We start from the raw sequence: 72089 nt of genomic DNA, 5'->3' as shown, positions 1-72089 counted from the left end.
CACAATCAAATTAAGATTTCATAGATGAGGAAGAAGTTTTGGAAAAGAGGGTCAGGAAAGTCATTCCACTGAAAGGGAAAAGCAACCATAAAGGCCTCTGGAGAGGATGAATAAGGATAGGTGACAGGGATTAAAGTCAGCATACCTGTAATCAAGAGCTGTCGGAAACTGTGGCATTGAGGAGGATGAAGAATATAGTAGGCATTCCAGTCAGGATGCATTGATCAAGTCGTTGAAGCAGGGTGATTATATGATGAGAATGGAGTGTTCCTACAGGATAAGGGAAAATATTTGTGGTTTACATGGAATTCACATGAAACTGAAATTATACAATGTCAGGATTTACAGGATTGCTTGGACCTATGTGAAAAGCCACAAAACATGGTTCCTATTGGTGACATTAGGTGCATTGGTACTAGTTTCTGCATGGACTCTGTTATTCTCTGAGGGCACAACTCATATATTGTGTAATGTACATAGAGCTGGGAATTGGTTTCTATACTGGCATATAACACAAAGCAAATGAAATATATAAGAACTTGTGTTATATTCATATTAGAACTCTCAATGTTGCTGGGCTATTGGTGGAGAGCCACAGAAAATGAGATATATCAATGTCAAGATAAGCAGGGTAGTGTGACCCTATGTGGAAAGCCATATAACTGGTATTTTATGTTGGCAAGAATGCCAATGTTTCTGAATTGATTCAAAAGTTTTGTCATTCCATACAATTTTTAATGCTGACCATAACTTTCTTCTAGTTTTACTCTTATTAAAGGTTACAAATTTATAAAACCGTAAACTCTTCCACATCTATGATCATACCATACATTTATTTCTTGCATTTCTATTCCTGTGCATACGTGTGTGTGCATGTGCCTGCACACCTCTCACTTTCCCAGGGCTGGGAATTGAATCCAGGGTCTCACACATGCTGGGCAAGCCTTCTACCACTGAGCTTCATATCCAGCCTGGGGTTGTGACTCAGCTAGATAGATAAAGCTCTTGCTTTGCACATGTGAGCCACTAGCTCAGTACCACATAAAAATAAATAACAAAATAAAGTTCTAAAAAATTTTTTTTGAAGTAGGGTCTACCTAAAATTCCCTGACCTTGAACTTGAACTTGCAATACTCCTTCCTCAGCCTCCTAATAACTGGGATTATAGATATGTGTCCCCATATATTGCCTGTGTCTATTTTTTTAATTTAAATTTGTTTGAATTAGTTAAATATGTCTAATTTTTAAACCATTTTTTTTATTTTGAAAAATTAACATGTGAAATTATACGAAAATAAACTATATCCTCATTTATATTGATTTATATGGATAAGCACCCATACTTCGCTAAGAGCTCCCAGTAGTGAAAGTTGAGTTTTCTGCTTGTCTTGGTGGGTGGGTTTCTAGTAAGTGGCAGGCCTCTGGGCCAAGTAGCTTGATGGGAGACTCTGCACACCGATGTTGCAGCCAACCACAGACACTTATCACAGGGTTCCGGGCTTCTGAATTCAGACAATGCAACCTACTCTCAGCAGCCCACATAACTCTCCAAGGGAGGGCGCTCAGCTAGGTGTTTATATACCTCTTGGGTCAACCCCTTTGGTTCATATTTATGCTACTAAGGATTTGGAAAAAGTAGAGACGCTATTGGTCCAAATTTAGGAATTGCTCCTGCCACCAGCCCCCTGTGTGAGGGCAGAGCACTTGCACTTGTCCATTAGCAAGTCCACCAGACCAGGAGACCTCCAGAACTTGAGAGGAGGAGGTGGAGCTGCCACCGCCTCGCCTCTGCCAGGAAGCTGCGGAGCGCAAGAACTAATGGCGCCTCCAAAGCGCAGGAGACAAAGCCGCTGCTTCAGCTAGAGCTTTGAAGCCAGCTAGAGGTGTAGGAACCGCTGCAGTGCGGGAGCCAATGCTGCCGCCAGAGCAAGGGAGCCCCTGGCCCTGCCGGACCACCGGAGTGGCTGGAGTGCAGGAGCCCTTGACTTAGCTAAAGCACAGGAGCCAAAGCCGCCCCCAAATCATGGGAGGAGGAGCCACTGCTTCCGCCGCTGACGCCACACCAGAGCATGAAATCATCGGGTTCACGGGAGCCTCTGGAGTGCAGGAGCCAACGCAGCTGCCGCCCAGGGAGAGTGGGAGCCGCTGGAGTACAGGAGCCAGTGACACTGCCACGAGAGCGCGAAATCTAAGGCTACAGGGGTGATGGCCTCCAGAACTCAGGAGCCACCAACACTGCCGATAGAGCCCCGGAGCTGCTGGAGTGTAGGAGCCAATGATGTTGCAGCTGGGATACAGGATCTGCTGCCACCAGAGTTGAGAGTCGCCATCTATGGGACCCAAGCCAAAGGAGGTAGGTGCTGGGAGCCCCACGGGGAGGGTGCAAGCGCCTTGGGTTTGAGGATAGCGGCTTCTGGAGAGGTACTCTTTGGCGACAGGAGTTGCCACATTAGAGGTGGGCTCACCTAGGATGGGCATCTTCATCTGCAATGCAGGAAGTGTGGCCTGTTAGTTTGGGGGTCTTGGACTGGAGGTAAGGGTACCTTTGGTGTCTTTAAGCTTTCTGCAGGGGCGGATGCAGCATGAGGATCCTTCAGAGGGGGACATTACCTTGAGGTGTCTGAGTGAAACCCCATTTTGTGGAGGTACAGGTATCAGTGAGGAGATCTTAAAGGAAAGATAAGATCCTGTGGATAGGTCTAGTGTGGGGGGTTGTTGATATGGAAAGGGGATGCCTAAGGTAGCCCAGCCTTCAACAAAGGGGAGAGGTTCAGTTGTGACCATAAAGACTTCCTTCCATACCCCAACATTCTTACTCCTGGGGGACAACTCTAGGAGCCAGGAGGCCCCTTACTGAGGGTTCCAGGTCAGAGTGTGTGGACTGCTTCTTTGGCATGTAGGTTCTCCTCACACCCTGCTTTCTATGACAGGAAGATAACAGGTTTCTGTTGTCCCACTGCCTTTTCACTCTCCCTTGGGCCAGACTGGAGCTTAGCCTGCCTCTGGATTCATAGGTAGCCACCTTCCAGGTCCCTGTAGAGGTTGGGAATGTTTATACTTGTGGAGACTAAAAAGAGACTTTGCATGTCTGGACTGTGAGTGTGGGTAAACAAATATGGTTGTGTGTGCATGAGGACATGTGCCTGGAGTATGCATATATGAGAATGAATGTGCATCTGTTTGGAGATGTCCAACTGTATACCTAGGTATTGTGTGTTTGCTTATCTGTGTGCATGAACTGTTTTTGTGAGTCTATATTTGTGTGATGCATAAGTTTATGGGAATGAGTAAGGCTATGATTGTGTGCTTTTGTGGTGTGTGTATATTACCCTTCCCTTGTTGCACCCCGTCACTCAGCCTGGCACCTTGTTGCAACTATGTTTGCATCTTGGGAGTTGGCAGCCCAAGAAAATGGGAATATGAAATAAAGGACACAGAATAGAGAAATGGAAAAAAAAGGCAGAGGGCAGAGTGTGGGGTAAAGGTGTGAACAGAAATGGCCAGAGCATGCAGGGAAATCAGGGGCATAGGAAGTGGCTCTTCCCAGCCCTGAGTGCTTCCATTTGGGCAGATGCTGCAGTCACTGCCCAGAGGCAGCATATGACATGGGGCCACAAGTGCCTGTTGTCAGAGAACTCTGGGAGCTGGGAGTGTGCACCTAGGGGCAAGTTGGTACCATCCTGGATCCTGAGTTCTTCATTGGTTTGCAAAGGTGGTACCAGCATTCCTGGGAAGATGGGCCATGAAAAGAGGTGTGGCTTGGAGCAGGGACTGGAGAACCTAAGGACAGTGGCTACCTGAACACAACCAAGAGATGGTGGACCACATGATCTCAGGATATTGGAGCAGCACGGAGGACCAGTGTGCAAAGGCCACCGGGAGCTCAGTTGCCAGGTAAAGACTGCACTCACCATCTGACACTCTGTCAATCTAGTGGCAGTAGTGGATGACATGGTTCCTTGGTTTAGCTCCTTGCTAAAGGAGGAAAATATTTTTGTGTTAGTATAAAATGTTTTTGCTAGAGGCATTAAAAGAAGGAACTGTGGAGAGAACAAAAGAGGTTGTTCTCTCAGTTTGGGGCTGGGGTCTGGTAGAAGAGGAACTTCTGTAAAATCCTAAAATATAATTCTCTGAACTAAGCCTCATGATTATTGACCTTTAGAGGTTTTACTTTATGTCTTCTAGAATCAAGATCTTCTTAGAGGCCACACAAACACTATCTTTCTCAATTCCTTTTGCTAGATTAAATTTGAAAAATTTATTGAATGTATGTGGATTAATCTTAGACATATACTTTAACTGAAAGATTGACACATTATGTAAACTAACCCCCATTAGGAAATTTTTACTAATTTTCAGAAAGCATATGACATGTAGATAGTAACTTCCATCTATTAAATTGTTTGTGAATGTGTTTAACCACTCACTCACAGGGCACATGCTGATTAAGGATCTGCACTCTAGTATTGCTTCTCCCAGGAATTTATTGAACTTCTACTTATTGGGTTCCAAAATAACCAGAGTTTCTGGTAGGTGGTAAATAGCAATACAACAGAAGAAACATTTAACTAATGTAATCTTTTCATTGTATGTTTAGTTACATGGGCAGGGAGCACAGGACCATACTTCCCACTCACATTCAAAGCTCTACAACTAGTGTACACAGAACTCTGAATCTTTAAAAAAAGTAAGTCCAGCTATTTCAGAAATTTATATTAATGAATAACATGGGATGCTAATTACATGTTGTCTGAATAGATGATCTACAATTTTTTTCTTCAAGGGAAACTAGAGATCTCTCACTAAAGAACCAATTTTTCTAGTCCCAAATTCAAAATATAACCAAATAATAGAAACTTTTCACTTATATAAAGAAGTATAGCGTTCATCAAGATAACAAGTGGATATTTTTACATATGGGATTTATAATGGCTTTTAAATTTGGAAGAAATATGAAACTAAGTAACATTTTTTTCTGGTAATTTATCCATTTCTTCCACAAATACTTATTTAATACCTATGATGTGCCAAGCTTCACGCCAAGTAGCAAAGATAATAATCATGAACATACTAATGTCTTGTCCTCAAAGAGACTAGATATAGTGAGAAAGCAAGCATGAAATATAGTTACAGAGCAGTGTAATTCTCATAAAGGATATTTAACCCAGTTTCTTGAGGAGAGGAGATAAGAAAGTCTCAGAAACCAAAAAAAAGTATTTGAGGCAGGGGGTACAGTTAATGCAAAGTCTGGAGACAGAGTTCATGTATAATAAACACAACTAACAGCCTAAATTATATATGATAGATATTTGGATATGCTTGAAACTTCAAACACTATGTGATCTGTAAAGAGAGTTTTGTAAAATAGTTAAAAATAAAATTTGATTTTAAATATGCTGAATCCTCATTAAAGCCAGAAATGCCATATGCTACTAAAAACTCCATCAAAAAAGGAAACTAATAGAAAAAATACTTAGTTTAGAAAATTATTACTTTCTATGCCTTCTGCAAAGATGGCTGTAATTTGTTGGGAGAAATAATAAATATTTAGTACATAATTTTAAAAGTTATAACCAGGAATGTTGTCATATCTAGATTATACATCCTGCATTTTGATTAATTTATTTTATATTGCAACAGTTACAAATAATAGTTCAACATTGGAATGTGGGCAAACTTTCACAATGCCAGTGGCAGGGTGGAACCTAGGTATCTCTGTATTGCATGGGCACAAACAGCCCCAAATTCAGGATAATGGGACCATGGTACTGAAGTAGCATTGCTAGAGGTTTTTCATGAATTTTGAAATACAGTCCCAACCTAAAACTGCTACAGTCACTAAGTTATTAAGTTTGATTCTGACATCCCACTTTGTGCATGTTCCATGTAATGATTTTATGAAGAAATGCTAATATATTACACTACGGCATTTCCTTTAAAAATAGCATGCTTTCAGTGTTAAGATTTGGACTGAAGGGTTTCTAATGGGCTCACTCAATGCCTGTACCTAGGACAACAGAGTTTTTCAGTCCTTCAGGTCTAAGTTCTGGGACAGGCATGCAACTTGTACATATGTTGGTGCGCACAATGACACCAATGATGTAATTACATTTGAAATCTTAGCATTAAAATAATTGCAGAATTAAAATATCTATTATCCTAATATAAAAGGTTAATATTGCATAATCAAACTTAGACTATAAAAGTTAGTATTGGGGATAAATGTGTATTTTTAAACTTTTGGAAATATATAATATTGGCAGTTTCTCACAACTCACTCATTGTAGATATTTGCATGAATATTAGACCATTTTAAAGCAATAATGTGTTAACATAATACTCAATATGATTTATATTTATTTCCAAGTATTATTGCTAAGGAAGGAAGAAAGAAGAGATTAATCCCAGTTGTTAAAATTGGTTGTCTGTATAAATTGGCCCCTAAGGGGAATTTTCCAGATCGGTTTCCTTATTCCTTGACAAGATCCAGTCAAAATCACATTTGTCTCTGTCGTGTTACTTTAGCAGGGCAAGTTGAATGAAGGGAACAGGTGCCCATGCATATGAATCAGTGATCATGGCAAAGCACTTATTAGCTGTGGCAGGGCACAGGAAGGCATGAGGGATTAGCGGGAGCAGGAGCACCAGGTTATTTATGAAGGTAATAACAAGGCTCTTGGGGCTGTGTGCACTCAGGCCATAAAGTTTACCAGACAAGCACATCAGGATGTGTAGATAGATTGAGGGGGAGTGACAACATGAATAAATATGAAGCACAGATTCTCACCTGTAGAGTTATTAAAAGTCCACTGCAAGAAGATGAACCATTTTAATATATTAAACACTCCAGGCTGCTAAGGGAGAGTCACTGTCACCACCAATGTCATTGTTTGAGGAGCTTTTCTTGTCTCTGTTTTTAATTCTCTTTCTCCTTTTGGAAATTTGAATTTGTTTTCACTCCAGCCACATCTGAATCTCAGCTCTGTGCACAGGCTTAGAAAAGCAAAGAAGCACAGCCTTTCTGCATGAGCTCAGTTAGCCTCTAATTTCTGGGACTTGCTGATCAACTTGTAAGTCAACAGGGAGCCTGCAGTTAGATGAGCTTACTGTATTTTAAATATTAATTTGCTTGTCCATTTGTTCTGAGTCCTCTGTACCTAGCTTCACTGAGCTCAAAGCCTAGCCATAGAATTGTATTGGGGGTACTGAGCCTTGAATGGCTCTGTGGGAAAGGAAGACACTGAAGCAGAAATCCAGGCTTAACCAATATAATATGGAGGCAGAATGTGCAATTTTAAATTACCCTGATGTTATTAATTTGGGAACCACATAATCTGAGAAAAATAATTCTACATTTGCTAGAGTATAAAGAGCTCTAAATTGATATAGGCAACTCTCAATAATATTGCTTCAGGGTTAAACCTCTTCCTTCTAAGGAAAGGTCACTGCATGATTCAATATTTTAAATCCTACTACAACATAATGACATTTTATGGAGGGTTTGCAAATGCACACTAAGCTGCCATACTTCGAACAGTATTTTATTTTAGTATCTAAATCAGCCTTCTGCAGAGGCCTAACACTGATATTTTTTATAACTTGACTCCAAAATCTGTAAGAGGGAAATTTTTAAATTAAGGAAAGTCTCACAAGTATTCTACCTCAGAGTCATTAATCTTTCTCTCTACACTTGGCCACGTTCCTTAGGAAGAAAGCAGGGAGACGGCGTTTCTTTTCTTTTATTTTTTTTAGTTGTTGATGGACCTTTATTTTATATATTTGTATAAGGTGCCGAGAATTGAACCCAGGGCCTCACACATGCCAGGCAAGTACTTTGCCACTGAGCTACAACCCCAACCCTATAATGGTTTTTCTTAATATCATATTTTAGTATAAAAATGCTAATGATTCTGGCATAGCCACTTTTGGCTTGGTTTGGAGAACATCCTGACAGTCTTTGCTCATGCTCTCTGGGAACTTGCAGGGACAACACATACACACAATGTGTCTTATGCACCTTTGCCACCTATTTTATCCAAAGGATGGAGTGCTCATTTCTCAGGAATTTTTTTTTTTTTTTTTTTGGTGGAGGGGGAAGGAGAGTCCCAGGTATTTTTTTTTTTTAAAGGGAGAGGGAGAGAGAGAGAGAGAGAGAGAGAGAGAGAGAGAGAGAGAGAGAGAGAATTTTTTTAATATTTATTTTTTAGTTATGGGTGGACACAACATCTTTGTTTATATGTGGTGCTGGGGATCGAACCCGGGCCACACGCATGCCAGGCAAGCGCGCTACCGCTTGAGCCACATCCCCAGCCCATTTCTCAGGAATTTAACAACTTTTTCTGTGGACTTGATTCATAACCATCTAGTTTTTTCCAAAATTAGTTATCATCCTCACTACTTTGGAATAGTGCTTGTCATCCTGTGACTGCTCCTGTGGGCTCCATGAAGTGCTGCTTGTTCTCACCACTGCCAAGGTGACAGAAACCCATTATAGCTTGTATTCATGGTATTGAGAGCAGGTCTTGAAGCCTGATGAATGGAGGTGCTTCTGGCCAGAGGATTCCACTGCCCACCTTTTGCAGTCATCTGACCAGTCCATCTGTGCTTGAGGTCCTGCCCTGCTGGGATACCACTTTGGGAAGCCTTGCTGTTGAGAAAAGTTAGGATTCTGCTTCTGAACAAACCCATAACCTGCAGAAGTGCTCTTACTCACTGCCATGCGGTGGGTATCTTCGATGTCTCTCACTCCTTTGTAGGTGCAGCATGCCCCATTCTGTGGAGTAGCACCTCTACTATCATCATGGGTATGATGGGATCCCTCTGGTTAAACAACAGAAAACTGGTTTTATTTTCTTTTTCTGTACTGAGCCAACAGTAAACCTGGCTTCTTGTCTCAAGACTTCACATATGAGTACAGTGGAAATGGTCCTTTAAGGAAAGTGGGAGGCACAAAAAGATTTCAAGAAAAAACAAAACCATCCCCCAAACTTTTGTGTTTACTTGGGCTGAGACAGAACCCCTCTGTGGGCACTTGCCAGCAGAAATGCGAGCTGCCAGCACAGCCTGGTCTGCCCTGTGGTGGAATGTGCCTTGTGCCATGTGTGCATTTGGTGGCTCTGCTAGGAGGCAGCCTGTGCAAGCTACTTTGCCATCTCAGCAGATGGTGCCTGGGGCCGGAGTTTGCTCACATGTACTTCTTGAGGGCAGCATTCAGCCAGAGAGGTTCTTGTTCATGATTGGAAGTCTGCTGGGAACCTTGGGGAGCCTGCTTGGTGTTCACACTACTCCTGTGTTTCCATCATAAGCTCTGGGTGGAGACCACTGTGCAGGCAGAGGCCTGGAGGCTCAGCACAAGACCTGTCTTTGGTCTTCAGACTCTATAAGTCAACAGGAGGTGCCTGCCTCCCTGCAGGCCTCTCACACTGCAGTCCTTGGGGCACAAGCTCAGGAAGGGGCCTGGACTTCTCAGCCTGACTTCCTATCCTGGCTCACAGGTGGGGCTGCACCACTGAGGATGGTCCCTCTCCAGAAAGCTTGCCTTCAGAGGCCAATACCTACTCTGCCTGCACCCTGCCAGTCTGGAGGCAAACCCTTCTGCCTCCACACCCACACTGTTTTGTCCTGCACAAACTGAAACTTGTTTTTTTTTAATATTTATTTTTAGTTGTAATTGGATACAGTACCTTTATTTATTTATTTTTATGTGGTGCTGAGGATCAAACCCAGGGCCTTACATGTGCTAAGCAAGCTCTGTACCACTGAGCCACAATCCCAGCCCCTGAAACTTAGCTTTTTATCTCTCTTCTTTCTCTCCTTCTCCCCCTCTTCCTCTTTTTTTTAAAGATTAGACCCAGGAGGTGAAAAATTGATACATAAAAATTTATCAACTTAAGGGAAATACTAACATGAAGGGTAGAAGCAGAATGGGATTTTTGTGGGGGTAGAAGCAGAATGGGATGTTTGTTTCTGCTAACATTCCTTTCAGAGGTCTTGAACTGTGTAAAGAAGTGAGATAATGGGGTTTAGTGCCATTATGAGTGCTTTGCCCCTGCTAGGTGAAGGGGACAGCAGCCAAGACCATGGAGAGACATGCTCCCAAGGCATTGCCAGTGGCAGTTGTGGGAAGAAGGTGTTTCCTGGAATGTAGGTTGGAGTAGTGACCTGCTCATGTGTGACTCAGGGAGGTACTACTCTGTTCTTACATAGAGAGGCCATTCCCTGACTCCATGACACAGCTGTGGCTGATGGTGCTAATACTCTTGGAGGCTTTCCAAGAGCCTAATTTGAGTCCTTTGTGATAACTGCGGTTTGTGGTCCAAATTATCTAACTCCACACAAGAGCAACAGTCATGACCTTGAGGTTTGCTCTTTGGGACTAGAGGTGCTGATCCAGCAGGGTATCAGACACCCATGCAATTGAGCTCTGGTCCAGGGTCCAGGAACAGGCCAACCAGCTTTCTTCCTTTTCTGAACTGAGCTTTGCTTTCTCATCTGCAATGTATGAGAATCAGTGTGCTAATGCACAAGCTTAGCACAACAGAAGGCCCCAGACCATCCATTCCTGCTGAGTGCCCACCCTGTGCATGCCCCTCCAAACCCAACACCAGACACCCTGACCCTGTGGCTCAATTCTGGAGAGCATTTGGTGGTGTGTTTCAGTGCATAAAGAGTTGGCATGATGCATCACTCTGTTCAAAAGAAGAAGAAAAAAATACACCAAGTTTAAAATAAAACTTGGATCTCATCCCCAAACTGAGAATGTTTACATGGAGCATATTGATCACATGAGAAACAAATGTTCATTTTGGTCTGAGCAGCCCATTTATCTAAGGCATTGTAGAAAAGAATGAGCACCTGAAGTATCAACCACAATTTCCTATTTGAATGGGGAATAAACCAGGCTTGCCTTTTCACATTAGGAAGCCCTGTGATGTGCTCACCAGGAGCCAGTGCCTGCTGATGGTGTGCATGGGTCCCCAGCACTGCTCTTCCACCCTCCTGGGGGCTGTCACAATATAGTCCATCTTCTTTCAGCATGGTGTCACCATCCTGGATCAGCAGCAGCTCAGTCTCTATAGCTGTTAACTGAGAATAATGCACCTTTCAATCAATCCTCTAATGGGCAAGCCTCAAAGAACAAAGATGTAGGACTATAACTATTAACTCCCTGCAAAACACTGAGGTTAGGAGCATATTTACAAAGAGAAATGAAAATGAACAAAATTGTCCAAACACACACCAAAAATAGCCAAGAGCAATGTGGGTGTGGTCAGCCCTGAGCCTGGCTGTGGGGATGCAGGTGTGGTCAGCATGGATCCTGGCCATGGGGTTGAGGGATTGCTGAGGGACAGAGCCAGCTATGCTTCTAGGGCATGGGAAGCTCACTGCTGGGCAGGTTTTAATCATCTTCTGAACAGGCAGCATGTCATCAAAGGCAGGACCACCTCATCGTAAGGCACAGGTAGAAATCATTTGGTGTTGATGAAGGATATAAGTGATTGATATTTTTTTCTATTTTTTTTCTTTCTAAATGCTTTTTAAAAAAATTAGTTGTAATTTCACACAATACTTATATATATTTTTTTTAATTTTTATGTGAACCCAGCAACTCGCACACACTAGGTGAGTGCTGTAGTGTTGTGCCACAACCTCAGCCCCTCTAAATGCTTTTTATTGTGTCTCTCTTAAAGTTTTCTTTGGACCAACTTCACAAGAAGTTATATTTTTATGGTTATCTTTTGAATTCTAACATCTACCAATTTGCTACAATAAAACATAAAAATATATAATGTCTTTTGAGTATATATTGTGCATGCATGGGTGGAGAAAAAGCAGAGAGTGCCTCAGTTACACTGAAACCCATAGCCCAATGTGAAGTGTGCCTGAGGTCCTATCTCATCACCTGAGGTCTCATCTCATCACCCTGGGAAGCTCCATGGAGCACCAGAACACATGTGGATGTTAGACCATCATGGCAGCAGGGAAGAGATCCCCACAATGGCCACACAGTTCATCTGCTGCCTGGACTGAGCTTCAGCCTGAAGGGTGGGAGCTGTACAGTCCTGATGTGGGAATCTGATGGGGGTCAAGGGGGACGGAGGCTACTGTATCCTGCTGGTCCAGCCCTGAGCTGTGTGTCCTGTCCAGGGCAGCATGGAGCACCCCAAAGACACAGACCCTTGTAGAAGTGTTACAGAGTGCCCAAGGGGCTGTGCATGTATAGCTGCCCAGAAGGAAGCAAGAACTTCACCCCCACTCCAAGGTCCTGGGTTCTGGAGGCTGCAGCTCAACACAGCTAACCTTCACTTTCTCATGGGTTAACCCCACAGGGCATATTTTTAGACAAAAGAAATCACCCTGCAGAGAGGAAAGCATGACAGGAAGCCAATGCATGGTTCACCCTTTCTCAAGGGTCCATCAGTATCCAGAGCTGTGGCATCATGAGCAGTGTGTGACCCTGATGCTCTCTCCCATAATCACTCTTAGGAAACTCACTGATATTCAGAGCCTCAGATACCTTCTGAGAAGGACTCATACTTGTGTCTGAAGCCTGACATCCTGCATCCTGCATCCCATCTATGCAGCACGGACCCAGTGTTCCCCTCAGCAGTGTTAGCAATGTCTAGGGCAGGCCAGCTCTGCCTGACTCCAGGCCTTCCCTCTGACATTGATTTCTCTTCCATGGTCCCATCTTAGTGATGATATTCCCTTACCCTGAGTGCCAGGGGCAATAGTTAGGAAACAGTGAAGTTAAATGTTTTCAAGGTATGGAGAGGGACAGAGGAAGGTCTGAGGCTTCAGAGCTAGTGCACACCAAACATCCATGAGCATGGTAATGTTCCTGTAAACTCCAGTAGGGCATCATATGCTGTACAGTGCTGCTGGGGGTATGACCATCATCAGGAAGGGACAGAGACATGGAGAGCAAAACACCATCACCATCAGCTCCTGCTGAAGCAAGGGTCAAGGCCGGGAATGGTAGGAAAACTGGAGCACACACTCAGCCCGGCAACACAACTCTGAAAAAGAGTGGAAGATGTCACCATGGGGCTCCCAGGGAAGGGGCTCTTGAGTGCTAACCTTGGCATCTCATGTTCTCCTGATTTAATTAATGCTTTTGGAGCATAATGGAAAATGTGGGAGCTATGGAAGGTAGTGATGTTGGAGGGGATTTTCTGAGAAGGTGTGGTTCAGTGGTAGACAAGGTCTGGCACTAGGAGTTCCTGGAGAGGAGACCACAGGCCCTACAGGTGCCTAGGCCAGCACTGAACTGCTCTGTGGTTCACAGCACAGCACAGGAGAAACCTCCCTGGCATCATGGCCCTAAACCCCCAAGTCCATCCACATGTCAGGCACCATGATGTGCTCACCAGGACACACAAGCACCGTTTCACAAGGGTTCACATGGTTACCCTGACAAGTGCCACAGCGGGGGGGTGGCATGCCTTATATGCATTCCTCCCAGAAACACACCCAAAGACAACAGATACATATGCACCATCACACACCCTGTCATGTGCCTGAGTCCACTTGGAGAGCTTTCAGTTTTCCCTTTGACTAAAAAATAACAATTGGCCTGAAGCATATTTATGATACACCACAAGCTGGAAGGGCTTGGATGCAGTCTGCAGAGCCTGGAATCTAGGCTCTGGAGGACCTGCATGTCCTGCCCTGACATCTTGCATGTTCTGAAAGCTAACTCCACACTACAGGCTGCACACATGGCCTCTAAGCCCATGCGCTCCTGGGCACAGCAGATACACTGCTCCCACATTAGAGAAGCATGTCTCAGAGCATATTCAATTAAATTACTAAGTGCATATCTTTAGTTACAAATTCTATTTGATTTCAAAATTCTTCCCTTATACTTCTCAGCACAGCCTACATGTCCCAGCAGCCCTCTGTCAATTAGAGATACTCAAAGGCTTACACTGGTCTGTTGGTGGGGGTTCTCCAGAAGTAAGCAGCAGCACACCATTTCCTTCCTGGCACTGAGGTCTGGTTTTCTTCCCTGGTTTCCTGGGGTTAGACCACAAGGAGAGAAGGATACAAACAGCTGTGCTCACCGGCCCTGAACATGCCAGCCCATCTGCTGCCTGGACATTAACCTAGATGAGCACTTACCACAATTCCAAGATACATTTTCTTCAATGATATGATGGAAAAAATAACAACATTACAAAAAATAAATAAGTGTGTGTGTGTGTGTGTATATATATATATATATATATATATATATATATATATATATATATATATATCACTTCTGAGCCCAAACTACCATATTACTAGTCTATATAACACATTTGTGTTGCTTGTTGCTTGTGTTATTAAGTGTGACATCTTCCAAAGAAAATGGTTCTGTGACTAGAAAACAATGTAAAGTTTAAAAATAAAATTTCTAGTTCTTTAGATGAAGGGATATTCTGTTGATTCACATTTTTCAGTTGCCATGACAAAACACCTGAGAGAAACAAGTTAAAAGGACAAAAGGTTTACTTTGTTTTTTGTCTGTGGTCATGTGACTTTATTGTGTCTGGGTCCTTGATAAGGCAGAACATCAGGGTGCAAAGCACTAACATCCAAGTGGCCAGGGGACATTGAGAGAATTTACTTATATCACAAAGTTCCCCAAAATCATTAGCATGTGAACCCATCACTGTATGAATCCTGACAGGTCAGAGCCCTCACAAGACTGTCACATCCCATAGGCCAACATCTGCCTTAGGGCCAGACTTGACACTAATGTATGACTGTCAGGATACTAACTGTTTTAGTATCTTTGATTTAGCTTTGTTGAGCTTCTCAAATTAAAGAAAATTAACCTTAATAATTTCTCACAGTACATGGGATTTACCCAAATGGTTTTAGTAAAACTAGGATTGAATAAGTAAGGATTGATATGGAGTGTGTGATCATGGCCAGCCAACTGCTGCCCGTGGAGTGTTGAGATATATTTATTAAGGAGTGGCAGAAAATCCTAGGCTGGGAAGGTGGGGTGGCAGCAGAAGCAGGCTCCTCCTCACCTGTCCGTGTTCTGGCCCATGGCCTCATTCCCTGTATGGGGCTCAGCCATGGTCCGACATGGGTAGGAGGCCCAAGCGGGGGTCAGGCCTCAGTCTGGCTCCATATATTCTGTCCATTTCCGCATGGGATCAGAAGAAGGCTCTTCCTTTGTTTATTCTAGTGTTCCTTGTTTTTAAAGAACTAGGAAGTAAGAAAAGAGATGGATATGCATACAATCCAATGGTTGGGGTTCCTGATCCCCAGTGGGGCAGAATCCCAAAGTATTGTCAGCCCAATCCCACTGGGAATATCCCAATTGCTATAAAATCTTCTTGCATTTGTTGTTCCCAGAGCATCAAGGCTTTCTGGGAAGCCGTGGAGTGAAGGGTTCAGGAGTTCTCAGTGTCTCTCCAATCTGAACTCCAGAGCTAAAGTAGCACTAGCACTCATCTCACTTCCACTGGGGATGGGGAAGGAGCTGGATTATCCCTGGCACACCATCCTCTGTCTATTTCCCCCTGGGGCTTAGCAAGCCGTTCCATGCCCTGGTATGATATCCTAGGGAGCTGAGCACTCCAGCACAGGGGCCTTCAGCCTTGGGTCCACACTGTAGCAAGTGACCCAGGTCTACACACCCAAGGGTTTCATCTTCAACCGGATCAGGATTCAGTATGACTGCAACAAGGTTGGTGCTGGCGAGAGAGTGAGGGAAGGCACCCTGGAGGCCACCTGGTGCCCATACCACCCTTTCCTGGGTCATGAACCTCCTCAAAGCCTCCACTGGAGACCCCTCTGGATCTCTGTGCAGCAGACCCAGAGAGCGTATTGACATCCCTCCTACAGCTTCAGAACGTCCAGTGCAAGGAATAAAGCACTTCTGCTGGGAAAATATCACGTATTCATCTCTGGGTAGAAGTAACCTCACCTTGCAATTTCTGTTCTTAGTGTTCAGAAAAGGAAATAATTGTTTGCACAAATGTTAAGCTTGCATTTCTTTCTTTCTTTTTTCATAAACTAAAGAATTTACATAATTTAAATATACATGTGCACATACATAGCTCCACATACAGAGAACAATTCTAATAGTATAAGTAGGAGAGAAATATTTTAAGAGAAATATTTCTAAATGTGAGCTAGTGAGCACATAAGAAGAAGAACAATTACTTTCCAAATGACCCTTTAAACAGTGAATGTGAAAATTAGTTGCAAGACAGAGTTCTCCATTACAGTAGCCACTCCACACACTCTGATTGCTCTTGTTTATTCACAAGGCAGCACGTGTTATCTCTATCAACATTTAAGAATTATTTACAATATTCTGTTGCTTGCTACCTTAATAACATATTCCTTGCAGTTAAATTCAGAATGGTTGGTAGTTTTTACAATGTTTTTCCCAATGTCTATAGATTTTCTTATAATTTCCAGTCTTAGCAATAAATTGCAGAGTGGAGAGTTGTGAACCCCTGGGAATCCTGCCCTCAGCACTGCATCATTCCCCTATTATCCCCACAGGTGGAAGTTGTTGGTCCTTTTCATAGCTCAGATCCATGATACCAGGACACAAACACTCAGAATCACACTTTGGAGTGTACATTCTAGAATGTTCAAGACATTCCTTACTGCTTGTTCATGACACAGTTTGATTTTCCAAGTGCTATGCTAACTCCTAAAGAGAAAAAGAAGAGCCAGGGATAATTTTGCAGAGGAGGTTCTCAGGTTCACTGGCAGTGGACACTTACTTGCACATCATCTGGTGGGAAGGCTTCTCAGCAAAGCACCACGAACCTGGGGAGCAATGCCATAGGAAGGGATGTAAACTGAGCTGGGCTTTCCAAGTGGCAGGCCCATGGTGGGTAGGATGCACAGTGACCAGTGCTGAGGATGCTGTGGTAAGATGCCTGCTCCATCTCTGTCCTGGGCTTTCTCCCTGTGGAGAGTGGGTCAGGATCCTTCCCTGGCAAGGGAAGACCTCAGGACGGTGAAGACATGCTCCCCTCAACCCACACAGGAATGCCACATCACATGCAGATGGATTTCACTCAGGTTTGCCCCAGGAGGCCAGGGCAGGAAGCAGGGTAGGACAGCAGGAGTGAAGACCACACTGCTAAGCATGCCTCCAGGTGGCCTGGGCCATGTCCCCTGCTCCTTCAATGGCCAGATGTCATGTGTGACCATTTGTCTTGACACTGGCTAAATGCACCACTGTGTCTGTCTTATTTCACAGGGCAGGTTTCGGTTTCCTATTCTGCAAGCTTCACTTTGAAGTCTGCAAAATATAATTTCATTGTGCTGTGCACTACCATAACAAAGTACTTGGGTTGTGAAAAAAATACAATGTACCTGGTCTGGTATTTACTAGGAAAATCTATTATCTAAAGCATATTTCTTTCTCAAATAGCTGTGTTTTGCTGGAAAGAAACAGACATTCTAGACTGGATTCAGTGAAGCACACAACAGAATAAAAGCAGAGTAGGAAAACTTTATTGAATTTAAAACAACAAAATCTTTCTCAAAGGCATTAACCATAATCCATCTGGGCTCCAGGTAAAATCATAGCTATTGATACCGAGAAGACAGAGAATCTACACACACACACACACAAACACACACACACACACACACACACACACACATACACCTGCTCCAATTATTGGCTGCCTTTGTATTTAGAAGCAGAAAGTATCAAATCATTTGTTCATATTGATAGTCAGGGAAAGTATAATGCAGAGACATAAAGGTTACCATCATTCCACAAAGCCAAAGAGAAGTGGGTCAGCTGTTCACCAGGCACCCGGTCAGACATGTGGGGGGTGCCCTGGATGGGGATTTGCCTGTCCCATTATAGAAACCAGAAGGGTCACCGCTCAGGTCTTGTCTGTGGGGAAGAAACCTCCTTTTTCAACAGATGGGCATCATCAGCCCCAAGAATGTGCTGGCTTCACCACAAGGCACAGTTGAAACTATTTAAGTAACAGCCATCGCCTTTACAGTGCTTATGGGGTTTTCATAACAGAAATGCTGCCGCTTTCTCTCACAGGATGTTTGACTGTGTAACTGTAGCCCACAACCTGCCATGACCTATCAGGGTATCTTGGATGCCAGCACACTCATGGACAGTGCCCCTGCTTCATGCCCATGCCACAGAAGGTGGCGGCACCATCATCTAAATCTTGGATTGCAGCATGTACTTTTTAAGTTCAGAGAGGCCACCAAGAGCCTTGTATGATTTTGCTTTGATAAAACAATAAAAGCTCTTCTAAAAGCCTGGCTGTGCAGGAGTCACCAGTTATGGTGTGTTATGAAGGTAATATTTATTCAAAGTCAAAACAATTAAAATTGTTTTGGGGGTGGGTGTGAAGCTCACACCTGCCCGGGTACAGAATTGGTCCAGACTTGCTCTAGCTCATGTCAGGTGCTCAGTCCCCCGAGGACCTGTGCCTGTGACTAGGACTCTCAGTTCATGGGTCAGCCCGCATGCACGTCCTTCCCATGAGCACAAGGAACATATTAGGCTGTGTTTCCCCTTGTCTTCTCATGCCCTGTCCCACTCATTTGGGCCCATTGTGGGTTCTGCCATTTAATCACCACAGTTATGGCACAAATGCCCATGAGCGCTTGCTCCTTCAGAGTGCACTGACCATGATCTCCCCCTGAGGGCTGGCCAAGCTCCTGTGCCTTACTGGCAATGCCTTCTCCTGGGTTGGTTTTCTCTTCCCCAGCCATAGTGGATGGGTAGGATCAGAGGCCCTGAGTCATGATTAGTGGCCTTATGAGGAGACCAGCACTCTCTGCCTGCATCTCCAGGAAGGCTTTTAGAAGACATGCCAAGAAGAGAGACTATGACCAGGCAACCAGGCCTTGGCCTCCAGAACTGAGAAGCCAAGTCTGTGTAGCCATGCTGTGATGTTTTCTTCATCAGCCCAACTGAAGGGAGCACACTCAGTTGCCTAAAATATTGATTCCAGACCATGTTGCATCTCAGAAACCCTAATTTTAAACAATCTGTTGCATCCTCTCCTGCCCTTGCACACTTGCCTCACTCTCCCTTCGCCTGCAAAGCCCAGCTTGAGCCCAGGGATCACACACAGGCCTGGAGCATACTCCTGCCCCATGCAGACTCAGGGAGGCAGAGACTGAGTCCTGTTCTCCATAACAGATCCCAGAACGGGAACTCATTGAAGCATCTGAATAGACAAGATCCCAGGATCCTATTAGGAACCCCAGAAAGAGAAACAGCCCTTGTCACAACCTCAGGCCACATGGCCAGTCAAGAGGACATCCCACATCCCTTTCTCCTTCCCATGGTTTCCTCTGAGTCACTGAGCTCTTCTCTGCTGCACTCTACTGTCTCTGGTCTCTGGGAAAGGGGACCACATTCCCCTGATTCTCCTCCCTCTGGGGCTCACTGGATCATACATTGTATCCTCCCTGCAAGTGACTTCCACAGCCATTCATGTGAGGGTAGTTGAGGGCATCAACACCTCTCAGCTGCCAGAGGGGATACATCCAAGTTCTTTCCTTCTTGTATGGTCACCTTGAAATGTGGGCTGCTGTCTATCAGCCTGGGTCCACAAGTGGCCTTAATGGCAGTTAGTAGTAATGCAGAAAACTGAAATGGCTTTTCATATGTGGAAACTGAGTCAAAAGAGACATTATGTTTATTTGTCTTTCAGTAACCCAGCGAGTTAGCATTTCCACTCTACATCACTCCTTCTCCTCAGTTAATGCATATCTAGCATCTTAGAGAATTAAACAGCAAACTGGTTTCTCTTCACTAGTTGAGAAGCAGCAGAAAGTCTTTATAGATTACTTTTCAGCAGTGAATGATATTTTTTCATATACATATCTATGTACTTTTTAGACCAATCTATTAACTACAGGGGAAAAAAGAAATAACTAAGGTACTTCAATGACTAATGCTATTATAAAATGACAAAATATATAGAAAACTTTCAGACATGAGTAAAACGACAACAAGTCGTAGTTGTAGTTTCCAATCACTGTCTTAAGTATTATTTTAGGTAGTACAAAGTGTTACCTCAATTCTTACTTTAGAATTTCTCATGAGTATCTGAGAAGTCCAAATTAACTAGTTTCACAAATATATACTAAGAACCCCCATTCCTTTCATTTCCCAAGGTATAGGAGCTTTGAAGTGGATTTCAGTGCAAAAAAGTTTCCTATAATTTTTATTTGCTTGTAATTGTCATTCTTTTCAGTTTCATCTACTTTTTCTAGAATAACAAGGAATATTGATTAGCCATAAGAATTAAGATAATCAAATATATCACACAGTAAATTAATACTTTAAAACAGCATTGTATAAATAGTATCTCAATCTAAAGAACATTCAACAAACAAGCAAAGCCATAGGATTAAGTTGCATTTAAAATATAACATTTTATAGGTCCTATTTGCAGCCATTTTCCCCAAATATTTTATTTTATTTTTTTTCTTTCTTTATGAACATTTATAAACCATTACACATTTAAGAACACTTACATTAGGAATGTGAATAGTAAGTCTTCCTTGCCATTTCTCTCAATGAAAACATATTTTGAAATACAGAAGATTTTCTTGCTTACACCAACAAGAGGAAACTGGAATTCAAAAAGGTCTAATGCTCAAGGAACAGCATCTTTCAAAAAAAATAATTGTGGACGGCCTTTTGAAATGCCCATCAGTTTTGCCATTGCTAACAACAAGTGTGGCTTTTATAATACTCCAGAACTAGGAGAAAAGTCAAACTTTCGTTACTCTCCATTTGTGCCTTAAAAAATACAGGACTTAAACACAGAGCAGAGGGGTGAGTACTGGGGTGTCTCATAGGGGACGTCTCATTGGCAGGATCGAGGTGCCCACCGTTTCAGATACTTGACTTCTTCATGCCCACGAGGTCTTAATCCTGGGGTTCTTCTGAAAAGACTCAAAAACCTGAAGTAAATCAAATCACACACACATATACACACAAGTACACAATATTTACATTTTAAATTCTTATTTTGTGAGATGGCTTGAGAAAAACTGGCATACGGGTTTCCTGAGGGATTAGGCATTTCTCCTTATTTCTTGGTTTATTGCTTCCCTGTCGGGCTTCCAGCTTAATAAACACGTAGCAAGCTCTAATCACCAGTGAAGAAAAATGAAGGTACCTGACAAAACACAACACACGGGAGACACTTGTTCAAATATTTTCTCCAAAAAAAAAAAAAAAAAACACGACTGTCCATTTCACTTATTTTGATTTGGGGTTCCATTCAAAATATATATCTATAAAAAAATTCTTAGCAACTAAATGAAGACTGGGTTCCATTAAAAAAAAAAAAAAGCAAAGAAGCCTGCAGTGTATGTCTTCACTGAATTATTTTTTACATGGATTCAAGGTTTAATTCTACTTGTATACACAGCATCTTTATTTTCATCTACCGCATTTAGAGATCACATGGTATGCACATGTAGGCTTTAAGGTCTGAGTAGAGTATGTCTATCACATAACATGATCTTGAAAACTCATAAGTCACAGCCCATTTAGTTCATGATTATGAGGATGCATGCAATCATCTTCAAAGCCGTTGCCATCCACACTCAAACAATTCACCTGGCATCTTGTAGAGACCGTCACCTTCCTCCCTTGGCATCTGTCTTCAGGTGAATCAAGTGGCAACCCAGAGGCCAGCGCTCAGCACCAAATGGTCAGTGTCGCCCCCCATCATCTCGCTGGAATCCCGTCACCAACACCTACTCAACCCCTAAGTTGGCACCCACAAGAGCCTTCCCTGCACCCCGCCTCAGCCACAGAATATCACAGTGAAGCGCTTAGAAATGCAAGACATGTTGTGGAGCACGATGCCCAGGAGGAAGACCAAGACACAGGCCACCAAGATGACAGTGCACACGCCCGACCAGGTGGAGCTTTTCACAACGCCCCGCCTGTCCGGCTCCTCGGCCACCGCCTCCTGCGGAGCCCCGCCTTGCAGCGGCTGCTGTTCCACAGGGATGGTCACCACGGTGACGGACTTCTGCTGGCTCCCGGGGAGCAGGCGGCAGCCCATGTCTCCTGGCAGCAGTGTGCCCTCCTTGGAGATGGGCAAGGGCAGCATGTAGCACCCATTGCTAGGAAGTTTGATGAAGACCGGAGTGTGCTCGGAGGTGTGCGGAATGGCGATGACGGCCAGGACCTCGGGGTCATAGGGCAGCTGCGACACGGAGAAGCCAGGGGGCAGCTTGGTGATGCCGAGGCACCAGGGGGACCTCACGTCCTTCTGGCTCGTCCTCATCTGCTGCAGGCACACCGAACAGCAGGTGTGTTTGCAATTCAGCAGCTTAGGCCTCCGCCGGGGGCTGTAGTAGTTGAAGCAGATCTGACATTCCAGCAGCGAATCCTGGGACAGCGTCTCCATGGTGGACCGCGAGCAGCAGGGGCAGCGCCAAGACCCAGGGCAAGGAGCCGGTACTCGGAGGCCTCCACTCTGCCTTTTCAGTGCCGCCGAGGGAGCTCACAGGCATCTAGCATTCGTGGGCGTGTTCATTTCTTTCTCCGCAGCCCGGCTCAGCCAGACGCGCGCCGCGGGCCGGCAGCCGCCCGCTCCTCCCGCGGCGGGCTGCGGGGCGGCGCGGGCAGCGCGGCGGCGGCGCCTGCAGCCCAGCTCTCCACCGGGCCCTTCGGGCGGCGCCCCACCTGCCCGGCCGCCCTCCGCATCCCCGGTCGGACACCGCCGCCAGCCAAATATTTTAATTATGTACAGTGAGTGATTTTTTTTTACCCATTAACATTTGTCTGCCAAAACTAATCTCAAAAAAGATAGCAAGCTATATTTTCTAAAAATTAGTTTCAATTGGTAAATTTCCTAACTCTGTTATTAGCCTTCAATTATTTAGATGATTAGATGATTAATTTCAAAAGCATGCTCCTAGCTTCCTAGTAAACTATTGAAGTTCTAGACAAAAATGAGAAAGGACCTCTCTTAGGAAAATAAATAAGTGTTGGATATAACTATGTAAAAATGCAGGGAAAAGGCCTAAAAATCCATGTTTTCAAAATATATTTCATGACAATATTTTGCTGCTAGCAAGCAAATGAATTTGCTCAAAAGTAGACAGCAAACAAAATAAATTTAAAACCAAATAGATTGAATTCTTTTTTCCTCTTTTGAACTCCCACTCACTAAACATGTTATTACTGTATTATCAATTTTAATTATTTTCCATTGATTGGGCACTTGACATATTAAGAACCTTATTGGATATAGTGAGAACTCATTCATACACAGTACCCTAAAATAAATTAGGTTGAGGGGCAGTAACCTAGTAAGAACAGCCTCTGTTTAATTCCTGGAGGTATCTCAGGAATTAAAGAAAACTTTAGAGAAGCTAAGAAGAAAATTTAGAAAGTGACCAGAGAGGTTGTGTTAGGTCACTATTTCTCAAACATTAGCAGACATCTGGATCACCTGTAGGATTTTTGTAACAGTGTAGAGTTTGGAGTTCTACCACCAGAATTTTTTATCAAGCCTGGGGGAGATTCAAGAATTTTCTGTTATAATGAGTTCCTACTAGATACTGTGGTCTGGGGACCACTCTGGAGAACTCCGGTGTTTGGGAGATGGCTTTCTCGCTTTCTGGCCATTTTTACATTGTCCTCAAAGTATTCCTCTTCTCCATCAAAGTCATAATTGAACCTGTCTCCACATGGATTCTTCCTTGTGGCTCATCTCTCAGGCAAGGAAGAGCCCTTCTTCAGGCCCTTGGAGGCTTTACAGCAGCAAAGAATTTGCCACTCAGCTTGCAGCTTGTATGTTTATGTTACTTATGTAATTTCTTTTCCTGAGGAGAGAAATGATTCTTAAAGAGATGTATTTTATTGCTTAACAGTAAGTCAGCTGTTTAAAACTAAATTAACTAATTTCCAGAATGTCAAGTTAAAAGAGTAGCACTGAAGCCTGAAACAGCTGCAGAGGCAATTGCAGAAGTCTGCGCTCAATCAGTGGAAATCTGAAGCAGCCAAAGCAGCTTTATCTTTAAACACTTAAGTTCTTTCTTCTTTCAAATAACTCATATTCGTTCAACTGTATTGTGATACTCTAAAAAAAAATGCCAACATTGTCATTTCTGTATGCATTTTTTAAACCAGTTCTTCTGAAGAGATGAAATTAAATTTTCAGTCTCTAATGACATAAACTAGCCCTCCTAATATCTTGCTGTATATAACACATGCTCCCATTCTCCAAGACCTTAAGGGAATCCAGAAAGATGCTAAAGAGGATGGAGAGGCTGCCTTTCTGTACACTGTACACTTTTCTGACTCTTAAATTGAAGGGACTTTATGATTTTGGCTTCCCCTCTGCAGGTTCCCTGTTCACTGGCCCTGATGTAGCTTTCCAACTGGAGTGACCATATTAAAATATCTGTATTAGTTTTCTCCTGCTGCTATAATAAATTACCACCAATTTGACATCTGAAATGAATTTATTACTTCACAGTTTTGTGATTTTGTAAAACTTCACCAGGCTAAAATCCAACTTGCTATAAGGGTGTGTTTTCCTGTTTGGAGGTTCTAGGGGAGGATTCATTTCTTTGCTCATTTGCGTTACTGGTAGGATTTAGTCCTTTGTGGCTGTGAGCAAAACGTTGTTCCCAGCTATATACGTTCTTTGAGCTTGGTCCTTGTCCTCCATCTTCAAACCAGCAAACAGTTGACCATACTGTGCTTGAAATGTTTTCCCCTTTCCATCTTGTCATATCCCTCTGATCTTCATAGGAACAATTCTCTGCTTTTAAGGACTCATGTAACTAGACTCGGTCCAAGTTAATCTAGGATACTCTTTACATCTCAAGATCCATATTCTGAATCATATCTGCAAAATTTCTTTTCCATGTAGCATAATGTATTCATGGAATATATGTCTAGGAATTAGACATTTTGGGGCTTATTATTCTTCTTATCACACTCTTTAAATAAGGCCATCTCTAAAAATAATTATGGCATATTTATTAGTCAGCTTTTTATCACTGTGACAAAATACCTGGGAAAATCAACATAAAGGATGAAAGGTTTATTTTAAAAAGATCCTGGGGCAGGGAGCAATTCCAAAGATCTGGTCTCTCAACTAGTTTCCATCTCCTACAGTTTCTACCACCTCCCAACAATCCATTCAGTTATGATTCCATCAATGGAGATGATGAAGTTAGACTCTTGTTATCCAATAACTTCCCAAATGTCTCATCTCTGAACATTTCTGCACTGGGGACCAAGATTTTGTTACATGAGCCTTTGGGGGATATTCCAGATCCAAACTATAATAGCATCACGACAGGAATAAACCAAGGCACATCATCACCTGTATGCAAACTTAAAGTTAAGAGTCTAAAATAAGATGATGATGATGATGATGATGATGATGTGTGTATGTGTGTGTGTGTGTGTGTGTGTGTGTGTGTGTGTGTGTGTATTTGTATGCTGGAGTAAACCAGTTAGCTCTATCATCAATTGGTTGAGTTAAAATAAATATTTTAATAGTTACATCTATTGACAAGGAAGTTGTGATGAAGTGCCAGAGATGAATCACACAACTGTGCCTTCAAGAAGTTTCCAGCTAGTTTTCAATAGATGCATTTATGAATGTCCAACTGCCCTCTAAATATGTTCTACTTCTATGTGAGTTAGTGGGGATATACAAACATTTGATTTCAAAGTGAGGACACTGGTTTCAGAAGAAAAATAAATTTTCCTTGACCATGAAGGCACACAGAGAGCAGGATTATAGAAATCTATTATCTCACCATTAGGCTGACAAACCAAGCCCATTGGGTATTGCTGGAGAGAAGATAAAACAAATGTCCTATTTAGAACATTCCTTTAATTAAGAAGTAGAATATTGGGGGTTTTTGTTTAATTAACCACACAGTACCACATTAACCTTTTCTGATGTTCTTATAAAGTTGAAACTGCCTTCCCTGAGGTAGAATTTTTTTCAAATGCATTCTGCTCTCCTTTTAGACATAAACAGATTTAAGAACACAATAAATAAATAAATAAATAAATTAATAAATAATAAATATGAAGATGCTATAGCTACTCTTTCCATTAAAAGGTAATTAAAACTTTCAAATTTTGCATATATTCATATATGATTGTATAATGATTTAAAATGAGACAATTAGTACAAGATATTTATTGGCTCTAGTTAGAAATGCTTGCATCTTTTATACAAATTAATGTTTTATATTTATCTACATTTGAATAATACTGCAATATAAGACTTTATAGCTTGATAATCTTAATGCAATTAATTTGTCATAATCCTATTCATACCAGAATGACTATAATTTTGAGTTGTGCATTATTTTTATATTCTTATGATCAAATTGTATCTTATGCATTTTGAAATATTTTTGTTCATAAGCTGTAAAACATTTGTACAAAGTTTAGGTGGTGTTTCTAGATAAATGTATTTAGAGATATGTATTATTAAAAGGCATATACAAAATAGTTTCATAAATAACAATATACTTGCATGCTCATCACTAAACACAAAATAGAACATTATGAAGTACCTTAACCTTAAATTCTTTATAATTAAATAATTTAATTCTTATTTTGAATACCACATTATTTCTTCTAGATATTTAAATTTTAATTTTCATAATTGTGACTTATATGAATTACATGAAATTGAGTAATGCCAGACTTGAAAGAGATCTATGAAATAAGCCAGTTTCATTACAGGAAAAATATGATAGCAAACAAAGGAAAGTTCCTTTAATTATGTGAAATCAAAGACTCAGATATGAGTATCCTTGGCTCTGGAATATAGAACTTCTAGAAGGAGAGGGTCTTTCACTGGACCCCTGAGATTTTGAATTCCCCAGATTAATATGAACATTTGGGTAGTTTGACGTCTTCCTGATTCCAATGGTGATTTCCCAGTCAGGAGACTCCTCATCATCATCTTCTATCTCTGATTTCTTTAGAGCTTAAAAATTGGGACCCTAACTGAAGTGATGACATGCTGTGGCATGAGTCTTGTGAGTCTTGTGTGCTCACACCTCTACTCCCCAGGGACTCATGTCTGCCCATTTCTAGGCTTAGAGTTGGTTTCAGGCTGTCTCTTTCAGACCCCAGGACAACATCGTTATGCCAAGTTCTGCCCACAAGAATGTAAGTGTGTGTGGTTGAGAAGCCAGGCTTCCCTCTTGTGCAGTTGCAAGAGCATCTAAGACCCTTCAGTTGTCAACAGATAGAGTTCTACTCAGGGACTCAAATAAGAGGCCAGAAAGAGGACACTTCAGACTGGGAACTGAAGTTACTACTACCTCCTTTAATCGTGGACCTTTCTGGGTGGGTTTTCCCAGGACTTTGGCATCATGGTCAATGGAGTCAGCCCTAGACTCACAGGAGGCTGAGTAGGGAAAGGCATGCTGTGGAAGTGGTGAAGCCCCAGAGTTTTTCATCTTCAAGACATTTATGTGCTTGAGAAATTTGAGGAGTAGGCCCCAGCTGTGCCTCACACTTATACTTGTAAGATGTGCCTCCAGCACCTGCCCAGTGCCAGTATCAAGGAGGGAGAGCTCCTGGGAGGTGTTCCTGAAGGGCTTTGCCATCTTTTAAGGATGGTCCATCCCAAGTTGCACTGTGGGTGTTTGAACTTCCAGGTAGGACACAGACATGGGATGGGCCAAGCCTGGAATTACAAACACTCACAGGAATCATGCCCTGTTGTATTATCTCTGGTCTCTGTGAACCAGTTTCTTGTACAGCAGGGCTACTGTTATCGGGAATCACTGAATTATAGGAATACCCACAGTTGTCCTTTGTCTGACCTGTTCTTGGGATGTTGTCCCAGGATTCCTTCAGATTCAGAAACAGGTAGATATTGGGTGGTAGTCCATACTGGTATAACATGAACCTCTTCTGAAAGTGTTGCTCCAGTTTCTCCTGAAGCTCAGAGCTGAAGAAATCCCCTGGGGGTTTGTTGATGGGTTGGTCACAGGAGTGAGATAGCTGAAAACTTTCTGAGACTTTAGGACCAAATAAGGTAAAACTTCTCTACTTTCTACTTGTTTCCTCAAAAGGTGGTATTCTAGGTGTTGAAGAGCAGAAACCAAAAGCTGGTGGGTCCACTCTTGGATTGTAGGGCATGAAAACCCACAGGCAGTATTCAGAGGAAGATGGCACGGCAGACTTGGGAAGGATGATGTGAGATGGTTCTGATGGTTCTAAATGGGGGGTACAAATGGCAGTCAGTGTAGAAAATAAATATGTCCCCATCTGAGCCAGTGATGGGGACTAGGACCAGGACAAAGTTGGAGTCACAAACTATAGTTAGACAACAGGGTGGAGCAACAACTATGAGGAAGAGAGTGGCCCAGGTGCACCCTACACCTGCCCTGGAATATGGTTAGGAAGTTTATTGAATTTAATGGAGGAAAACTCTGCTGAGGGTCCAGATATGCTGATAGTAGCCACTAGGGACTCGCTGTGCAGAATGGGGAGGCCACAAAAGATCTGGCTGCCTTTCTGCAGTAAATGGTCCTCCAGGACCTTGATTTAAAAGGGTGCTGAGGAATAGAAAACTGCTTTGTGCTGCCTTTTGTGTTCCAGAAGGGTTGTGGGATTGTAGTGCCTTGCTCCCTTTCCAGTGACTGTACTGTGCTTCCCTGAGAATTCAGAGAGTTGTCTGGTTCATCTTTTGTCTTTACATTACAAATTTTCCTTTCTGCTCCCTTGCTGATCAATATCTCCAGCAGTTTCTGGACATCAGGGTTCATGAAAGACGTCCCTTCAGCCTCTACCTGTGATAGTGGGTGGTTTGCCCAGAATGAGTCCTCTGGTGGGTGGAAAGCATGACTTCTCTTGGATTCACTGTATGGAGAGTGGGAGAGGTCACAGACTCTGGCAGCCATCTGCCACAAGGAGAGGAATAAGATGGGATAGGTGGATAGAACATGGCCTGAGATTGCTGGGTCAGGAGATGGCAATGGGACAGGAGATGGCAGTGGGACAACTGATGGCAATGGGACAGGAGATGGGAATGGGACAGGAAAAGGCAATGACACAGGAGATGGCAAGGGGACAGGAGTGGCAATAGAAAATGAGGTGGCAACCAACAATTGTTGGATGGAGAGGAGCTCTCTGGCTTGGTTCCCAGTGAGAGTGTTATTGAGTCACATTGAGAAGGAGTAAGGATGGGGCCTTTCAAAGATACACAATGGGCCATGGGATCAGGAGGACAAGATCGGGGAGAGGAAAATCCATGTGACTGAGGTGAACTTTGTTCTAGATGAATCACAGACTCTGGTGACAGAGCACTCAGTGACTGTGACTCAATAGAAACTGAGAAAGTCACTATATCTGGTGAGAAAGCAAAGGCCAGATGCAGAGGGTGCTTGCTCAAAGAAGTCAGGGAAGCCAAAGGAAAGAAAGCAGTAGCCAAAGCATCCTCCATAGGTAGTGTATGCGATTGTGAACTCTAACTGACTCTGGTTTCCACATCTTATCTGGGTCATCTCCTCTTAAGAGCTAGTGAAATCTGCTGTCATCATGGCACTTCCCTAGGTGGCTACATGAGTAAGAAGGCACAGGATATAGCCAGGAACAGATGGGGCCAGGAGGTAGGGCAGGTGGGGAAGAGGTGGGCATCTGTGGTCCCTGGCTCCCACACTCTGAGTTTTCAAAGCCCCTTTTCTCCGATAACCCATAGTTTTAGTCAGATACTTCCCCAACTGAGGCTCCCCACTCCTCCATGAGAACTTGTGCTGTTGGGTCATATCATAGGCAGCAGTATGAAGGACTCAGAAAGAAGTGGAAAGTTACTCATCTTTGTAGAAGTAAAACTAGATCTTCAGTCTCTTCTACTTTCTTCCAGCAATCACTATAAAAAGGCAGACTGGGTTATTGTGGAGAAGGAAGGGTGAGTGGAATGTCTATGTGGAGCAGACTGGGAGAGTAGACTCTGGAGGACCAGCATTATTGTTTAATGTGTAACTTAATGACAAAGCAGAGGCAGTGCTTTGTCATTGACTTACACTTCTTCTAGCTCCTGTTTTACTCCCTATGGGGAGAAAGTTTGGGCCATCTCAGAGAGGACTCACTCTTAGCGACATATGAGCCTGTTCACACTTTGATCAGGAATTCCCACCACCATATCCAAATAAAACTGGGGGGTACAAATTGCAGTCAGTGTAGAAAATAAATACATCCCATCTGGAATATGGGGGCTGGTTAGAAAGGAAAGTACATCAAATATTACAAAACCCAGGATATAAAATAGATTTTGATATATAAACTTTATAAAGAACGGTATAAAGTTAGAGATGTTCTGTTCTTTTTTAATTTATAATTTATTTTTTAAATTTTGGTTGGACAATACCTTTATTTTGCTTACTTATTTTTATGTGGTGCTGAGAATCGAAACCAGGGCCTTGCATGTGCTAGGCTAGTGTGCTACCACTGAGCCACAACCCTAGCCCCGAGTTGTTCTGTTCTTACAAAAATTATTAAAATTTTAAAATATTTTGAGGTGTGTTGTCTGTTGAATTATTTTATGTGCATTGCAAACTTGTCTACAATATTATCTATGAAATATTAGCAACATCTGTTCTTTCTGTTAACATTTTATATTTCAAGTACTGAGAACTAACACCTTAACCTATCTCTCCTTAAATTTATAAATTTATTAACACATTTTAAGGCTATAATGCACACATCTGTTACTCTCACTACCATCTCTTTAGATACTAAATTATATATACATACATACATACATACATACATACATACCACTGCTTGGCATTTCTTCAAATGAAATAAATTCAACAATTTAAAAAGACACCTGAGGGGCTGGGTTGTGGCTCAGTGGTAGAGTGCTTGCCTACACCACATACAAATAAATAAAATAAAGGTCCATCAACAACTAAAAAATATTTTTAAAAAGAATTTTAAAAAGCACCTGAATGACCATGTTTAATGTGACACTAATCACAATAGGTAAGATATGGACTCAGTTGGGGCTGGGGTTGTGGCTCAGTGGTAGAGTGCTCACCTAGCATGTGCGAGGTGCTGGGTTAAAACTTCCCCACCACATAAAAAATAAATAAGTAAAAATAAAGGTATTGTATCCAGCTACAACTAAAAATATTTAATAGAAGATATGGACTCAGTTAAGGTGTCCATCAACAGATGCATGAATAAAGCAAATACAGTATATATACATGACGGAATATTATTCAGTCAAAGAAAAAATAATTCTTCCATTTGCAGGAAAACAGATCTTGTTAAATTAAATAATTCAGCCACATTAAGGAAAGTATTGCCTGTTTTCTTTCATATGTGGAAACTAAAGAAATATCCATAAAGAAGGACAATTAATGACCAGGAAGCAGTTAGCAGGGAGAAGGAAGTGTGAGCAAGGGTAGAAAGAAGGTCAATTCATGATACATGCATGTATGGAAATGACACAATAAAACCCATTAATTTATGCAATTAGTATATGTACACACACACACACACACACACACACACACGCACACACACGAAAAACAGGAGATTATGACAAAGATACCTAAGAGGGAGGATGATGTGAAGACATAGGAAGAAGATGAAATACATAATCCAGGGAGAGAATTCTCAGAAGAACACATCCTAATGACATCTGGATCTCAGCCTTTACCTCCAGAACTGTGAGACAAATAAATTTCTATTGTTCAAGCGACTGCACTTTGTTATGGCAGCCCAAGCTGACTACAACACATCCCTTTCTGCAGAGAGAAAGATAAGGTGTACTCTGCCTTCCCCCATGGTAACTCTCAGCCCTATGATGTGGAAGATGGGGCCTTGCATGAGTTTGTCACTGTGTTCACAAGCACCTGGCACTATTCTCATTATTTGAATATTTTGATGACATAGAACAGCTCTAACAGTATGAAAACTGAATGCCAGAATGGGTACAGATTGGCCAGTTCCAGATTGAAGAAAATGAAGATGGGTAGAAAATTAAGGGATGCCAAAAAGTAGTAATCAAGATAATGAATGAACAATTTTCAAAAATCCAAATTAACACAAAAACTCTATGATGAACTCCAAAACATTAAACATTTAAATACAGCAGGATCCACTAGATGTTATTCAAAAACTTAACCACAGAAATATCACAGACTGCAGCCAATAAGAATGGAATCCTGTCCATAGCGCTGGAGTTGACCCAGAGGGCTTTAGCTGACAGGAGAACATGGAGGTGTAGTTAGTGTCAGAGGAGATGTAGGGACAGGCTGACAGCAGGGGTCCATTCAGGACTCTTCACCAACCAGTATGGAAGTATTTTTATATTGTAATAATCTACACAGCCACACTGCTTGAACCATGGAACACCAGCCTTTGATTACAGGTGGAATCAGTCACTCCAGAGCATTCCGACACTGACTGGAAACATTTCTAACATAGTAAACCACCACTTGAATGAAAGGGTCAAAGTCAAATGAATTCTATGTAAATTTCTATTCCATGTAAGCCATACATTCTGATTATTGCTACTATTAATATTAATTAAATTACAGAGAATGTTGTCAACTGACTTTTGGTGATAACTTTCCCTAAAACTCAATGAAAATCAGTACAAGGAATTCTGTATCAGTATATTATTTTTTCCATATGTTCTTCATTCTTTTCTTTTGGTGGGGGGACTGATTTGCTCTTCATGTATTTGGAACTGTACAATAGCTAACTTTCAAATGCAATCTTTAAAAACAAAATGTGGTTAAAAAGCCATTTTAAAGTCACTTGATAATTTCTGAAACAACTAGGAATTTGAAAATGTGCAATTGAAAGTGAAATTACCAATGCAGTTTTTGAATGTATTCCTCAAAAACAGGAAAGAAAAAAAAGCTTCAGTTTTGCTCTCACAAAGGGCCTTACTCCTTGATGGCTCTATTCCCCTGAAATACATGTTGAAGGGTTAATGGAGCCTTGGAAGTCACACACCCACTTGGCTCTCTGCTAGAGGTCAGGGTCACACTGGGCTTTCCAAACTTACTAAAACAACATCAATCTGATTAAATAGACAAAACATGTCACTCCAGTGACAATCACTCTTTAATAATAATGTCTGCTGGCAGTACACAGAAGAGTCCATAAAAAGAATTTCCCATGTTTGAACCATTTGTTATTAAATTCACATTCCTACAATGGACACCTGAGATGCAAAACAATTTCTTCTAGTGCCCTACAAGTACTTTGTTTTGGCTTTAGGCAATATTTACCAAAACCATGTGTGTATGTGGAGAGGGGTTACCATGTTCTATGCACCGCCACTTATTGCTCACAACTTCCTGAGTCAGGTTCCTGCTCTAGTCTAGTATGTGCACCAGATGGAAATGAAATCTGCACATCAACTGTTCCACTGGCATAAGAACCACATTGGGATTTATGTTATCTCCACTGGAAAGTAGGCTCAGAGTAATATGGAAAAATGTTCAGTATAATATGCCCAGGACATACTTAGTGCTTGCATAAGTTTTCAAGTTCTATGGCTATGGGCAAAGGCAAATGCCTTCCTACATTTGCCAAAACATTTAAACTGATGTCATAATTTCTTTACCAAAAATCTTGCCTGTTGGGGCTGGGGTTATGGCTCAGTGGTAAAGCACTTGCCTAGCACTGGTGAGGTCCTGGGTTTGATCCTCACCACCATACAAACAAATAAATAAAATAAAGGTTAACCCCCCACACACTGAAAACAAACAAACAAACAAAACCCTGTCTGTGTACCATCTCCCTGCCCTCAGGGCCAGGTGTACTTTTTAATTCTAAGAAGCAAACTAGTAGGAGAGGTGATTCTATTCATAGTGACAGCCCAGAGGGGCACACCTCCCCATGGTCCAGACATGGGCCCCAAACATGTCTTGCTAGAGAGCTGTGTGGTAAAATCAAATCTCCAGTTGTCCCTCCTAGGCCCTGCTGAGCATGGTATTTCTCTTACAAGGAATTCTTCTCCTAACAGTTACCTCAGTGCTTAGGTAGGGGCTGCAGGTCCCACTGGGATTCTGGTGCCAAATTGGACTTTGTAAGTTCTCTTTAGGGGAAGCCTCCAGCTGGAGGCTCAAATTGTTCTTTCCCTTATAAAGACTAGATTGTTGGGTAAAATCACGCTGGAGCAGTGGGTATGTGTCTGTGGCCAGAATTCCTGCTCTGTCCTGGTAAGAGTGAGGAGTGGGTATGTGTCTGTGGCCAGAATTCCTGCTCTGTCCTGGTAAGAGTGCTGTCCCGGATGCCTGACCTCCAGCTGCAAAGAAGGAGACAGACAGCCCACATGGCATTCATGGTGCTCCTGTCTCAGTTTCTGGACAGTAGCTTCTTATTCAGCAGCTAAGTGAGGGTCACCCCTTCTTCTGGGTGCCCTCATATAGCTACAGGAACATGAGGTCATTGTGTGACTGGCTCATGCCAGGATATTTCTGCTGGTGCTACTGGTGGAAAAATAGCCTTGCACCCCTCCTTAAAGTTTCTCCTTTAGAATTCTTGGCAGTGCCTAGCTCTGAGATGCTCAGAGAGCTCTCAGACAGCTCATTCCCACCAAGCTTAAGTGGGGCTGGGCCACCTCATGCTGCCACCAGAGGATTCTTATCCAAGTTGAGGTGTCTACTACCTTCTTCTTGGGCTCCAGAGAAGCTGGATCAACTTCCACCAGTGGGGAAGAGGCCACAGCTGCCTCTGGGCAGCCAGATGGGGCATCCTGGTAGGCTCTTCCTAGTCCTGCATGAGGGCAGTGTTGTGGTCCTGAGAGAGCGAGGTGTTGGAGCTCCTTAAATGATGATAGTATACTTCTGTGATGACTTGAGTTTCAGATTTGAAGATTCAGTGAGCTGCTGAATGGCAACTTCAATGACCTGATCAAAGTGATTCAACCGCAGCAGTTCCATATCTGAAGAAGAGATGCACCATGGCACGAGATGGCCTGGATGAAGATGTCCTTCTTAATGACCTTCACCTTGATGGATGCCTTCAGGGAGACTCAGACCTCAGCCAGGACACCTTCCCTACATCATAGTAAGGCTTGGTCTTCACGGTAGTGAAAGTGGTGACCATGGTCCCCCATGGCATCACTGTGTGGTCCTTTTCTATCTTGGCAGCAGCTACAGGGAAGGGATTTGTCAGGATTTCAATTCATTGGGTTCTATGTAAGAAAACTCTGCAGTGATAGAGCCCAGTTCTGAGCTACTGAGGGTGGGCCCACTGATCAGAAAGAAGATCTACAGCCTGGAAGACTGCTTCTTGAACAAGTTCAGAGGACAGTGGTCAGGGACAGCAGACCTTCTGAGGACTGCCAGTCCTCTTTAATCTGCAGGTGTAAATCCTTGGACTTTGTGTTCCACTCAAAGGTGAACTCTTCCTCCCAAATGAGGTGAGGAGTGTTCTCGGCTAGGGTGCTGGTGAACTGCTGGACAGTATCATTCATCTGGGAAATGCATACAGGCTTAACACTGCCCAAAGTACCAGGATCATTTAGCAGTGAGGTGTGGATGTTCTTCACCAGTGGCTTTAGTTCATGAGCCCTTGGAGGTTTAGGAGGACAGGATTCCTGAGCAGCAGATGAAGTGAACTGTAGATTCTGAGCCTACTCTATGTCTGTGGGCTTGGTGCTCAGAACCATGACAGAAAGATAGAACCCATAATGTGGTTCAAAATATCCTTAAGGGTTTCAGATACTGCATTTGTCTCAACCACCTGGCCCTCCTCTGTTGCTCTCAGCTGGATCTTAATTGTCACTTTTGGCAAATGGATTCAGGACCACCTAATATGGATGTCTTCTCTCTCTTCTTTCATTTGTAGCTCCAGCTGTAGATGAACCAGAGACAGCTGCATGTCATACAGATAGTGTCCTGAGCCCACAACCCAGGTACTGCCTTCCATGTGACAGGCCACCACCTTCTTCTGGGCTGACTGGACCACACTGGAGACTTCTCCAACTGCAACAATGGGGAGACCTGCAGGGGGCCTCCCTTTCCTTTTGGCCTCCTGGTTCAGGGCCATCACTTAGGCTACCTTCCACTGGTTCTTATAGCTGTTCAGCATCAGGATCCAAGAAAGCAATGTGTGGGACTCCCAGCACTCTTCAGGCTCTGCCAACTGCCAGGATGGGGGTCACATGCTGGCCAGGACACACCACATCTGGTTCAGGCCAATCATGACCAAGGCCACAACAAAGATCAACATCAATATGCCAGGAGCCTAGCAAGGCCATTATGTTGGTGCATATCCTTCCTGCCTTGCACGAATTTCCCAGGACACAGAGCCTATGGGTGGTGAGCTCAGGCATCCACTGGTGGCCATCCAGGGGCTGGAGGGAGGTCCACATGCCCAAGCCTGATTAGGCCAAGCCTGGCTTGGTGTGGAGCCATGAGGCCTGAGGCCACATGAGACAAGCAGGGAGGGAATACCTGGCTGAAGCCAGGTGGCCAAGGCCAGGTATTGCACCCCAAGCCCAACACACCTGGGAAAAGGGTACACAGAAGCAGACCTGGCAGAAGGAGCACCTGACTAGTGTATCTTTCTTCATTCTTTTATAAATTGAATTTCTGAAATATCATTGTTATTTATAATTCATTACTGATATTCAATGAAAAGCACCATCAAACTAACAACATCATTCTTTACAGAACTACAAAAATATCCTCAAAGAACAAAAGACCCCTGAATTGCAAAAACAATCCTGAGAAAAAAGAGAAATGTTGGAGACTTCATAACACTGAGTTTGAAAACATACCGCAGAGCCATAGTAACAAAAATAGCATGGTCAGATCATAAAAGCAGACATGTAGACCAATGAATTGAAATAGACAGCATAGAAGTGAACAGACACAGCTACAGCCATCTGATTCTTGACAAAGTAACAAAACCATGTGCTAGAGAAAAGGCAGCCCCTTAACAAACAATCCTGGGAAAACTAAATATCCATATGTAGAAGATTGAAACTAGATTCCTATCTCTCACCTATGTCAACTCAAAATGGATCAAAAACCTTAACAAAATACCTGAAACTTTGAAAGGTATTGATATTGCCCAGTTGGATGGCAATCATCAAGAATGCAAAAAAGAAAAAAAAAGAAATGAATGCTGTTGAGGATGTGGGGGAATTGAAAACTCACACACTGTTGGTAAGAATTTAAATTAGTATAGCCATAGGGAAATCAGGATAGAGGTTCCTCGGGATACTAAATATAATACTACTTATGATCCAGATAGGGCATTCCTTGAAAGAATTAAAGTCAGCAAGCTATCCTACAGTTTATTGTTTCTTGTGAATTGCAGCACAAGAGACAAGTTATTAAATCAGACCAGGTGTATATGTCAATATATACATGGGTAAAGAAAATGTGATACACACACACACACACACACACACACACACACACATACATACACACAGAGTGGACATTATCCAGCCATAGAAAACAATAAAATCATGTAATTCCTAGAAAAATAAATGGAATAGAGACCATAATATTAAGTAAAATAAGCCAGACACAGAAAGACAAGTATTACACAATTTCCTTCATATGTGAAATCAAGGGATGAAAAAAGACATGAAAGTAGCAGAGACTTATTAGAGAAGATGAAGAAGAATGGGGGTGGTAGAGGATCATAGGCATGGGTATTACTCTTGACATACTCAGAATTAGAATTGCACACTTTGAAAGCACCCCTTGTTGAATTCTCTGCCTGGTGTTATATCCAGACTACAAAGCTTTTTTAACTCTATAAAACACTGGTGCTCCAGGGTATTAGTCAAATTTTCGCCACCATAATAAATACCTGACATAACCAACCAATAAAGAGAAAAGGTGTATTCTGGCTCACAGTTTTGGAATTCATGATTTATTAGAACTATTTTTTTTTGTCACTGGTGTTTGACAAATTATTGCAAAAGGAGGGCATGACCAAGCAAAACTACTAGTCTCAAGCCAGGAAGAAAAGAGAGAGAGGCAGGGAATGGGGGTCTTAAATATCCTCTAAGAGGACACTACTGATAACTTAAAGATTTCCTACTGGCTCTAATATCTAACAGATTACATCAGTTCCCAAGAGCACCACACTGGGAACCAAGCCTTTACCTAATGGACTTTTCTAGGACATTCCAGATCCCAACTCTAATATATCCAAAGTATAACTCTACCTGCATAGTGTGCAATTATCACACACTATAAAGTCCAACACCCACAAAAAAAGAAGAAAAAAACCCCAGCAAACTAGCATCCTCCAAGGATCATCAATCTCTGGTGAACACCTCCTAGACTCTTTCCTTCCTTGATCCAGGAACTCACTTGATGCTAGAAACAAATATTATGACATCTTGGGTGAGACACAGGTTGAGTCCACACCTCCAGGCCCTTGATATCATGAAGGTGAGAAACCACTCTTGCCTCTTCCACAGTCAACGTTTCCCTTGGTCTCCTGTGACTCCAGGGCCAACTCCATTGGCAAGGTTGTCAGTTTCCCAGAAGGACTTTATTGGAAAGGTCCAGGAGAAAAGGTGATTTAAAAATTGTCAGTTCCCACCCTGCAGAGTCTCCTCCCTGATTCCTCACCTGCAGAGATGCACAAGGCCAGGGCAAAAATTCCACTGGTTAGCAGCCATGAGCCCTCAGTGGTCCCTCCAACTACACAGGAGGACCAGCTACCTTCTCAGCCTTACACTTACAGTCTTTTGGGCAGAACCCAGCACAGTAGGATTATTATGAGAATTTCAAGAGGCAGCCTCAAGCCCAGTCCAGGCTTGGCAAAACACAGGTATAAGCCATGAGAAAACTGTGGAGGTGTAGTCTCAGGAGACCCCTGCTATGGTATGGCAATATTGGAAATCAAAGTATGCTCCCAGACTTCAAGATCTGAAGAGAACAGGAAGACAGAGGTGAAGAAGGAACCTCCAATGGGAAGTGACAGTCCCACCCCTCCCTACCAGAGAAATGTTATATCCTCCAGAAAAGTGTATTGAGAAAAGAAAGAATCACTTTCTGCAGTCGCTACACTCAAATAAAAAAGGCAGAGGGTAGGAACATTCCTCGCCACTGCCCAGATCCAGTATCAGTCACAAACAGACTGTGAATGGATAATGGGACATTATCATGACATTACATCATGACAGTTGTTCAATGAATCCTGGTGGACAAGTTGGGGCATCAGCATGGAAGTGGTCCTCCAGAGTTAAACTGACATGAAGAGGAACCCCAGACCCTTGTAGTAAGCAGTATTGTCATCAGAGAGCTCCTTTCTACACAAAGCAAAAGAGAATGATGACTGATATGGCCTGTAGTCACCATGCCAGCCCCAAGGGCCACAACCTTCCTATTAAGAACAGGTAAATCAGGGAGATTAGGATGGCAATCAGGCCTTGCTGCTCAGGGAGCAACCGGCCACTCCCTGCCAGCATTGGCCAAGTGGGGCAGGCATCCCAGGCCACCTCCATCATTACCCAACATACTGTCATAAAAAAAGGTTTTATCTGGTCAAAAATATCGTATTTTTTAGTTTACATGTTAAGAAAGAAAAGTTTTCTTTCAGAAAAAATATCAGTCCATACAGACAATGACTATTTTGCCTCATGTACACTCTATGTTCTCATGGATTCTTCCTATGGAGACCTCTATTGCTTTCTATAAATTTTTTTTCTCAATAGAGATAGTGGCATATGTCTATGCCATGTTGAGTCATAGGGGAGGGGCCAACACCCTTGTTTCCCCTTCTAGGTAGAACTATTTGTTCAGTAACAGTCCAATGCTGTGACATGGTAAGTTCAGAGTGAAATGTTTGAGAAAAATATTACACGTTTTAATCAAGGAAGAAGGTAGAGTGGCATGGGGTAATCTTAAGTGGTACCATAGCCAGAAAGCTCATGTCCTTCCAGTGCAAACCACCAGCTTGAGGTATGGGACATCAGGGGCTGAGTTGTTCACCCCATTCCACCATAGGTGTCCCTCTGCACTGGCTCCCAGACCACAGGTCTTGAGAAGCCCCTTTAGTTATGACACAAATGCAAAAGAAAGCAAATCCTTCAAGTAGAAAAGATAGATTTCTGAAGGGTATATTAATAAGCCTATACACCACTGGCTCTTGAATTACAGAAAGGATGAGTTGACAATTGGTGAAAAAGCCAGGACTAGGGCACTCTGCTTATGACTTGTAGCCTAGTGATATTTATACATACATACCTCTAGTAATGCTCCCTGGAAGAATTTGGGACTTAAATGGACCTGGGGTCATGGAGCAGTAATCCTTGACTGTCCCATAGACTTCCAGGGGAAAAGGCAATCAGACATGATCTGTACCTACAGGGGAAGTGACCTTCTCAAAATTTTGGAATTTCCTGTGTAGGGGAACAGATCAGGACTGGTCCCTTTGGGGCCTTGCTCTGCTTGCAGTCCAGATTTTCTCTTCTCAGAGCCTGTCCACATGGGAAAGCAGAAAATCATCAAAGCAGGGAGAGGATCCATTTCTCTAGTGTATTCCATGTTGTGCCACATAGTGACAAGTGGGCATTGTTCCATGGGCCTCATTCATTCCCTGGTGGGGAGTCCTGCTCCAGGAGGCACCACTGAATCAGAAAACATAGCATGAGTTCTACTCACATGCCTATCAAGATCCTCCCTGTACCTGAAACAGAGTGGCCCTCAGGGTGAGGGTATAGCCACGTCAGGCCTTTTATGAGCCTTTCACTCTTCTTTTCAGAGTAAAAGTAGATATATCCCCAAGCCAGGCACTGCTGGATCCTCATGGACCCAAGTGGAAAAATGATGTTAAAGGACTGTTTTCTGTAATCCAGCTTTGACTGTGAACAAGCTGAACTCATGGAGGTCTTCAAAACTGACTTTGTTCTCTACACACTGCATAGGCACACCTTCTCCAGTCCTTGGGTGAAATCTAGGGGCCCCATGGCTTATCTGCTTATGTTCAGATAAGGAAATATCCACTGATTCTCTACAGGGATGGAATGAGATCTGGTTGCAGTAATTATACTGCCAGTCGCAGGCTTATAGTCAAAACAGGACACTGCATTGAAACATGAAGTTTCTATTTCAGAAACAGCCAGTCTTGCCAGAATCCTGCAGAGTCTAGCCAGCAAGTAGCAAATATACTTCTCCCTTTACATTTGGTACATCTACCTCTTCCAGCAGACCAGCCTAGTGATCTTGTCTTCTGACCACTTCAAGTCCAATATCTACCCTAGAGTAAAAGAACAAGAAAATATCACTTGATGGGTGCTCTCTTCCCTGTGTCCACAAGGATTCTATCTGGATTAGACATGCATTCAGAGGGGACTCCTTCATTGGCATTCCCTGTGGTTTCCTGGGCCTCATTCCTCACAGTTTTCCCCTGGACTGTCTCATCAAGTAGTATTCTTGCTGTCACCCTCTCCCTCCCCTCCCCAGAGCTCTCAAGCTTTGGTTTAACTTTGAAACCTGTGGTGGGAAAGCAGTTATTCCCAAGGCAGCCTCTTCTTTGTTTCTGGGTATTGCAGCTCTCTACTCCTAGATGGCTCAAAGATGGTCAGAAAATAGTCTTTGACTCCCATCAAATGCCAGAAGGAAGGCAGCCAGGTTCTCATGCTGGTTCCTAGATGGGAATTGTTTTAAGAAAAATGAGAAAACTTAATTTAGCAAAACTTGCCTAAAGAAAGACAAGGAAAAAGAAAAAAAGGTTCTAGAACCAGGTTGTACTTGGGACCCAAGACGATTAACCCTACCACCTCTGCAGATTACACTCACCACCAGAGAAAAGGAAGTGCCATATCAGAAATCATCTGATTGGCTGCAGTCAGCATTTCTGACTATATGTGTATGGTCAGATTAGTCCATAGCACATGATTGTCTAAGCTGCACTGCTGTGATTGGCAGAGTCTTAGTTGCTTGGTTACAAGTGAATTCCTACCATTATGTTAGCTTATAGTTTATTTGATGTTACAGTGCACCATACGCAGAGTCTATTTTGGGATAAACTTTATTACCCAAGTGTGGTGACAGTTATAGGACAAATTTATTTTAGAATTAGCCCCATTTTGTCCACCATTAGTGTGGAAATTGAAACTATCTTCACAATTGGCACAACCAATCTGCTTAATTTCAGGACAGAGTTTACAATTGCACAATGGCAAATTAGTTAGATGAGCCATGCATATTGGTGCATGCCTATAATCCTAGTGAGTAGGAAGTTTAGAAGGATCACGAATTACAGGGCAGCCTCAGCAACTTAGAGACTGGAAGCAGTTTCACAACATCCTAATAAGAAATTTTAAAAAAGGACCTGGCTATGGCTCTGTGGTAAAGCATGCCTTGGTTCAATCTCCAGTACTGTCACCCCCAAAATGTTAGATGGATTTAAGTTTTACATTTTTGTTATGCCTACCATAACAAGACCACTGGATTTGCCAAGATAGCAGTGGATGAGTATATAAATTGAGAACAACAAAGAGGAACATATTAGGAGGAAAAAGACAGTAATACATTGTTTAACAGACTACTCCATGATCCAAATGAATCAAGGCCAACAATTAAAGGTTCAGCCATTAGAGGTGTTTCTGAAATAGGATAGAAGAAATATAGGTAGGTAGAAAGGAGAAGAACAGAGAAGGGAAAGAAACTCTAATATTAAATGATAAGCTTTACAAACACCATCATTTTTATTCCCAAAGTTTGGTTTCCTCTGGACATAAACTTGTTTAAAGTTCCTAAACTTTCTTCCCTCATGAGGTAAACACATGCTCCCATGAGGTGTTGCCCTCACTAGAGGCCCAACACTATGGGGTCACTCTATCTTGGGCTGGAACCTTTAGAACCATGAGCCAATAAACTTTTCTAATTTGTCTTCCCTTATGTCTGATGTTGTAGAACATCTTCTCATGTGGCGGGGGGGGGGGGGGGGGGGAGGGTGGTGGGGGGGGGAGGGTGGCAGCCAGGGGGGAGGGTGGCAGCCAGGGGGGAGGGTGGCAGCCAGGGGGGCGAGTGGCGACTTCAGCGGCCTCGCGTTCCCGCCGCCGCGGCCGCAGCCGCCGCCGCAGCCTCGTTCCCGCCGCCACAGCCTCGTTCCCGCTGCCACAGCCTCGTTCCCGCCGCCACAGCCTCGTTCCCGCCGCAGCCGCCGCAGCCTCGTTCCCGCCGCTGCAGCCTCCTTCCCGCCGACCGTTAGCCCCGCCGCAACTGACAGTCGGCTGTGGTAGCGGCGGCAGCAGCTTCGTTCCTGCCGGGAACTAGGGCAGCCGGGATGGTGTCCAGGTTGGCTTCAGCCAGGGCAGGGCCGGCAGCTTCATTCCCACTGTGAGGTAAGGCGCGGGGCTGGGGTCCACAGTGGGGGGCAGTAGGGGCGGGTGGCAGCCAGGGGGGCGGGTGGCAGCCAGGGGGTCGGGTGGCAGCCAGGGGGTCGGGTGGCAGCCAGGGGGGCGGGTGGCAGCCTGGGGGGCGGGTGGCGACTTCAGCGGCCTCGCGTTCCCGCGGCCGCCGCTTGGTTCCCGCGGCCGCCGCCTGGTTCCCGCCACCGCCGCCGCCTGGTTCCCGCCACCGCCGCCGCCTGGTTCCCGCCGCCGCCACCCCCGCGGCCGCCGCCTGGTTCCCGCCCCCGCCGCGGCCGTTGCCTGGTTCCCGCCGCCGCCGCCGCCGCCTGGTTCCCGCCGCCGCCTGGTTCCCGCCGCCGCCACCCCCGCGGCTGCCGCCTGGTTCCCGCCGCCGCCGCCGCCGCCGCCGCAGCCTCGTTTCCGCCGCCGCCGCCGCCGCAGCCTCGTTCCCGCCGAAGCCGCCGCAGCCTCGTTCCCGCCGCTGCAGCCTCGTTCCCGCCGACCGTTAGCCCCGCCGCAACTGACAGTCGGCTGTGGTAGCGGCGGCAGCAGCTTCGTTCCTGCCGGGAACTAGGGCAGCCGGGATGGTGTCCACGTTGGCTTCAGCCAGGGCAGGGCCGGCAGCTTCATTCCCACTGTGAGGTAAGGCGCGGCGCTGGGGTCCACAGTGGGGGGCAGTAGGGGCGGGTGGCAGCCAGGGGGGCGGGTGGCAGCCAGGGGGTCGGGTGGCAGCCAGGGGGTCGGGTGGCAGCCAGGGGGTCGGGTGGCAGCCAGGGGGGCGGGTGGCGACTTCAGCGGCCTCGCGTTCCCGCGGCCGCCGCTTGGTTCCCGCCACCGCCGCCGCCTGGTTCCCGCCACCGCCGCCGCCGCCGCGGCCGCCGCCTGGTTCCCGCCGCCGCCGCCGCCGCCGCGGCCGCCGCCTGGTTCCCGCCGCCGCAGCCTCGTTCCCGCCGCGGCCGCCGCCTGGTTCCCGCCCCCGCCGCAGCCGTTGCCTGGTTCCCGCCGCCGCCGCCGCCGCCTGGTTCCCGCCGCCGCCGCCGCCTGGTTCCCGCCGCCGCCACCCCCGCAGCCGCCGCCTGGTTCCCGCCGCCGCCGCCGCCGCAGCCTCGTTCCCGCCGCAGCCGCCGCAGCCTCGTTCCCGCCGACCGTTAGCCCCGCCGCAACTGAGAGTCGGCTGTGGTAGCGGCGGCAGCAGCTTTGTTCCTGCCGGGAACTAGGGCAGCCGGGATGGTGTCCACGTTGGCTTCAGCCAGGGCAGGGCCGGCAGCTTCATTCCCACTGTGAGGTAAGGCGCGGCGCTGGGGTCCACAGTGGGGGGCAGTAGGGGCGGGTGGCAGCCAGGGGGGCGGGTGGCAGCCAGGGGGTCGGGTGGCAGCCAGGGGGTCGGGTGGCAGCCAGGGGGTCGGGTGGCAGCCAGGGGGGCGGGTGGCGACTTCAGCGGCCTCGCGTTCCCGCGGCCGCCGCTTGGTTCCCGCCACCGCCGCCGCCTGGTTCCCGCCACCGCCGCCGCCGCCGCGGCCGCCGCCTGGTTCCCGCCGCCGCCGCCGCCGCCGCGGCCGCCGCCTGGTTCCCGCCGCCGCAGCCTCGTTCCCGCCGCGGCCGCCGCCTGGTTCCCGCCCCCGCCGCGGCCGTTGCCTGGTTCCCGCCGCCGCCGCCGCCGCCGCGGCCGCCGCCTGGTTCCCGCCGCCGCCGCCGCCTGGTTCCCGCCGCCGCCACCCCCGCAGCCGCCGCCTGGTTCCCGCCGCCGCCGCCGCCGCAGCCTCGTTCCCGCCGCAGCCGCCGCAGCCTCGTTCCCGCCGACCGTTAGCCCCGCCGCAACTGAGAGTCGGCTGTGGTAGCGGCGGCAGCAGCTTTGTTCCTGCCGGGAACTAGGGCAGCCGGGATGGTGTCCACGTTGGCTTCAGCCAGGGCAGGGCCGGCAGCTTCATTCCCACTGTGAGGTAAGGCGCGGGGCTGGGGTCCACAGTGGGGGGCAGTAGGGGCGGGTGGCAGCCAGGGGGGCGGGTGGCAGCCAGGGGGTCGGGTGGCAGCCAGGGGGGCGGGTGGCAGCCAGGGGGGCGGGTGGCGACTTCAGCGGCCTCGCGTTCCCGCGGCCGCCGCTTGGTTCCCGCGGCCGCCGCTTGGTTCCCGCGGCCGCCGCCTGGTTCCCGCGGCCGCCGCCGCCTTGTTCCCGCCGCCGCCGCCGCCGCGGCCGCCACCCGGTTCCCGCCGCCGCCGCCGCCGCGGCCGCCGCCCGGTTCCCGCCGCCGCCGCCGCGGCCGCCGCCGCCTGGTTCCCGCCGCCGCCGCCGCCGCCGCCGCCGCCGCCGCCGCGGCCGCCTCGTTCCCGCCGCCGCCTCTGCCGCCGCCTGGTTCTCGCCGCCGCCGCCGCCGCCGCAGCCTCGTTCCCGCCGCTGCGGCTGCAGCCTCGTTCCCGCCGCCGCCGCAGCCTCGTTCCTGCCGACCATTAGCCCCGCTGCAACTGACGTCGGCTGTGGTAGCGGCGGCAGCAGCTTCGTTCCTGCCGGGAACTAGGGCAGCGGGGATGGTGTCCACGTGGGCTGCAGCCAGGGCAGGGCCGGCAGCTTCATTCCCGCTGTGAGGTAAGGCGCGGGGCTGGGGTCCACAGTGGGGGGCATTATGGGCAGCGGCAGCTTCATTCAGGCGGCAAGGTAGGAAGGCAGGGCTGGGGTCCTGGGGAGTGGGCAGTTAGGCAGCTGCAGGGGCATCCAGGTTCACACCAGGCGTCCACGCCACCGGTGTCCCCGAGCTGCGGGGCCTTTTGGCTGCTCCTATTACTTGGTGGCTGGGTTGGCGAGCTGTCCCTGTGGGGCCTTCCCCACAAAGGGCCCCGGAGCTGTGTGGACGCTGGCAGCAGCAGCGGCAGTCCCTCACCTATGAGGGCGCAGACATTTGTTGCAGTTCTTGGGGCTGTGTTGTTTTTCCTTGTGCTTTTACCCTTCTTTTCGTTAATTTTGGATAAAATGTCCCCCGTGATGTAAAGATTGAGCAAGGAACCTTGGTGATGTGGGTAGCTTTGCCGAAAGTGCAGTTTGGATTCTGCTTTTCCCATGATGGCAGCTGGATGAATCCTCACTGCTGGCTGTGGAAAAGGCTAGGGAAGCTTGTTAGTTGAGTTTTAAATTTCCCAGTGTTGTGTTTAAAGGTTTTACGTGCATAGAAGAGGAATGTTCACCTTAAATAAGCATATGAGCGGTTAACAGGGAATATTTTCCTCTGGGAAAGGGAATTTGGTAGCTCTGACCCATGTTAGTCTGTGAATATTTAGACGTGTAGTGACTTTTTAACATTTTTCATAAAAATCGGTTATTTACAGTTATGTTGTTAATACTCCTTGCCTTAAGTTCCCCGGCAAATCTTTTTCATGCCTTCTGAGAAAGTAGACAATTCATAGATTATCCAAGGAATGGAAAAAAATGTGAGTGGGTGATTTTGGACAATCCCTGAGAGCTGGCATTGTAAGATTCATCCTATCCCCAGTAACATTTTCATACAATAAATGTGAACACTTTTGAAGCCTTTTTATAGAGATACAATTTGGGAATGATATAAGATAAGGAAAAGCTGTTGATTGATTTCTTAGATTAACATTTCTCCTCTCTTCTCTTTCCTCTTTAAAAAAGTTTTCCAAGTGATAACTTCATCAAATGGCCAGTGATAAGCAAATGTCCGATGATGACAGCCCCAGCACCAGCAGTGGCAGTTCAGATTCGGACCAGCAAGACCCTGCTGCTCCAGAGCCTGAAGATCATGAAGAAAGAACCTTCTGCCACCCAGCAGAAGAAAAGCACCAAACTCTCTAGCAAAACCACTTCTAAGTTATCCACTAGTGCTAAAAGGTAACATTGTCAGGTTGTCTTTCAAGCAATTGGATGCTTTTATTTTTACATCAAGAACAATACTCCAGAAATACTTCATGACCAATTTTATTTGTACTTGAATGAATTGTCATCCTTTAGGGAGCATGAAAACGTCCTCACTAAAATTATGCTTCTTAGCAAACTTATTCTGTACTTTGGTAGTTTCAGCAAGAGTCCTAGAGACTGAATTCTCATCCTGACAGTTTAAGGAGTTGGCAAGGAAAATTTGTGAAACTGAATTGGATGATACATTGGGGATGTTTCCTTTTGTGAGTTATACTCTTGAGTGAAATTAGCACATGTCCACGTGGGTGTCAGTCCAGGCATCTGTGGTGGCAACTTCATAAAAGGAAATGTGTCACTTTTCATGAAAGGAAATGATCAAAAAAGTTTATATTTGCTAAAAAATGTTGAATGTCAGGCCTTGGCTTTTTTTGAAAGCAGATTTTAAATTTGCTTAGTTTTACGAACAAGTCTTTAAATCCTGCATAATAGGTATAAATTTTTTTGTAGTTATAGTTATCCCTCCTTGTTCTTGTGAGAACAAATAAAACAGAAAAGTAGCCATTAACAATCTCAGGTGTCACTTTGCTGTTAAAACATTGCACATCTTTAAAATTCGTGGATGTTCTTGATATAGTAGTGAAAATCAACAGCAGGAAAAAACATTTTGTTGGTTATAAGTGAAAGATTATTTGTTTCCTGCTGACTTTTATTTTCTATGATGGCAAAAAAAATCCATCAATGGGACTCCATCAGTGATAGTGGTTGTATTGATTGGAACTCTTGTATCAAACATAAAGTGTACCTATAGCATTACCTAATGTTGATGTTTTGTTGTTTTTCATTGATCACAACTAAAAGAAAAAGGAAATATAAAAACTGATCAATTATTGCATTTTATATTGATTCATGTTCTTATTTTTGTATACATTTTCACAGTCATTGCACCATTAATCAAACTCTAATGAACTTGAGAATATTATATTGAATAGCAGCAGTCTTTGAAATAATTTAAAATTCTTCTCAGTGTGCTGTAATCTTGTGGAGGGAACATTAAACAACTTTTGAAAACATTTTAAATTTCAAGAAAATCAGAGAAATGCTCTTTTTCCCCTTACCTCAAGGCCCTCTTTCCTCCAAGAGTATGAAATTTAAATTTACGTGCTGTACCTAAGATCAGAGAAAAGAAATGGTTAAGTAAGATTGCTAAAATAGTCCTTGGAAGTTTTTCATTGGTAAAGGTTTTTGTAAATTTTAAACTTTTTTTAAACAGATAAAATATTGACAAAACTATTAATGTGCTCTTGCAATAGCTTTCTAATTTTTACCACAGTAAAAGTGGATTGAAGTCATTGTCAAAAATATTCTAGTGCTTTTCCTCCTTCCATTTTGTCTCATTTGCATAAAAGCTTGAAAAGAGAATTTCTTTGGTAAAAAGAGTTTTAAAATAGATTTTAGGGGCTGGGGATGTGGCTCAAGTGGTAGCGCGCTCACCTGGCATGCGTGTGGCCCGGGTTCGATCCTCAGCACCACATACCAACAAAGATGTTGTGTCCGCCGAGAACTAAAAAATAAATATTAAAAATTCTTTCTCTCTCTCTCTCTCTCTTCTCTCTCACTCTCTCTTTAAAAAAAATAGATTTTATATCCTTTTGTTGAGTAGTAGTGGAGGACTTTTTCAAATCAGGTGTAAATGACTTACCTTTTACAGTAGCAAGTGAGAAAAAAGCTGCAATTTTCTGTTAAGGAGTTTGGGTTATGCCTCTGAGAACAAAGAGGAAGCAGCCATGTTAGCATTACTGAAGGCAAAACCAGCCTTGCAGTTACCTGCATGATGGTAGAGGGCATTCTGATTTTCTGGTTATTCTGTAGACTGTCTCAAATCCTTTTTGTCTGTTCCCATTTCACTAACAGAATTCAGAAGGAGCTAGCTGAAATAACCCTTAACCCTCTCCTAACTGCAGGTAAGAAACAAATTTTGTTATTTTGATTTCTAAATTGTGGAACGATATCAGGAGATGAATGTATTATCCTTGTATGTATGTGCAGCAGAAGAGGCTAGCTAGCTATGTTTGCTTCCTTAAAGCTTTGCAAGTGCTTTAAACAAAAATTGCCTAGGTGAATTAAATTAAATTAGGGGAAAATACTCTTTAGCATGTATCATATATTCTGTATTTATGAATATACTGATCTTGTGCTTCTTGCTGAGATTTGTTTGAGTGGTGTTGATTTTTCTGTTGTTTTTCTGTGGAATACATTTATTCACAAGTATTTTGTAGAAACCTGTAAGGTTTTAAATTTTAAAGTTAGTGCTTGTGTGCAATCTGATTTTCCAAATTTAGAAATTGTTGAATATGGTGTTACAAAATGTAAAAGCATTAAACAGGAGTATAGTTGTTTCTGTTTGATTTACTCAGTAACTTGCCTAAAGGACAAATTTTATGTGCTAAGCTATGGTTGTAGTGTCACCGCTGTTGACCAGTGACGAGTTCTTGCTTCCCCAATGTTGTAGAATAACACCAAAGAAGCACGCCGAGGCAAGGTCAGAGTAGAAATTAGAAGTTTATTAAAGGACAGCAGAAAAGACTTCTCCCAGAGGAAGAAGGGGACCCAAGAGGTGGAATCCCTGGAAGTGAGGTTGTTTCCCCTTTTTATAGTTTTGGTGATGGAATGTAGGTTGGAAGGCCTGAGGGGTGGGACACAGGTGGTCCAAAGAAGTAGTCTGAGCAGGAAGGACTTCATTAACACTTCTTTGAGGTGGACTTTGGCCTAGGGCCTTTTCGGACTTCATTAACATTCCATGAGTTGTCCTGTGTTTTCCCTGAGTCATTCCCAGCATGGCCTCCATTTTAGATTTCACTCGATATTAGACCTGATTTACCTAACTACACTGACTACCTAACTTTTAATCTGGCTTCAGTAGTTGTTATTGTCTAGAAAACACATTGTTGGAATTATTTACATTTTAAGCAAATATCCTAATGACTTGGGAAAATTCTTAGCAGTAAATTAATTGGAATTGTGAGAAGAATCAAATTCAGTGGAACTCAGAATTTAAGATTGGTTGACAAATTGTATTAAAAATAGCTGGTTGATTTTTTTTTTTTTTTTCATTTGTGTCTTATATAGTGTTCTGTTTATTTTTGAATGGTGACTGTATGGTTGACAAAATTTATCAAATTTAGAGAGCAATATTATAAATAAATTGCATAGAAGTATGTGCTCAAGAATGAGAGGGGAAGGGATGCTAGAATTAAGGCAGTGTTATGATTTGATATAAAAAATATTTTGGTGTTTAACCTGTGTTTTTGCTACAAATTGTGTTTGCTCATGTTGATCAGCACCATCTCTGAAGTCTACTTGAGACATACATAATAAGGAAAACTCCATTTGCTACTTATTGTGTGTGTTAACCAGATTCCCAGATAAGTGGGATCCGATCCTGATTTATCCAGTGAATTAACAGTTTTGCTTATATTTGTAGTCACAGCCATTTCAGTTTAAAAAGAAGACATGAATGTGAACTAATTATAAACAGAGTGGTATGTCAGATCTCAAAATATTACTTAAAAAGTATACTGCTCAATAGTGTAGCCACTAGCCACATTCTGACTATGGACCAGGTTGTTGTGGTTAGTTGAAAATGTGATATGCTCTAAGTGTGAGATGCATACTGGATTTTGAAAACTGAATTTTGTAATAAATATCTTTAAAATATTTAGATATTTATTACATCTTGAAATAATATTTGGCATGTTTAGTGTTTTAAAAATTGTATTTTTATCATTTTAGCATAGTTATTAGAAAATTAAAAATTACATGTGTAACTTGCATTATAATTTTGTTGAACAGTATTGCTTTAGAGAAGAAGTAAATCAGTATTTCTTTTAGCCTTCTAAATGGTTTGTCAAATCTGTACCATTTAGGAGGTCAAGTTAAATTTGCTCTGTGGAAGAATCACTTAACTTTCAGAATATATTCTGATAATTTCTGTTGATTTTCTGCAAATGGCTTAAACCAGTGTATGAATATACATCTAGAGAACATAGTAGACATATTGAATGCTTTCAGAGCACTAATGTACTGGTACATTTTGTAAAGGAATGTACTTTGAGTGTTTAACCCAGGACTATTTCCACAAGGTCACAGGATTATTTTAGATGAAGTAAAATAATCTAAAATAATAATAATAATTCTGTGAAATAGAAAGTTTCACTTATCGCATATTTTTTCTCTTTATATACCAGATTTCATTTAAGTTCATGAAATAGTGCTTAATATTTAGTGATTTAACTAGTGAAGCAGTAAAACTTTGGGCTTGCTTGTGCACAGTAACATGGAATACTTATATCTATTTCCTTTTGCCACAGTCTTTGGTGACTGTTGACTATTGAAAAGGACATCTTTTAACTTCTCTAGTTCTTTAATATCTGAGTGTCTTTGTGGCTGTGTAAGTGATTCAGGAAAAAAAACAAACAAATGTAAAATACAAGTTTCTTAGGAAATTAGAAGTTGTTTCTTACTACTTTGGGGAGAGACTTTTTTCCATACATCTCATATGTAAAATAATGCAGATGCTTTTGTGTTTCTTTGGATTCTTCTGGGTAGAGGTTAGTTCTTGTAATTTTGATAGAAAAGCCTACATTTGTATTGTGTTTTTGCTTTCATGCCAGAAAATGCAATAGATTGTGGTATTATATTTCTTTGAACTCATGGCTGCATAAATGAGAATTTTAGCTTTATGGTAATTGTATTATTTAGATTTTGTTAATTTATGTTGTAATTAAAAATGGGATTCCACAATCATAAGTATATTTAGAATTTGTGGGTTAATATTGCATGAGACTTTTGAAACCTTATGCTTGCTACTTCCAGGTGCAATTATTTAATTATAGCTTTTGGTAAGGTGTGTGTGTGTGTGTGTGTGTGTGTGTGTGTGTGTGTGTAAACTTGTCAAAGTATGTGGCAGTTAATTATCCCTCAGGGAAGAAATGTTAAGTGTACCTGGGTACATTCAGGAAAATGTTGAATGAGATATAGGAAAACCAGAATTACTTGTACTAGGGAGATTTGTCTTAAATCCCATCTTTTGTTTTAATTAATAAGTTATTCTTTAGTTACATAATTAGGTCTAATATACACATCCAGGATGGCCTTTGGAAGATATCATTGTCAAATTAAATGCATGACTTTAAAAGTGTTTGATTATACGTCAATAGGAATACTTCTTTTTCTTTTAGTAAAAAAGGTTGATAAAGATTTAATTTCTAATGATTAGATGGTATTTTAGGTTTTAAGTATTGAAGGCCTGTGGGCCAATGCATTTTAAACCCAGGGAAATAATATATGTTTTTTGGTTTACTTTTATACTTTTTACATTCTATATTTTAGATTACGATATAAAAATCAATTCACCAGTGAGCATGAAGGGAAATTATTATGAACATCCCTTTGTTTTACAGAAAGTTATGGATGAGAGTTGTTTAGTAATGTGTTGACATTTATGTTCTATTTATCAAAGGATGTGCTTCCTTTTCCACTTAGAGTCAGCACTTGTGTAAACAGCAAAAGTTTAGAAAGGTGCTGGATTTCTAAGTTAACCTTGAATTTCTTTTCCTGTATAGAGGGTACAAACATGTACTCCTAAATATTAATGGGTTTGGACTGAATCTATGTTAAAGAAGATATTTAAGAGTAATTGTAAATCGTTTTTGGATGAAGGGAAGGCCTTATGGGGGGTAGATATTACAGTTTCAAGTTTATATTTATCATATGTTGACTATCAAAACCTGAAATCAGCTACTATAATACTTGTAAATATTATAATACTTGCAAATTTTGTTAACTTCCCTTTTTTTATAAAGATAGAGAGAAAGAGAGAGAGAATTTTTTAATATTTATTTTTTAGTTATTGCCGGACACAACATCTTTGTTTGTATGTGGTGCTGAGGATCGAACCCAGGCCGCATGCATGCCAGGAGAGCGCGTTACCACTTGAGCCACATCCCCAGCCCTTAACTTCCCTTTTTAAAAGAAAGAAAAAGAAGTAGCATAAGTTCTAAATCAGAAGTTGGCAATTTGCACATAAGAGTAATTTTCTGAGGATAAACTGTGTTTCTGATGGTTGCCATATCTCTCACTATTGTCCAGTGTAGATTAGAACTTTGCTAATTAAAGGGTGATCTTCAGACTAGCAACATCTGTATCACAGGTGTGATTGTTAAAAATCAGAATGTTGTTTTCCCCTAACCAGAAGTACTGAGTCCGAATCTGAATTTAATAAGATTGCTAACTGAATTGTGTGTCTATTGAGGTTGGAAAAATCCTGCTACTGAAGCAAGACTGTTCAGATCCATGCTGTGCCACTATTGGCATGCCACTTTATATAAGTTATGGGATATTTTTGTTCTTCAGTTTTCCAAGTTGTAAAATGAAGATTAAGTTGATCTCCCCATTATATAATTGTTGTGAGGATGAAATGAATTTGTTGAAAGTTTTGTTTACCACATAAATTGGATCCCTAAAGTGGATACAGCATGATAAAAGTAGGTGAGACAGTTTAGCAGCATGCCCTCACTCTTGCTGGTGTTTGCTCCAGTGCATCCACATCCTACTTATAGGAATAATTACATCATAATTCATCATCTAATTATTGAGTACATATCAGTTTGTTTTTAATGTGAATAAAAGCAGGTTTTTTTAAAAAACTTGAGTTAAAACAGAAAATTAGCCTAAAAGTGTTGATCATAGATGAACAAATACTCAATCCCTTCCAAAAAAATATGTGTAAACTTAATGATACTTAAAAAGAATGCCTTGGGGTTGGGGCTGAAGCTACTGGCAGAATGCTTGCCTAGCATGTGTGAGGCACTGGGTTTGATCCTGAGCACCACATAAAAAAAAAACATAAAATATATGCATTCTGTCCATCTACAACTACAAAAAATGTTTTTAAAAATATTTATAAGAATACTATGACTATGACTGCCCAGTAAAATATAATAAATTTTTAAGATAGTTGTATTAGTTACTATTTTCCCCTCTTTAAATATCCCATTTTAAGAGTTTGTGATTTTATTCAGAATGCAGTAATTTCAATATTTGTAAAATTTACACTCATAATAGTATAGTTTACCAATTACTTCAACATAATGTAGTGTAATTCCAGGCAAAACAGTGAGTTGGAATTCGAAAAAAAATATTAAATAACTCATATTCTTTACTTTTTTCATAATTGTGATTTTTAATATTATTCACTTAAAGATTATTTAGCTATCATTTCTATTTGCTTATAGGAAGTAGTTGATAATTACAGTAATTCTAATTGTGTCTCCCATATATGCCAATGGAGCAGAAGGACTCAGTTACCATTGAATGACTCAAAACATTTATCCAAAGGAGTGATTGATTGAAAATAATATCTCCCCCACATAAGGTCACATTTTTATTAGCTGTCTATTATGTTCAATGACGATAATGTAAGGAGAAAGTGGGTGAAAACCTTGGGTACTTTTTAAAAACATAAATGGTTACTTCAAAGCAACATGAAGGAAATTGTTAATTTTCTTTCTGCAAGTAAATGATTGGTACCTTATTCTCTCCTTGAATGTGTTGCTGTAACAGAATGTAGATTATGTTTAATTATGAGGAAAATCAACAAGTCTTGCTTAGAGTACAAGAGCATTCAGATTGAGAAAACTGAATGGGAAAACTTTATCTTCCATTCTTCTCTTTTCTACAAATATGATATAACAAAACCACTTGTAGATCTATAAGATCTACAGGCATATAAAGTGATGATTTTTTTCTTTCCATATTTCTTTAGACAGTAATTATATTTGGGAGGGGCCGGGCTTGTGGCTCAGTGATACAGTGTTTGCTTAGATAGTTCGACACCCTGCGTTCAATCCTAATCACCACATAAAAATAAATAACTAAAATAAAGGTATGTGTCCAACTACAACTAAAAATTAAATTAAAAAAATTCTGTTTGGGCATTTCATTAGAATTTAAAAGATGAAATATCTTTAAACATTTAACGTTTCTTTTGCATCTGGATCACGGAAGTTTTTGCCTCTTCCCCCATATTCATAGTCTAGGAGATAGTTGACAATACCTGGAGACATTTTGCTTTTCAAAACTTGGGGAAAACGGCTCTAGTATACAAGAAAGAATTGTCTCCCTTCAGGAGATCTTAATGAAATAAAACATATATATGTTTCTGTTATGTTTTACTAGGAATATTGAAGTAACTTGTGACTACAGAATGGAAGTCACCTTTTTATTGTCTTAGTGATGAAAATAAAAACCAAATGAAGAGCATGGCTTTCTCACCAGTGTGTAATTTAGTGTCGAAATCTAATATAATGTAATCATAACTTTCTGCAATCATAGAGAGTAATGTAATTGCCTCTTTGGAAAAATGTGAGAAGAGAGTATCAATATCAAATTTGGAGAAATGGTAGGAGTAAGGGAAGCATCTGGAAGAGATGGGAAGGATCAGTCTCTAACCACAAATTCTGTACACCTCTAGTTCTCCCACCTCCTACCATATATCAGGCTTTCTAAAACTTTACTTTTTATTTTTTGCCTTAGATAACTTAGCTAAAAATTATTCCAAAATTATGTAAAATAAATGTAATTTTCCATTATTAAACTTTTGTTTTCCATAACACATTAAAAGGAAAATTAAATAATAAAAACAGACATAATAAATTCTTGTTTGATATAATCATTTAAATATCTTTTTTAGACAGCAGTAATTCAAACAAAAAAATACTTCCCTTACTTAAAATGTAACATTTTATATTAATGAATCAGGAGGCTAAAACACTAAAATTGTTTCAGACTCAGTAAATCCTTCAAATATTTCATCTATAGAGGTACAGTAACACTTAGTGTAAATTATAAAAGGTTTTTTTTAAAATATATAAATTCCAGGTCAAAATATATCAAATCAAACATATATCAAGTTTACTTCTCAATTTACTTCTCTATGTAATCATATTTTGTTGACTCTAAATAACATCGTCTGGTAACTGATAATGACATTAAAATTTGTATCATCTCTCTGCTAAAATATAGTAAACTCTACTCTGAGCCCCTCATTCATAGGTCTTACACCTGTTATCCCATCGTCAGCAATAAAGCCAATGAGATTATTCTAAAATGTAAATGTCCCCATGTTATTCTTGTCTTTGCTTATAAAAGGACCAAGCAATGTACTCTCTAATTTCTCTTTTGCCTATTTTTCTTTGTTATAGAAATATATTGTGCATTTCAATCAAATTAAAGTCTTTCAGTTCCCTTAACTGTCTAATATATTTCTAGTTAGGCAGATGATGATGCACCTCCTGAAATCCTATTTTCTTTTCACAGACCTCTCAGTCTCACTCTGCTCCATCTGGAAATATCCAACTCTTCTTTGGGATCCTTATAAAATCTCCCTTTTGTGAACATACACTTTATACAGTCAACTTGATGACTTGCTGCTTCCTGTCAGCTCTATTTTGGAAATATTTGTAAAACTGCATTTATTACCTCATATCACAGTTATTCATTCACATCACTATTTCCATTTGCTGACTATGAAAGAAAACCTTTCTGGTTTTGGCATCTGCCTTGGCAGCAGCAGTCAGAGAAGACAGCCTGGAAGACCTCCTCTTGGGCTTCTTAGCCTCACATTCTTCAGAGCTGACCTTCCTCTGGAGCTTCCTGGCTGAGAGCACAAGGCTCACGCAGGTGCTGCAGGCAGTGGCTCTCAGGAACCTTCTGAAACTGTGCTGCCTGGCCACTGCTCCTGTTCCCACCACATGAGTTGCTGTGACACACCAAGTATTCAATTATTTTAATGCAGTTTTTACCATAATTGAGACATAACTATAGGCAATTTTAAATCTCTAAATTTTGTGATTTTAGCTACAACAAACCAAATGAAAATCAAATCCTTACTATTATGTTTTGTTTATTCTGCTTTCTAAATAAGTTCTCATTTTGTCATTATTGCCATTGCTTACAACCCTCCTTTCTCTTATCTCCAGCCTAGAGAACAGTGACATACCCCTAGTTGCTCTTCCTGTCATGAGCCTCTCTCAAGTGTGCCATTCTCCCCTCTCACAAGCATTAGTTCTAAAATAAACATTTAACCATGCCATACCCACAAAAGTAAGAAAGTATTCTATTATTTATGCAATAAACTCAATATTTATTCATATGTCCCCCAGCTCTTCCAAGCATGATCACAATTAGTCTTCCAAATTCCCTGTAGGTACAAACTCAGCCCCACTAATACTTGTTCACATAATTCCTTTGCTTCACACAATTCCTACCTCTTCTGATTTTTATTGCTTCTCTGTCCCTATTCATGCTTAACATTTGCCAACATTGCCTCCATTGCTTCTAGCTCTTTAAGTTCCACATTGAATTCTCTTTTTTCATGCCCCAAAGAATTTCTGCTGCATCATCATTACTTTCCCATTCTAATAGAAGTGAGAGCTTATTAATCTAATTTCCATATACTTTTTCAAAAGCTTTAATCATAACATTAAGTGTGCTTTGTCTCAGTTTTTACAAATAGATATCTTCTCCATTATGATGCAAATTATTTCAGGATTGGTATTATATTGTATCATTTTTTATATCATCAACATCTAGTATATAAAAGGAAGAATGAAAGAATAATCTAAATATAAAATATATCTAAAGTTTTTAGTTACTGTGTATTATATCCAATATTCAGAGCTATTATATTAATTCTATATTTTGTGACAAGGAACTTCTTACAATAATTCTACAGTGCAAGTGGACATAAACTTTAAAGCCCAAATGAAAGCGTCACACCACTTACTTTCCCCAGTAATAAATGCTACTTTTGGATTATGCTAATAAAATCTAACCTTCCATTAGATAGATGATTTCTGAATATTCTTGAATAAATTACCTCTTAAACAGAATAAAATTAGAATGGCATTCACTTTTTTAATTAGCAATTTTTAAGACAGGCAGAGATACAATTTACATACTTAAATACGCCCATCTATTATACATATATATTATATATTATACATATCATACTTTTGTCGTCAGGCCTACTATTTCTCTATCCTCTAATAGATAATGAAACAAAGGTACTTGAGTTTCTCAAGTGTAAAATAATGCTTCTGTGGATGTGGGGAGTAGTTTTTAATTGCCTGCTATTACCTATGGAATAAATTTAAAAGAAGAGTTAAGTTTGATCACTTAGAAATGCTTGGTTTTAATGCTTATAAAAATTGAACTTACACATATTCTGAAAAACACATTTTTTTAAATCAAACTTAAGCTCATTTCACTTTCTCTCTTTAATATGTCATCAACACAAAAGCTTTTTATCTCTTCCACTCTAAAAAAGAGTATGTTATTGTGGATAAGTGAAGGAAATAGCAAAATTATAAAAATTAAATATTTTGTGTCACAAGTCTTTTATGAGTAATAACATTTGTTTGATTTTTATTTTTTGAAAGCTAAACATGTAAATGCTAATTCTTTAAAAATTGGAATGGAACTTATTGATGTCTATTACCAGTGTCCTTTTTTTCACTGTGTCACAAAGGGGAAATTAGGCCCATCAGGCCAAGAAACTACTCCAACATATTACACAGGAGAACTGAAAAAAATCTAAGGGAAATTGGACAGTTGCATTTGCAAAATCAAGCAGCATGATACAAAAATTTGAGATCTATCTGTGTAAGTCAGTAGGATGATTTTATTCAAGGAGAAAAAGTCTCCACTATCTCTCAGATTGGCAAAATCAGTTTCCTTTGTCATAAAATTGCTTAAAATTCCAAAAGGTAACATTTGATATGTCAGTGACTTGTTCAAATGACTATCCCCTACCTAACCTAAGCCAATTAACATCACTAGAAATTTTGTTCATATTGATTTGCCTTTCTTAAAGTATAAGCAGGAAAAATTCCTCGGTGTCTCAAAACCTGCTATTTTTTCTCAATTATTTTGTGACTTCCTGGCTATTAAGTAGATGGAATAATATTTAATGCTCACACAACTGGGGCATCTGAAAATGAAGGGAAGTCCATCTTCCTTAGCCACTCTGTCCTGGGGGATGCCTCCAGGTTCCAGTGCCAAAACAAATCAGGAGAAAAACTTTGTCTCAGAAGTATCTTATTGTGTGTTAAAATGGCAAAAATATCAAACTGAGGTGGGTGTTTGTTTTTTAGAATCCAACTCAATTATAAAATGTACTAAATTAATTTTCCAAAATAGTCTAATAAGCTCTCTCAGAAATTCTAGTGATGCAGTGGTTATTTGCATTTTCCTGATTACATTCTATTTTTCCCTCAGAGGGAGACCTATGTCCAAAGGGAACAAGCCCTATCAATTGAGTGTCATAGCAATCATGCAGAAGCTTCAGCATATGAAAATGTCAGAAATCAGATAACAGAGAGAGAAGATGAACGTTTAAATAATAGAAACCTCTTCAGTAGCACTGAAGTTTGGTATAGAAAGAAAAAGGGAGGTGAGAAGAAACCAAAGAGTTAATGAGGAAATAATTTATTAAGAATTTTATAATGCCTTCCATCCCTTGTACTAAGTAATTGAAGTTTTAAGTATAAAATACAGGCTCTTTTTACATTTTGGACAGACTGGCTCTGCTATAGTGTGGAAATTTGTCTTGGATGGGAGCCAGAGCAACAGAGAGAGATCATTCATTCATCCTGTTGTTTCAGGTATCTACTTACCAGTTAATGATGTCTTGATCTCAGGCAGTTTCTGGACCTCAGCATTATGATGGTTCTGCATTGCAGAATTCTGTGCTGTTGGGGGTTTTGCTGTAAAAATGTAGTAGTTTATCAGTAACCAAGGCTTCTACTCACTAGCTGTCAGTAATATTTCCCTCACCTCCAGTATAACAACATCTCGATATCTTTAGGCATTTTCAGATGTTCTCAGGGGAGTCTCCCACTCCAGAACACTGATTTGTGGTAATAACAAAGAGGATAGAATAAGGAGAATTGGAGAATATTTAACTTGTTAACAACAAAATGATGATGTATTGAAAGTAACATTTGAGGGAAAGGGGTAAATTGTAGATGCAAAATTTTAAGTGTGTCTGCTTTTGCTTTTTACTGGGAACAGTTATGGTGCTTATATAGGGAGGTGCTGATATCAGACATATGAGCTTAAAGAGTAAATTGAAAAATACACACACACACACACACACACAGGAGAGTCAGGATATTATTATAGTATTCCAACATAAAATTAAGGGGAACTCAACTAAAAATGATAATTAAACTAGAAGAAACCAAGGCGAACAATTTTCAACCCCCTAGTGTCAAGCTCTACTCAATCTCTCCAGTTTGAACACCTATGCCCATCATATTAGCTATTTTAGAATATGAAAATACAAAGAAGTAACAGTAGCTATTTTAGAATATGAGAATATAAAGAAGTACCAGATTTTAACATTCAGAGTTCAGAAAATATTTATCTTAGCTACTTATTATTTGGAATGTTCATAAAACACAATGTAATGTCTTTTCGAAGTGTCTCTGATTTTAGGGATATAATATGGAAAATCAAAGACAACAATGTTCTATTACAAAAATGTGTTTCATATTTGATGTTAGAATACAACACATTTGTTTTCTAAGTTAGATTCAATAAAGATAAGGAGCTTAAAGTTATCTGGACAGGAGAAAGGAATCAGTCATCAGAATGAAAGAAACCCATGATTGCACTTGAAAGGGTGTTAGCAGAAGCTGTCCAATAAATTCACAGAAGATGCTTCTGCTTTAATAAATTATTGTGCTATCAGCCAGGCATGTTGGTGCACAACTGTAATCCCAGTGGCTTAGAGGCTCATGAGTTCAAAGCCAGCCTCAGCAACAGCAAGGCACTAGGCAAATCAGTGAGACCATCTCTAAATAAGAATACAAAATATGAGGGCTGGGGTTGTGGCTCATAATATAGTGTTTGCCTAGCATGTGTGAGGCACTGTGTTTTATTCTCAGCACCACATATAAATAAATAATAAATAAAGGTCCATCAACAACTAAAAAATATCTAAAAAATGCAAAATAGAGCTGGGATGTGGCTCAGTAGTCCAGGGCCTCTGAGTTCAATCACTGGTACCAAAACAAACAAAGAAACAAACTATTGTACTATCAAATCCTTTTGCAGCACTTGAGCTTCACTTTCTCTACTTGTACTGACAGATCAAGGTTTTGTTTGTCCCAAATGTATAATTTGGTGCAAATTGTCTGTTTATCTTCTGAGCTTGAAAGGGAAATCTCAGCCTTGAAAAATTTTTTATTTTAAGTGTTATTATTATTGGCCTGGTAAGAATCACAATAGTGCTTTTATGAAGCCTAAGAAAATTTAGGGGTTCTAAAATTTATTCTGAAAAAAAGTAATTTTATAAATATTATTTCATGTTCAAAGTATATTTATATACAGCCTTACATTTTCAAATGACCAAAGAATGAGGAACACTTAAAAATAATGTGTTTCATTATTCACATAGGTGGAAATAAAGTTGTAGCTTAAATTTTAGCATTAGTACTCATTCTCTAATTTTGTGTTATTTCTACCTATTGTCAAACATCTAACAATACTTTAGGAATAGAATGTCAATTTTTTATGTTCATAAAGTTCAGTGTAAAATAAAAAAGAATTATCCTCTTGATTATGGCTAATATTTTCTGTATAATCTTATGAATCATTACTACTGGATTAGCATTTTTCAAAACCAGGATCAAACATGTTTTTTTTCAACTTTATTACCTTTTTATACCTATTATTAGAGTAAATAAATTGGCATCATAATTTTAAGTTAATAATTTTTTTTTCACATAATGGATATGCTAAAATTAAATCCATTCCTTTATATAGACTTGTGGAATCTACACCCAATTTTCAGATGCTATAAACAATGTCACAGTAATCTTCATATATAGATAGTTTATATATATAATACTTGTTATATTTTGGAAGAATATTCATGAGCTAAAAAGTGTTCATATTTTTTAGTATTTTTAAAATCAGAAAATGCATTAATTTGCTCTTTGATTAGTCCAAATGCAGCTTAAACTTTTCCCATTGTCCTCCATCTTTTACAACACAGTTGTTTTCAGCTATTTAATTGTGGAAACAATAAAGACATTACTCTGAAACAACTCTTAGTAGACAAAAAATTTTTAAAAAATGTTATCACTAAGAGATAATGTATAAATCTTTGTGACACTTGGTTTAATTCTCAGCTTCAAACTCAATAAAATTCCAGGCATTTGCATAAGTTGTTACTTATCTAATAAAGTAACACTATTCTTCATTTTTCTAGTCTAAGGTACTATATTACCTTTGTAATATATGGTGGTAATAAATTTATCTTTTTTCACCATAAGTAGTGGACTTTAAATCCAGTAAATTTGATCATTCTGTTGCGCATTGGTGTTTTTTATTTGGGTTTTTTTTTTTTTTTGGTTTTTCATTACATTGACTGATTTGAGTGATTTTCATATTGATTACTCTTCCTTGTCCTTTTTTTCTCTCTTCCTTTCAACATATTTAAAACCTTGAATTCTCTTTTCTTTCTTTCAAAGCAATTTTTTTATTTTACAAATATTTTTAGATTTTTTAAAAAAATATTGCCCATCTCCAAATTCTAAAATGATTTTTCACCTTAAAAAGTTTTACATATTAGTTAGTATGTATTTCAGCATTTCTTATATGTTAATGCTGCCTCTGTATTTCTTATTTAGTAAGGTATGTGCCCTGTCTCTTCCTAATTGTACAAGCATTATTTTTTTCAATTGATAATATCACTTTTTCATGTAAATTTTTACTATTTGATAGATATAATACTAATTTTATCTGCAATTTATGGATTCTTTTTTTGTGAAGTCATTTAAAATAATTTTGCAGTCAAATCTCTCATTACCTTTTCTTACGTTAGCCTTTTCTACATAAACCAAATTCAATGTAAAATTAAAAATTGTCTCATTAAATTTTTCACAGTTATGATTTTGTATTTAATATTTTAAACAATAATATATTTGATTTTCAGCCTGAGAAGAACTGGGTTAAAATGCCCATTTTCTCCATTAATATTTCAAAACTTGGAAAAGTCAGGGATCTTTGAGCATCTTTAAATGGAGCCTATTAGGAACCATAGGGGTTAAATTAGATAATGTGTGTAAACTCTTAACAGATGTCTTGCTGGTAGTAAATAATAAATGATGCGGAAAGTTATTTATGACTTTATACATAATGAGGTGTTTTAATTTATTATTTACCAAAGACATATTTATCGTAGAAGTTTAGGCTAAATATGTCTTTGGTAAATAACAAATTATTTTTATTAGTTTTGACTTATCTCTTGAAGTTGGGACATTCAAGAGATAAGTCAAAACTTACATGAATATAGACCTGAAAGTAATATGAGAGTTTTTCCAATTATAGTTGAAATATAATGAAAAATTAAAAAGTAGTCATGGATATAGGACACATAGAGAAACTTCCTGTTCAGGAACATCACTTTGGTCTTTGGAGATTTATGTCTTCATTCTCTGACTCTTTAAATGGAACAGTACAATAAATAGTTAATGTCTTAAGAGTGATTGCAGATCAACAAGCAAAGATAAATACAAAAATGTTACAGGACACAGTGTTCCTATTCAATATCCTTGAAGTAGTTTCAGATTTAGATTGATTCTAGGCACCCAGGCCTCTTAGACATCATCAGGAACATCTAAATTGCTTTCTCACAACTTCTACAATGTTGGGGACCGTAAATCAAGTCAAGATGGCATCTGGCAGTTTGCCAGGAGGAGTGGTTTGTGAGGCAACGCCACTGAGCCATTAAGATGATGATTCCTTATTGGCTGACTGCTGTATCTAGATAATGCTAATTGAGTCAAGCTCTGTGTAATCAGTTAGGTATATATACCTTTGCTATTCCAAAATAAAGTGGTGCCTGCTACCTTGGGTACCCACTACCTTGAGTTCGTGGTCAGTTCCCTCTGAGTTTCTCCTCAATAAAGCAGTTCCTGCTTTAACCTTCAAGTTGCTTATCACCTCCCGGTTATTTTACCCAGCCGGACTGTGGCACTACAAAACCTTCTTATCACCTCAATTTAGAAGGTACCTCATTAAATTGCTTTTAGCCAATTTGCTTTCTAAAATACATTTCGCATACAATAAAAAAATTTCTTTAGCTCTACTCTTTTAACTTGCACTTGATAGAATACGGGCATTCATTAAGTTTTACTGTCAGCAGAACAGCACAAATTTAACAGTTTTGTGATCCATTTTTACTAAATAGCAGAAGAGAAAGTGTTATGTTAAGGGCAGTGTGAGTTTAATTTTCTGTATCAATTAAAATTACTTAAGTGCATCCCCAAAGAAAACTAATATATTGATCAGATATAATTCACTTCAATGTAAATAAAACCTTAGCATGAATTGTTTGCATATACTAGCAAAAGATATATAAGTGAAAATAATCTACGAAAGTTCATAATGCTTATCTAGCACACAAGAAATCTATGCGATAATAATAACAAGAGACAAAATTTGATGGGTATAAGAAGAAATATATTTTAGTGAAAAAGTTTGATATTTAATTGTGGCTTTAAAATACTCTTCTATATTAGATTATATAAATACACAAAGAGAAATATTGCATCCTGGTCACTCTCCAGAAATCTGCCCATGTCACAGACGGGTGGACGGACAGCACTCTGACTCACCCTGTGCAGGCAAGCAAGGAGCTTCCTGTCCCAGCCACATCAGAGGAAGATACAAGACAAGCACCAGTTCACCTGCCATGGTATGAGGGAGGATCTAGGGACCAATGCCCAGAGACACATTATTTTTAACAAATGCAACACTCACTTTCTCAGCCACTGGAAGTGGAGCATGGGTCTACAGGGGGGAGTGGCCATTCTGACCTATGGCCTCTCACCTACCAGCACCACTCACTAGGGTGCTAGGAGTTGCAGTCATTGGCTGACTGCACCAGGCATGCTGGGTCACAGTGACTACTGCATCCTTCTTTCAGCACTCAGGGACTCCTGAGTTCCACTGGACCTGGGAGAGACTGGAGGGGGATGGGAGGATTTGAGGATATACTTTAATATGTGTATATATAAGTATTTACTTATTATATCTTTATATGTGTGTATATATGTATATATTTTACATATTTATCATGTCTTTATATGTGTGTATATATTTTATGTGTGTATATACATACATGCTTATGAACTTTATACTTCCATGTGTATATTGATACTTAATTGAGAGTAGAGCTTCTATTTATCATCTTTATTTTTTGAATACTGTTTCTTCCATATTGATAACTCTGGTTTGGAAGCATAGAGGGAATAATTTAATTTTCATGTCTCATAAATGCTCATTTCTTTTGTCCCATAATACATATCAGTCAAAGAATAAAATTGCAATACTTCTACAGTATGATTACTGGAAGCATTCTGGGGTTTTATTGTTAGTTTTGGTTTTGGTTTTTAGCATATACTCTCTCACATATTTCTTTTTTTCTTTCTTTCATTTTTATTTTTTGCATTTTCTGTTTCTTTTTTGCCAGTGTTTTTTAAATTGATTTAAAAAAATAAATGACAGCAGAATGCATTACAATTCTTATGACACATATACAGCACATATTTTCATATCTCTGGTTGTATATAAATTATGTTGACACCAATTCGTGTCTTCATATATTTACTTTGGATAATGATGTTTATCACATTCCAACATCCTTGCTAGTCCCCTTACCCTTCTTTTTCCTCCCACCCCTCTGCCCTATCTTGATTTCATCTATTCCTCCCATGTTTCCCATCCCTACCCCTCTATCAGTTAGCCTCCTTATATCAGAGAGAACATTCAGCATTTATTGTTTTGGGATTTGCTAACTTCACTTAGCATTATGTTCTCCAACGCCATCCATTTACCTGCAAATGCCATGATTTTATTCTCTTTCATTGATGAGTAAAATTCCATTGTGTATACATGACACATTTCTTTTATCCACTCATCCACTGAAGAGCATCTAGATTGGCTTCATAGTTCAGCTATTGTGAATTGTGCTGTTATAAACATTGTTGTGGCTGTGTCCCTGTAAGATGCTGTTTTTAAGTCATTTGAGTATAGACAGAGAAGAGGGATAGCTGGGTCAAATGCTGGTTCCATTCCCAGATTTCCAAGGAATCTCCATACTGCTTTCCATATTGGCTGCACCAATTTGTAGTCCCACCAGTAATGTATGAGTGTGCCCTTTTCCCCTACATCCTCACCAACACTGTTGTTGTTTATCTTCATAATAGCTACCATTCGGACTGGAGTGAGATGATATCTAAGAGTAGTTTTGATTTGCATTTCTCTAATTGCTAGAGATGATGAGAATTTTTCAAATATTTGTTGATTGACTCTATATCCTCTTCTAGAAGTGTCTTTTCAGGTCCTTGGACCATTTGTTGATTGGGTTTTTTAATGCTTTTTGAGTTCTTTATATACACCAGAGATTAGTGCTCTATCTGATGTGTGAGGGGGTAAAAATTTGTTCTCAGTATGTAGGTTCTCTGTTCACCTCACAGATTGTTTCTTTTGCTGAGAAGAAACTTTTTAGTTTGATTCCACCCAATTTATTGATTCTTGATTTTAATTCTTGAGCTATAGGAATCTTATTAAGGAAGTTGGGGCTTAATACCACATTATGAAGATTAGGCCTTCTGTTTCTTCTATTAGACACAGAGTCTCTGGTTTAATTTCTAGGTCCTTCATCCACTTTGAGTTAACTTTTATGCAAGGTGAGAGGGATTTAATTTCATTTTGTTGCATATGGATTTTCAGTTTTCCTAGCACCATTTGTTGCTGTCTTTTCTCCAGTGCATGCTTTTAACACCTTTGTCTAATATAAGATAATTGTAATTTGGGGGGTTAGTCTTTGTGTCCTCTATTCTGAATCATTGGTCTACCAGTCTGTTTTGGTGCCAATACCATGCTGTTTTTGTTACTATTGCTCTGTAATATAGTTTAATATCTGGTATATTGATGTTTCACTTTTCTTGCTAAGGATTGCCTTAGCTTCTTTGGGTCCCTTATTTTTTCAGATTAATTTCACGATTACTTTTTCTGTTTCTATGAGGAATCCCATTGGCATTTTGATTGGAATTGCATTGAATCTGTATAGTGCTTTTGGTAGTATAGTCATTTGATAATATTAATTCTTCTCATCCAAGAGCAAGGTAGGTCTTTCCATCTTCTAAGGTCTTCTTTTATTTCTTTCTTTAGGGACTTATAGTTTGCATTGCATAGATATTTCATCTCTTTTGTTGTTGATTCCCAAGTATCTTATTTTTTGAAGTTATTGTAAATGGGGTAGTTTCCTCATTTCTTTCTCAGAGGATTTTTCACTGTTATACAGAAATGCCTTTGATTTATGAGTGTTGATTTTGTATCCTGCTACTTAGCTGAATTCATTTAGTATTTCTAGAAGTTTTCTGGTGGAGCTTTTTGGGTCTTCTATGTATAGAATTATATCATGAACAAATAGTGCCAGTTTGAGTTGTTCTTTTCCTGTGTGTATCCTTTTAATTCTTTCATCTGTGTAATTGCTCTGGCCAGTGTTTCAAGAACTATGTTGAATAGAAGTAGTGAAAGAAGGCATCCCTGTCCTATTCCAGTTTTTAGAGAAAATGTCTTTAATTTTTCTCTATTTAAAATGATGTTGGCCTGAGGCTTAGCGTAGATATCTTTTACGATGTCGAGATATGTTCCTGTTATTCCTAGTTTTCCTAGTGTTTTGAACATGTAAAGTGCTGTATTTTGTCAGATGCTTTTTCTGCATCTATTGAGGTGATCATATGATTCTTTTCTTTGAGTCTATTGATGTGATGAATTACATTTATTGATTATTGTATGTTGAATCAACCTTTCATCCATGGGCTGCATCCCATTTGATCATGGTGCACAATCTTTTTGATATGTTTTTTGTATTTGATTTGCCAGAATTTTATTGAGAATTTTTGCATCTATGTTCATTAGAGATATTGGTCTGAGGTTTTCTTTCTTTAATGTGTCTTTGCCTGGTTTTGATATCAGGGTCATATTGGCTTCATAGAGTGAGTTTGGAAGTTGCGGCCTCTTTTTCTATTTCCTGAAATAGTATTTAGGAGTTCTTCTTTAAAGGTCTTGTAGAACTTGGCTGAGTATACATGCGATCCTAGGCTTTTCTTGACTGGTAAGCTTCTGATGGTGTGTTCTATTTTATCACTTGATATTGGTCTGTTTAAGTTGTGTATGTCTTCCTGATTCAATATGGGCAGATTGTATGACTGAAGAAATTTGTCCATGCCTTCAGTGTCTTCTATTTTATTGGAGTATAAGTTTTCAAAATATTTTCTAATTATCCTCTGTATTTCTGTAGTGTCTGTTGTGATATTAGCTTTTTCATCATGTGTGCTAGTAATTTGAGTTTTCTCTCTTCTTCTCTTTATTAGCATAGCTAAGGGACTTTCAATTTTATTTATTTTTTAAAAAACTAACTTTTTGTTAATTTTTCAGTTGCTTCTTTTGTTTTGATTTCAGCTCTAATTTTAATTATTTCTTGCCTTCTACTGCTTTTGCTGCTGATTTGTTCTTCTTTTCCTAGGGATTTAGATATAGTGTGAGGTCATTTATTTGTTGACTTTATTTTTAAGGAATTAACTTCATGCAATTAATTTTCCTCTTAGTATTGCTTTCATAGTGTCCAAGAGATTTCGATATGTTTTGTCTATGTTCTCATTTACCCCTAAGAATTTTTAAATCTCCTTCTTGATGTCTTCTGTAACCCATTGTTTTTTCAGTAGCATATTGTTTAGTCTCCAAGGGATGGTGAAAATTTTATTTTTTATTTTGTAGTTCATTTCCAATTTCACTCCATTATGATCTGATAAAATGCATGGTAGTATCTCTACATTTTTTTGTATTTGCTAAGAGTTGCTTTGTATGATATTATATGGTCTATTTTAGAGAAGGATCTATGTGCAGCTGAGAAAAAAAAGTGTATCCGCTTGATGCAGGTTGAAATATTCTATATATGTCAGTTAAGTCTAAGTTATTGATTTTATTATTGAGTTCTGTAGTTTTTTAATTCAACTTTTGTTTTGAAGATGTGTCCAGTGGTGAGAGAGGTCTGTTAAAATCACCCAAGATTATTGTGCTGTGGTCAATTTGACTCTTGAACTTGAGAAGAATTTGTTTGATTAACAAAGCTGCACCATTGTTTGGGACATATAATATACATTTATGATTGCTATGTCTTATTGGTATATGGTTCCCTTGAGCAGTATGTAATGTCCATCTTTATTCCTTTTGATTAACTTTTGTTTGAAGTCTACTTTATTTGATACAAGGATGGAAACCCCTGCTTGCTTCCACAGTCGATGTGCATATTATGATTTTTTCTATCCTTTCACCCTCAGTCTGTGTATGTCTTTTCTTATGAGATGAGTCTCCTGTAGGGAGAATATTGTTGGATCTTTGTTTTTTAATCCAGTCTGCTAGCCTATGTCTTTTAATTGGTGAATTTAAGCCATTAACATTTAGGATCATTATTGAGACATGGTTTGTATTTCCAGCCATATTTATTTATTTTTATTTAATATATTTGGAGTTTCAGGCAAACAGAAATTCAAACTTGATTTGCCTTAATTGAAAAGATAGTGTATTAGCTTATAATTCACTACCAGGGATCTTAGGAAAGGCAATAAGCTGTGAAAGCACAATTTCCCAAATTTGCCTTCCTTGTTTCCTTACTACCATACAGTAGGTATGGAGTGTGCTCCCAAGGTTGATATGTGGGTTTCTGTATGGAATCAGGCAGCGATTCGATAACATCTATGACTCAGATTTTTAAAATTCCTTCAATCCTGCAGTTGTTTTGTCCTCAATTTTATGTGTATAACAGATTGGCTTCTCTTAAAGAAAAAATTACATACAATTTAAGAGTATTTATTAGTTCAATAAAATAGAATAACCAGTGATAGGCAAAGTCTATAAAAGTTTGGTAGATTCAGTTGCTTCATAAGGTCACTAGTGACACAGTTTCTCTGTACACTGACATGAGGGGGGCCAGCTTTACACTAAAATGAGCTTTCTGGATGGAATTGGATGGCTTCCAGCACAATGAGCAACAAGGGCTGCCTCATTTACAATCAGCTCAAGAGAGAGTGCTGGAACAACATGGACAAGTTGTCATGAGCTTTATTCTTATAGAACTAGCTGAACTAAATGTTTCACAAATGCACAGAAAAGTTCTATGAACTCTCTACTTTCCTTCTTTTGCAACTGGGTTTCAATAGGCTATTTCTTTCCACACTTTACCTTAATTGCAAATTTCCAGTACAATGATTTCAGTTTTCGCTAGTGGTGAAAAAGCATTCCATTTCTCATTTGACAGATGGAATTGGCATTACATTTCCTTAAGTCATAAAGGAAAAGAGGTAAATGATAACTCTAACTCCTAACAATAAGTGCCCACCAATGCTGCATTAATTTAGTGTGCATGATAATTCCAGAGGTAATTCATTATATCTGAAAATTCATACTATTTATCATTACCAATCTACTAAAATTTGCTTAAAATTTGTGAAAGATGATTGATAAAGCTAACATTATTTTAAACACTTGTGGAGAATAATAGTTTTAAAGGAGAACATTATTGAGAACTGATAACCATATTTTATGACTGATAGTACTTGTTTGATCCCACTAGTTATAGCACAAATGCATGCTTTAAACTTATATTTTAATATTTTTAGTTATTTATATTGAGCATTATCATCTAAGGGCAAAGCTCTTTAATATGTGGAATTAAATTTGCTATGTTAATACAACATCATTTTATATCTAGAAGGTATTGAAATTCAAGAAAAACTGTGTCAATGTATTGAAAAGAAATAAGCTGAAGGAATTTTTCCTCAATCTTAAAATTCATATTTCTCTTGATAAATGTAAATCCACATATATTACCACAGCCTTCCCCAAAACTATTTGACTGCAAATATTTATGTAGTGTTTTTTTTTTTTCCGGTTCGACTAATGATGAACATTTTGAAATGCTACATTAAATACTTTGTAGGGTTAAATGAAATAAAAAATTTGGTTCTGATTAGTGTAAATAAATAATTATGAATTAGATTTGAAACAATTGAAAATAATCACATATAACTTCTAAAAACAGAAGAAAGATTATTTTACAGATGCTTTGACTCAGAAGAACTTTCTTTTGAATATTTTTCTATTTAATGCCACTGAGATGTATCTCCTCATGTAAGTCACTAATCTTTCCTAAATTTAAAATAAACTCAATAACATCATTTTGAAAGTTTAATTATGTGTTTGGAGACTTACATACAATTTGTTGCAGAATAACCAAGTATTAGTTACTTCTTCAAGCTAAAAATTTACTTTAGCAATACTTACTTATCAGAACTATAAAATGTAGTGATTCATATATAACTACATTTACTACTTGATAGGTAACTATTACTTTTGTGAAGCTCTTTGATTAAATGAGATTAGAGCAATTGATTTTTCTCCAACAAATTTCTCTCTTGTTTTATAGTTTGACTAATACTTAGTATTATATTAAATCTAAAGCAAAACAAAACTAGTTATTATTGTTAAATAAATAACATCAAAGGTTTTAGAATCACACATAGTGGTCCAGATACCAGGAAAAATTAGTCATGGTAGGTTTATAATTACAGGAAGAAACTCAAACCAGACCTGGGAAAGGAAAAAAAAAACTGTTTTGATACCTTTTAAGAGAAAATAACTTTTCTAATGTATGGCAAAATACAACTGTTTTGTTACCTTTTAAGAGAAAATAACTTCTCTAATGGATG

The 72089-nt window shown here is 40.8% G+C and overlaps 1 protein-coding gene and 1 pseudogene across 1 annotated transcript; both read right to left on the bottom strand.

Annotated features, from left to right (window-relative positions):
- Positions 1–21794: 21794 nt before the first annotated feature.
- Positions 21795–22406, bottom strand: LOC144251641 (E3 ubiquitin-protein ligase RNF152-like). Its single transcript, XM_077794457.1, has one exon. The coding sequence runs from the start codon at positions 22404–22406 to the stop codon at positions 21795–21797; it is 612 nt and encodes a 203-aa protein (XP_077650583.1).
- A 12338-nt stretch (positions 22407–34744) lies between these two features.
- Positions 34745–40925, bottom strand: LOC144251642 (C2 domain-containing protein 2 pseudogene; annotated as a pseudogene).
- Positions 40926–72089: the final 31164 nt, after the last annotated feature.

The sequence above is a fragment of the Urocitellus parryii genome, unplaced genomic scaffold (genome assembly GCF_045843805.1).
Source record: "Urocitellus parryii isolate mUroPar1 unplaced genomic scaffold, mUroPar1.hap1 Scaffold_143, whole genome shotgun sequence".
NCBI lineage: Eukaryota > Metazoa > Chordata > Mammalia > Rodentia > Sciuridae > Urocitellus > Urocitellus parryii.
Note: the sequence above shows the minus strand (reverse complement) of the source record. Positions and strands in the feature narration are given on the sequence as shown.

What these genes read in the sequence shown, in the direction of transcription:
- LOC144251641 (XM_077794457.1), bottom strand. Translation starts at nt 22,406, where the DNA reads ATGGAGACGCTGTCCCAGGATTCGCTGCTGGAATGTCAGATCTGCTTC.